Below are 72089 nucleotides of genomic sequence, written 5' to 3'. Positions count from 1 at the left end.
TAAGCATTTCCTTCATAAGACATTGGCATTTGTTTCACTCAGTCCAGCAGTGACAGAAAGTCTTTAAGAGATCTTGAAAAATCACCATCAAAGATCAATTTCTTAAAACCACAAATAGCAGGCTAAGAAATGTAGTTTAGCATTCCAGATGTTACGAAATGCTTTTCATGATTCAATATGCATTTGGAGGAACTTTGTGTCTTTCAAGCTCAAGGAACTCTGATAATACCAAAAATAGTTTTAAGAATCACAATGATATTTATAATAAACAATCCTTGCTCAAAAAGAATGAACTCTCCCCCAGTTTCTGAAGTTCTTACTTAAACTCAAAGCACAAATGAGGAAAACATCCTTCTAAGATGATGTTGAGCCTTAAAAAACAATTTCTGCTGAAGTTCAAGTAACAAAAGAGAGCAGAAAAGATGTGATGTCTAGGTCTCATGTGTCAATGGGCATGCTGGTATATTTTAGTTCTTAGTCATGATATAGCTCAACATCATAACTAAAAGAGGAATGCAGCCTTCTGCTACCAAGCTATTCGTTCCTGCTGCTTCCCTTTTGTCTGATCTAATGAGTGTGCACCCAAGGTCTGACTCAGATCAGCTGAACCAGCAGATGATTAACTCTGCAAAAGATCAGAAACTATTTTCTACAGGATCAGTCAGCTAGCTGGTTGTGCCCTATGCCTGCACAATCACTAGCTCTGATGCAAAGGAAAAAGCAGGAGTGTACAGCTATGTAGAGGTTTGACCAGCCTTTATAACAGCAGCTCACTAAAAGCAAAATCAACTGAAGTGTGCCAAAGAGCACACTTAAACATCCAGCCATGGTGGCAGTTTCAGCTACACATTCCCACTCTCATACCTTCCTCACTGTGAAATTAGCATAAATGTTATGGAGACAACGTGTACTGGACAGATGAAAAATAATCTAGAAAAAAGCCACTTCTTTCCAGGAGGATCTGTTCCCCAGAGTGGCTCACCATGGCCACAAAACAGCTATGCCAGCAAAACAGGGAGCCGTGAAAGGGAACAAGCTGTTTAAGCCCACACTGGTGCCAAAGAACCACATTATGAACTACAGACTGTTTAGAACACTGACTTCTGACTGACTTCCTTGCAATTGCTGTCCGATGAATTTTATTTTTTTTTTAAGTTCCCTTCTAGTCAGAGACAAAGCATTCCTCTCCACCCCAAAGGGGCAAGCAGATGAAGCAATGGATTCAGCCAGCAGCAAAGGCATGTGGCAACGGATGCCAACAACCAGTGGAAGCAGAGAGGCTGCAGCAAACTAGAAAAGGGAATACTGACGAACTGCAGCCAGATGCGAGCTTTGACTTGGAAATTCTTGTCAGGAAAACTATGGGGCTGAGAAAGTATGAAGGAACTCATACTGAAAGTAAATTTAGAGCAGATTGGGACGAGAAAGTCACTGGACAAGAGGAGAGTGGAAATAAGACCTCACAAGAAACAACACGCTTCCAAATGCAGAAGATTTGAACTTTGGGGACAAGAACTGGATTTACTAGGGCATAACAAAGTGGTGACTTGGGCAAGGAAACATAGCTCAGAGAACCAATGTAGACTAAAATAAAAGAAAATAAATTTTGAAAATTAAAAAATAAGACAAAGGTAAAGTAGTCATATTTCAGTCAGTTCAGTTCCCAGCACAAGCATTCATGTCAGCACAAAGCAGCAGGCAAAACAGGAGATCTGAAGAATCTTACAGGAGTTTACAGCAAGTTTTTTTTGCAACTTACTTTTATGTGTGTGAGGAAATAGTTTTACATTTTATATGATTCAGTCTGATCACCGGCTGTGACTGAGAGTATATAACCATATTGTATCACTTCACCTCAGTTTGAAATTTTCACTTCTTCATATCTAGTGGCTCTGCAGCGACAGAGCAAATCAATTCAGCTTGATGTTCTGATGGAATGCTACACCTTGAAACATACTTCCTTTCCCATTGTGCTAGCAATCTGAACCCTGCAACCACAGGTTTATTAGATCTCATCCTCCACTCCCCCCCAGAAAAAAAAACCAACACCTAACCATGACAAAACAAAAACAAAAACTAGAGGAACAAGGCCCACTGAAAAGTGACGGCTTTCAGTTATGTTAGGCACAGTGTGAAAAAAAAGTCTTAAACAAAATTAAACAAGTTTTCTGACCCCAGTCACATTCTTCAGTCACAACGGTCAGAATCTGTCTACAATAAATTAAACTAATTTGAATTGATTTTGCCTACCCTTCCCATCAATGGACACTGGACATGGAATCCAAATTTCTCTGAATTTATTGTCATCTCCTAATGCAGCTACCAAGCATGACATTCATTTAAGTGGAAAGTCCAGCAACCGAGACTGAGTCACTACATCTTCTGTTCCCTTTTTCCCCTACAAGAGCTGACTTTCCATCCTTGGATATCCACACTATTGAAGAACAGGTAAGATTTTTTTTTTTTCCCAGTGATTCAGGGAGAAGTATATATCAATATTACTGTCTTGTCTAACCAGTTTATTGAAAAGAAGTATTAAGTACTCAAGAAGTGCTCCCTAACATTTAAATCTAATGAATGTGGGCAAAGAACATGGCGAAGGAGTGGGAGAATTGACAGTGCTGTTCTTTGCCAATTCAAAGGATACTAAATTCAACCTTCACTACTTTTTATTTTAAAGCAACAGTACTAGAAGGCAGCACATGAAGGACATCTAAACCAAGACTTTTGTTCTGCTGCTAGAATAGATTAAAACATTTTCTATTCTTTACTATAAGATTCAGCCTGGGACCACAGATAACATCTGAATGTATCATCCTCTGAGTGCTGCCATATCATGGTAAGCCCAGTAACAGTTTTGCAGACATTATTATTTTACTGTATAGATATAATTGCCTGCCTTTATATACTTAAATAAATCAGTCTAGTGAGCCAAGGATCAGTAACACTGAATAAAGTTTGTAACACAGAACCACCAGCTAACTTGTGACGAGTCTGACATTGCTAGGCAGCAGTGAAAAGTGGACAAGTATGTAATTTATACTCTTACACCATAAAGTCTTTGCTGGACAGCTGTCACATCTCATGCTAGTACAAATTCAAAATATTTCACCTCTAACACACTACTACCCCTCATGTTTAATGACCACAAGCAATTTTCAATTCGGCACATAAGAAAAGGTCCAGACTAAAGACAGCAAAAAGAACACAATACATACCTTACTCACAGTTCCCACGGGCAAACCCAGCTCAATTCCATGCCAGCAGCTCTCTCCTCAGTCACTGAAAGGGAAAACAGGGGATAAATACTGAGATCTTAAAATAAAAAAGTAAGTAAATAAGATAAAACAACCACCACACCTATTTTCTCCTTTAAGAGTAAGGAGCAAAGTCCTTTATCCAGGATTCTTTTTTCATACAAATCTAATTCATTTGGCACACACAACAGAATTTGAACTGAAAAGGCTGCCACACTTGTATGCGCATACCTGTGCTACTTGCAGAGCAGAACTTTTTAGTTTAGGACTGCTGTTTTGTCAGTTCTGAAGAATGCATTGTTTGAGATTTACTAAGCCAGAATACCCACAAAATTACATACTTAGTCTTCCTGTCCTTGTACTGAAATCACTTGTCAGGACTGCAATGGAAATCCCACTTTAAAGCAATGGAAGGGGGGACATCTTGAGCACCTTAAGACAAACTCACAAACATACTGAATTAACACACCACTTTTCTCTGGCAATACAGTTTTAACACGCATGCACAGCAGAACTTGATTAGAAAATAATTACTTTGGAGACTTTAGAGGACTATTATTGCAAACAGCAATAAAAACGATGAGAAGATGATTTGTAGTTGCCATACTTTCACACCTACTTCCTTAGCCACCTTTAAAAAAAATACAAATCATCATATGAAGGTTTTAAACACAGTGTTTCCATCCTATTTCCTCCTCTAAGATTTTCAGACTTTAGGGTTTCCTAGACACCAGAAGCACAGAACTGCAGCTGAGATGCTATGGTATTTTGTCAATAAAAGAACCCAGGCACCTCCCGAAATACAAGCTTCAGACGGATGGACTCAGGACACAAGCATTAACATAGCTGGAGTGGAAAAAAAAATAGAATGAGCTGTCTAATACTTTAGCATCAGAAGGAATAAGACTAATTAGACTGATTAGTCTCTTCTGAAGAAAGAATGACCACAGTTAGACACTTGGATAATCGGGGCATTGCAAAATTTGAAAGAGGTCCCTGATCCCAAACAAATAAGAGAAGGAAGCTGTTTCAAAGCAGCTACAGGTAATGAACTGCATACCTACTTGGTCAACTCTCCTCCACTTAACAACTTGCAGGAGAAGGTATTTACCATACTGACACAAATTTTAAAAAGTAAAGGTCACAAAGACAGGTTGAGAAAGTTGGGGCTGTTCAGCCGGCAGAAGAGAAGCTGCATGGAGACCTCATAGCAGCCTTCCAGTATCTGAAGGGGGCCTACAAGGATGATGGACAGGGACTCTTTATCAGGGACGGTAGTGATAGGACAAGGAGTAATGGGTTTAAAGAGGGGAAGTTCAGGTTAGATATAAGGAAGAAGTTCTTTACTGTGAGGGTGGTGAGGCACTGGAAGAGGTTGCTGAATTAAGTGGTAAATGCTCCATCCCTGGCAGTGTTCAAGGCCAGGTTGGACAGAGCCTTGGGTGACATGGTCTAGTGGAAGGTGTCCCTGCCCATGGCAGGGGTTTGAAACTAGATGATCTTAAGGTCCTTTCCAACAAAAGCCAGTCTGTGATTCTATAATTCTATGACACTACTACTTTAGAAGCTTTCCTTATGACCTCTTTCAGAGAATGTTTCAATTTTTCTTTGAATAAAATGGGTCAGCACACATTATTCAAGGCTCTATCACAGAATCAAGAAGTCATATTGCCACCTTTTTGCACTATTTGTCATCAGGTCAATATTTGGAATTACTTACAGCCACTTAATTTCACATGAGAATCCATAACAAGTAATTATTTTTTCTTTAACAAAGTAGCCAAGCTGATAATCTGTAATTAAAACATTATAATAATGCAAGGCTACAACACCAAGTACATACTTACAACGTACTTTGCAAATCCCAGAAGAAGGAAGAACTCAAGAAGTCAAGGAAAGTCTCCCACAAAGATAGGAAGCAGTTAACCAAGAATTCAGTATTTCAACCTGAAGAATATACCAAGCTATCCCTAATCAGCTGACAGGTTGAAGCAGAAAGGGGAAGAACCTCTCTGTACACCTCAGTTCTACATTCCTTCCAAGGCACTCATTACCTGCACACCAGGCTGGACAGACATCTCACCTGGCACAATAAAGAGGACCTTGAAGTCTTACCTTTTAAGGTACGCATGAAGATTAAAAATATCTATATAGATACACGCAGACACTCAGTGATTTTTGACATCTTTCAAAAACTTACCATTATCCTTCAGAAAAGAGCATGTGTGTGTGTGTGTGTGTGTATACATGCAAACACACATTCAGAAAACAGCACAAACTATTTCACTAACTTCCTTGTCTTGGTTTATTTACCTCCCCCGAGTTTCCAGCACTTCCATTTACCTTCTCAGGTGTCCAGACATCCTTGTTCTCCCATGCATAACTTGTCCTCTAAGACTGCATGTATTTATCTGCCTCTACTAAGAACTGAAGTTTTATCTACTATGGACAATAAAAGGGAAACTTTGAAACTTTTGGTCCTATTTGCCAAGGAAGTTCCTGTTCAATCTCAGGCAGTTAAAGTCTCACATCCTGCAATTTACTGCTTAGTCATCTGAACCCCGTAGGAGATAAACTAGTCTGCAATGGGCATGGACAGTCATTGACTTTTTTTCCTAATGTAAATGCCATTAAGCTAAGAGATGCTGCAAATGTATTTCTAACATTACCTTTATGTAATTCAGTCACTCCATGGAATTTCAATTCAGCTTGAAGACGGAACAACAGAAAACACAGACACACCCCACCTTCAAAACAAGTCAGACTTTACAAAGATTTAGCCTTACAGCTGTAATGAAAGACAAGCTCTTTACTCCTCCTTCTATATTGCAGCGAGTGAGCAAAGATTAATCACGTAACTGAAACATTTTCTGGAAAAATTCCACAGTTAAATGCTTTTGTTATTCTTTGCTTACAGCACAATCAAAACATTCCTCCAACACTCTTTTTTTCTCTCACTATATAGTCAATGCAGGCAAAACTCTACTGTCCCAGATTTTCTGAACAAAAAAATAGCGTCATCTCTAAGAAATGCAGAAGTCTCATCTTGCTGATAAACTTCTCCATCCAATGGAAATGTTTATATGTCATTGTTTACATGTTCAAGCCAAATGGCTGCTATTCCAGTGATTACAATGGCTTATAGCCTTCACTGGTGACTTGGAGTTTTAGCATGTCTGAACAACACAGAAACTCATGATTCACAAGTCCGATCTGAACACACAGTGAAGAATTCACATCCCACCTTTCTAACAGCCATACTACCTCTGAGATGTAGGCTTGGCAAAGATTCAGACTCCAAGTTCCTGTAAAGCATGCCTAACAGGACCTATGAGAGCAAATTCAGAGACATGATATTAGGTCTAACACTAACTTGGCCCTACCAATCACTCACAGAAACCACGCACGCAGGTTTGGGTCCACCTTACACAGTGAAACAGAAATTAAGTTACAATGCAGACTGTAATCACATTCTGTTGGGAAGCTTCTTGTATTGCCATAAAAATGATATTTTTTAAAATAATCATTCAAATAGAGTCTTTCAATGCTTTTCCAAAAGTTTCTTCCTGAAGGAGGAAAAGTTTCCCTGTAACTGACAAAGTGAATCCTGTCTCACCTTTGCTCAAAACTGTACCTCCACACATCTAAACAGTTGCAGAAAGAATGAGTTCATCATAACATGGGTATGGCTGCGTGTAAAGGATGATCTCATCAGAGTAAGCCTAAATAGGGTGTCAACCGTATGGATCAATTGTGCAGTAAAGACATATCCTCAGTGTCTCTACCAAACCACAGAAAGGGTAGAACTCAAGGAACCACAGTATATACACACACCTTCCCTAGTGTGGCTAGAACTAGTCATAATTGCCATGTATTACATGAAGTATTAATTTGAGGTTGAAACAATCTGTGATGTCAACTCCTATCCCAAAACAAAATTAGCTTTACAAAACTAGACGTATCATTTCAGTCTCCTGCTCCCCTAATGTGAAAGTACTCTGAAGATGATGTGTAGCCAGCACATTTATTTGCCCCACCAGAAGATGGCAAAATAGGAATTTTTTCCACTGCTTTCTGCCAGAGGCTCCTGCACTGTGGTACACAAGCACTTCAATATGCACCCACGGCAAGCAGAGACTTCAGCAGCAGCCGCTCCTGACCATGTCCAGGGGAGAATTTTTATTTCAGTGCCACAGGGGCAGCCACCAATGCCCAGCTGTTAACAAATAACATGCTGGCACATGCAGCAGCAGTCAGCATGCTCCTTCTGCTGTACTGTACAAAAACCCTGCTTTTCTGGATCAGCAGGGCCAAACCAAGCTGAAATAGGGAGCACAAGTTAATTAAGAAGGATAAGTAGAAGTAGTCAACATGCTAGTTTGTGGTAGGAGAGCAAAAGTAGATGGATGGCATGAGGTTAAGGTGCAAAAGAAAATCCCCAATTAAAAGCTCAGCCTTTAGCTTACAAGATTTAAGAAGACTTGTGACTGTGTGTTAAATTTCACCTTCTTACAGAGATGTTATCAACACGGCTGTGTGCCTCAATCCAAAATATTTCTTCACACAAGAATAATGATGCTTCACACACACAAGAAAATGGGGGAGGGAAGGGGAAAGGAATGCTGCACAACCTAAATTCATGACTTCAATTTCTGGAATATAAACCAAACTAAATTAAACAATTATAGTACCTTGCTCAGTGGCAAACTCTAAAACTTCATCTGTGTGAAAAGTGTCTCATACCAGAAATAGAAAAGAATCAAAGAAAAGTGAGATACTATTACTAGCATTGATTCTTAATGTCTCAAAACATTGTACCAGACAGACGACAGATTCCTGTATGAGCTACACGCACCATATGCCCTCCACAAGGACAACCTGCATTTAAAAAATCTCACAGCATTGACTGACCACTGTGGCATACCTAAGCCTGGTAATGTAAACTGTCTTCACCCCAATGCCATTCATTTCCCTTGAAGAAGCCACTTAACAGTGTTTGCACTACATAAAGCACTCAAAGAAGGGAAGGTAAAACATACACATTAACCACACACATTATGTCCCTGATGGACTGAACAGAGCATTTGACAAAGAAACCAGTTTCTGAAATCACACCAACACATCCATTTCATCTGACACACACGCATAAAAGAAGAATCATAGAAACAGTTTTAAACCATGGTTCCAAAACTGTTCCTTTTAGCTGTAGCTCTGAGTAATCCGCTTCTGCACTCCCTCCACTCCAGCTATGCATTCCTTTGGCCCTCCCCCATCTTTTATTTTGGGGGCTGAGGGGGAGAGGAACAGAACATGTACAAATCAAAAACCAGGTCTCTAACCTGGCTCAGCATGCAGCCCCACGGATACACCATTGCTACTGAAGTGACAGCACGTGGTGTGGAGGGGGGGAAAAAAAAAAAGGCAGATGGGAATATGAGCTGCTTAAGACAGGGCTACCACTAAAAGAAATGTCTGTGTAACCACATCCTCTGTTTTCAGCCTCAGTTCAGCAATGTATACAGCAGGAAATAATTAGATTCGGCTTTCCCAGAGTAGGTGTTTGACGGTTTCAGACCACTGAACAGTTGTGCTTTTTCTGCTTCCTCTTCAACAGCTTCTCAGAAAAAGACATTGACCCTCATGACACAGTTGATTTGAAAAAAAAAGAAAAAAAAATAAAGGAAGAGCACTGTATAACTAAAATGAGATTTTCTATTTGTTACCTCTTTTCACACAGAGGAAATCAACTGTACTCTTCAAAAGGGATCTTAATCATAATACTGAGTTATCAGTAAGTAAACAGGCATTGAGACAGCCCAATTATATCATCTACAACACAGGAAGAACAGAGTGTAAAGACAGAAGACACTTGAAATTGCTATCAATTGTGTTCTTGAAGTAAAAATCATATATGGAGACATCTCATACATTCCAAATGAGTGTAGCAACTAATCCCGTGATAATGTTTTAACACATTCTAAGAATTTATATGCTTTCTGCTCTAACATCCAAACCCTTTTTCCTCTGATCCACCTCTCTACATCTAGTACAGCTCCCTTTCCCCCACCAAATACCACACAATAATGTAATCATGGCTCGATAGTGAAGGAAATCTAGTAGGGCTTTCTATTATTATTATTAAGAGCTATTTTGATTGCCTGAATGTGTATTTCACCTAGAGATCCAAGGATGAAAGGGTCTGTGAAAAATGCTGCTGCTTTACTATGCCAGCAGAAGCCAGCTATAAAAAAGTCACAGGCAAGCACTCCTTCCCAAACCCAAGCATTTCTTATTATTTCACATTCATGAGGAGGAAAATATAAAGACTGGTTTTAGAAAAAATCCATATTCTCTCAGTCCTATGGCAAAATATCTCTGTAACCTCTCTCTTTGCATTTTATTTCATGATCTGCTTGTTGCCTGAAGACTGGGGGAGGAGAAGCGTATCTTCTCCCCTATGATGTTAGAGGGGATTGCCTTAATTAAATAGAAATTAAAGCTGCTTCTACAGTTGTTGGAATCAGCAAACACAGCACTATTTACATTTTGTACAGAACAATATGATGCTCAAGAAGCTATAATTAGTAATATTTTACTCTCTTCACTTTTTTCTGTGAAATCACATTTGGTATCTAAATTATAAGCGGGGGAGAACTGAAAAGGGTTCAGTGAGTTAGTATCTGGTAATTAAGGGCAAATTCACCTCCTTGTGAAAAGCTCATGGCATTTGCTTTCAGCCCTGAGCCTCTTTCTCCTTTCAGCAGAAAGCACAAATCTAAAGAACAGAAAAGGAGTTCACAGTCAGCTCCAGATCATACTCTTATTTTAAAATCTATTATTAGATTCTATTTAATCACAACTATTAGATCACTCATTTAATCACTGCAGTAAACGGGAACAAATGGGTGTCCCTCTCTTTTCATATTCAGAAATGATTGAAGTATTTTTGGAAATACTTCTGAAGATCTAAAGGCATTACACTTCCAACAGTTCTACCATATGGATTTTAACGGTGCCTTTACAAAAGCCTACTGATGGGTGTTGTGCAAGCAGCAAGATATACTTTGAAAGTAAAAGCCACACTCAATTAGAGAGCACACCTTCAGTAAGTCAGCTGAGCCATGATAACATGTCAAATGTTACCATTTGACCATGGTAACTAGCCCTGACATTGCTATGTCAAACGAAAATTGACAATAAAGACAGAATTGCATTCTGAATTTTCTCAATGCCTTTGCTGGTGATGTTGGGATAGACACATTCAGCCCAGAATAGCTACATTTTGTTTTCCAAATATTGAGAGCTGTGTCTTGAAATCCTATTGAGAAATAAAAGGCATGATCCAGCAACAAAGCTACAGACAAACAGAAGTATTTTAAAACATTTTCAATGCCTATACATTTTAATGTTTTCAAAACGGATTTTCTATTGACAATAGACAAAGATGCAGTTTCATGACAGGGGCCGTGATACTGTCTGGACAAAAATAATACAAGAAAGGAAGTGCTATAAGCAGCAGCAAGCATGAAATCCCTTATTCAGCCCACTCAAGGATCTCTAGTTAAGAATCACACAGAACCATTTTAACATAAAGTTTGCATGATGCAGAATAAGTGTACATTGATGCATACCATAAAGATCTCAGGAGGGTATTTCCATTTGCACACAAGGCAAATAGTCAGTCTTCATCCTTGACTGGGGTTATGTGAAATTACAGTCCTCTCCAATACAAGATTTTACAGCCACAGAAAGGGACATCTAGTCCTCACTACACAGACACCTGGGTCACACAGACATTACTTTAGATATTCCTCTAGCCATAGCACGGGCAAGCATCTTTTCAGTAGGAAAAATTAACTCTGCTTAATACCACTTGGATGTGCGTGGACCTGTGGGTACGGCAGGATACTGCTGCTACACAAACCCTTGTCAACTACTGTCGCCACTACCAGGCCTGTAAAACCGGAAAGAGAGCCCTGAACAAAACCCCACCGCCGGCCTGCCATACGCGAGGCTCTCGGGACACGAGCGGGGAGCCGGGAGCGCCGAGCCCCTCTCAGGTGAAGAAGACGGGGAGAGGCCGACGGGAGAGGGGGTGGGAGAGGCAAAACCGAGGCAGGGCCGGAGGAGAAACACGCCTGGGGGCTTCGGAGGGGCCGAAGCCGGCCCACGGCTGGAGAAAGCGGTCGTGCCCCGGCGAGGGGAGGCCCCTCGGGGCAGGCCGGGGCTCCAAGGAACTGAGCTGTCCAGCCGCGCCGGGCACCCACCTGCCTCACACCGGGACCGCCGGTGCGGGGAGAACAACGAGGGGAAGGCGGGGTGTGGCGGCATGAGGGGGCACGCGCTGCCCCCGCCGCTGAGGAGAGGTCCGGGCTGCGGGGCGGGTCCGCGCCCACCCCCCACACACCCCCTCTTTCTTTGCCCCTGTGGCGACAGAGGTCGCACGGCAGCTCCGTACCCACCTGGTCACGGTTCCATCTCGCTCCCACCCCGCCCGTCGCTGGCGGAGCCGCCACCCGCCGAGACCGCGCTTAGCCCCGAGCCTGCCACCCGGCCTCGCCACCGCCGACCGGCGCCTCACAACCGCGGAAGCGCCCTCCCCGTGCCTCCCTGCTTCGGCGACACGCTCCGGCCTCCACCAATCAGAGCGGAGGAGCGCGGGTGAGCGCCACAGAGGCTGGCCAATGGGCCGCGAGCACCCGGGGAAGCTAACGGGCCCGAGGCAGGGGAAGGGCGGGCACCGAGGGGCCGGCAGCCAATCGGAACGCAGCAATGATGTCATCGGTGGAGGGGCGGGAGCGGGGCGTCCCTTGGGAAGGCGACGAGGGGAGGTAGAGGAGGGTCCTGCCCCTTAAGGGGACAGCGGTGCCCTTGTAGCCTGCGCGTGTTGTGGGGCAGGTTTGTCGTGGCGCTTAACCGCTTTATATATAACCTTTGGACTTATATCGTATAATTATATAAGGGAGTGTTTTCCAAACTGCACAGCAAAGAGCTGGCTGGTGCTGGCGGGTGAGCAGGCAGGGCTCCTAGGTGCTGAGATGGCGCCATGGGACCAGGCAAGGCCCGCCATGGCAGCCCTGAGGTGAGGGCAGCTTAGTGTTGAGCTGGCCGCCTCCTTCGTCCTGCCTCTCCCAGCCCCAGGACATGCCTGCCAGTGCCACCCAGACCCCTAATGCCTGGGATGGGCCCAGTAGGCACTCCTCAGCGAGGGAACAGAAGTTTCCCTGCAGAGGTGGTGGAGAGAGGCTGGGTGCCATGTTGCTGTCACTACCTGAGCTGTAACTTAGAGGCTTGAACCGATCTGGAGGTTTCAGCTGCCCCTTCAGCAGCTGAAAGTTCCAAATGTGTGGCCAGATGGTGTGCTTCTCTTGAAGGATTGTGTTGTTCTTTATTTAATATGATGCTGGGAAAAGAAATCGCAAATGGGTGAAATGCACATGATGAAAATGTCAGTTAACTGGGGTGGGATTGTCGAGAAAATAGGGGAATGATGCCATGCCTGAAGAGCATGACAGAGGATCATAGTTAGACTGTTATAATCATTTTAAATAGTGTGCTTTTACCTGCAGTGCTATTCTCACCCCTGCATATTGTATCTCAAAGGAACATTACAGACACGAATCGTGACTGAGGCTGTAACAATGCTCTGTGAAGGATTGTGTCACACTGTGAAGCTGAAAAAATCAGTATTGCCTGTCAGAACAAAGGAAAGGGGGCACGAGGAAGGTGTACAACAATAAATGGTATAGAGAAGGCATAATTGCCCGTTCCTTATTCTCGTGTGTAGTAAAAGAATTAGAGGACATGATATAACTGCAAAGCAATTTATGTGAAGTAGTTAGGAAAAAATGTTTGTGCCATGTACAATTAGCCTATGAAATTCATGACAAGAAGCTTAATGATACAAGAATGTTAAGAAGAACCAAATACTTAGTTACTGCCAGTCAGCCACTATCTTGCCCTAGTTTCCAATACTGACATTTACAGCTCTTTGCTTTTCATTCCCAGGGATCCAGTTCAGCTCTGGCTGTGCACATAAATCTTGATGTAACGTAATGCTTCTCCATGCTGTTTGACAGGGTTAGCCCTCCAGAAGTAGCTTAGTGAAAAAGTAAAAAACATTAAATGTTCCCATGGATGATGATAATTCTGGGAGCTTTAGGTTTAATGACAAGTCAGGAATATTTACCTTCCTTTTCTCCCATGTTTTCTAAGAATAGCCCTTCAGGGATCTGAGATAAATGTGCCAAGTGGATGAGAAAGTATGGATGTTTTTCTGTTTTACACTGGCAATTTTAGCAACAATAATTCATGGCTTGTTCTTGAAATCATTTGCTTAGGAGACTTGTTAATAGATCTGTTTACAGAGCAGGGGGAACAGATGATGTGTTCAAGGGCATGCTGGGGAGGGACTCTTCATTAGGGACTGTAGTGACAGGACAAGGGTTAATGGGTTAAAACTTAAACAGGGGAAGTTTAGATTGGATATAAGGAGGAAATTCTTTCCTGTTAGGGTGGTGAGGAACTGGAATAGGTTGCCCAGGGAAGTTGTGAATGCTCCATCCCTGGCAGTGTTCAAGACCAGGTTGGATGAGGCCTTGGGTGAGATGGTTTAGTGTGAGGTGTCCCTGCCCATGGCAGGGGGGTTGGAACTAGATGATCTTAAGGTCCTTTCCAACCCTAACTATTCTATGATTCTATGATACCACAAAAAGCTTACAGTTATGCCCATATTTCCATTTCACAAGCCAGAGTCCTACTCACCAGGTTGTATCTTCCTTCAAACAGATGAGCATTTAAGTACATTTCTGTTTCACTGGTTTGCTAATGTCCCTGCTGATTTATGAACTCTTCATATTACTGATTGCTTTTGGTGTCTACTAGCATGTTTTTCTAAAGTTCCAAACGTATTTTCAGGCCTTGATAAATATATAGCAGGGAAAACAGAAAGAAGGAGTTCTGTTTGCTCATAGAAACTTTCTGTCTTCACCAGGAATAATGAAAAGTTAAGAACACGTATTACATGCAAGCTATTCTTTCTGGTTTAGTTTTGAAGGTCTCTTTGTTATTTTCAGAAGATTTAAGTTTCCTTAAGACTTAGAATGAATGAACTAAATTCCCGTTTCATTTACTGATGAGCAAGAACAGTGTGCAGTATTGGTAAAGGCAGTAGATCAAGTTTATTAAAAGACTTATATTTGATTTAATGTTAGATGAAGGTTTACACTGAATAAAGAAGACACCAGTGTGATATAACAGAATACAGCAGAATTCAATCTAGCTGCAGTATTTTAAGTGCAGTTCTGAACTCAGTTGCATAATTAAAAAATCAAGTTACTTTTGGGTGCCTACCATGAACAACTAAGCTTGAAATCTTGCACAGATATATTTGATTTTCCTAACCTGATGTCTCAGTCATCATTGACTTAGCATTACATTCAGTTTTTCGTTCGGATTTCCTGTCTCTTAAAGAAAAGCAGGAAGAATTGGGGAGGGGAAAAAAAACACAAAACCAACTCCAAAAGAGAGCAAAGCTAAAACGTGTCCCAGAGAGTGTTTCTAAAGATAAAGTTCTTAAAATGTCTCAATGCTAAGCTTAACCTTAAAGGCTTCATGGTGTTCATCCATCTAAAGATGACTCTGCTTAAAACCATAAGCTATTAAAGAAACCTTAATGACCCAACAACTCTGAACATGCCTAACAATGTTTATTGTCTTGACATTAAGCTGATTGACAAATCATCTGATGGAGAAAGAGCCTAGTTGGCAAAGCTAACTATTCCTGCTTAATTTTTGTGAAAGTCGTGAATTCTGCTAACTTGACTTCTGAGTAGTTACACACATCTTAGCAGCGCAGCAAGATCTCAGGTTTTCCAGTGGTTACATGGGCCACAGCAGCAGATGCTCATGTGTGTGTGTGTGTGTGTGTGTGTACATAAGTGAGATGTGCCGGGGCTTTCCAGGGCCCTGGGGAAACTCCTCCCAGAGCACTTACCCAAACAGGGGTGATTGCCAGCCCTGGGCTTACACCAGCTGCCGTGGCCAGGCTCCTGCAAGATGCTGAGCTGGACAACAAGGGAAGCCACCTCTATGGCACCTCTCCCCCAACAGCTCTGGAGAGCACTTGCATGTAGATGGTTTCTGCTGGACCATAATTGCCTGCATTCAGGCTGGATGAGGTCGTCCACCAGACCAAGCACTGTCAGTTACTTGAGCAGCTCAACTTCTGTATATGGCCTCCAGCCAGAGCCTACACTTTCCTCTCAGGCTGCAGGGCAGAGGTTGATGAGGAGGGTGTGCCTGACAGGGATGGGCAGGGAAGGGAATAGGAGGGTGTAGAAGCAGGTGCTGGAGTTCAGGCATGTGTGTTACAGTACACAGGAGAAGTGGGCTGTCGACACTGAAGATTGGGCTCCTAATGGAGAGCAGAAGGGTGTGAAGACACCCAGGGTAGTACCACAGTCCTGCTATGTTAGCCTCTCTGGGAACTATAAGGGCAAAAGTTGAGTTTGGGGTTGTGTTGTGAAACTAGGAAGAGATGTTATGTTCTCAGTCTTGTTTAATCAAGTACTGACAAACAAAAAGGAACAACTGAAGGAAATGTCCAACATGATTCCCTGCCTTCAGAGAGGCTAGTTGTTTGGAGTTTTTGTAATTGAATTGTGTTCTTTGAATGGTTTTAAACTTATTTTCCATGTCCTGCACATCAGTGACTAGTTATTGTCCTATAATCCCCATGGTACAAGTACCTCTTGAGAAAGTTGTTAGGAAAGGACATAAACGTCATCCAGAGGTAGTTCAGTGTTCAAAGCATTAGAGACAACTTCTTTTCTAATCTTACTAAGGATTTTCTGTTTTGAAATGGGTCAACAGTTTCAGTTTAGTAAACACCAACGTTTTTCTATTATTGTAAGATTTTCTGGCCAAGCAATCCACCTTCCTATTTGTCCTTTTCAAGAAGAGAGGATTTTGTGTGCTCAGCTGCTCAAAGAAAGAGTAACATACAAGAAAAGGAAAGCAAATCCTTTGTCCTTTTGGCAAACACCAAACACGAGAATTTCTGATAAATTATTTGGGGAAGTGGTAGGTGCATGTAAAAAGTTCACGGACTTGTATCAGAGTTCAAGCTTAATAATTACAGTATCTTCTGTAAAAGAATACATAATTATTAACTTAAGGCTGTGGCTTCCAAGCTGTGATCCACATAAGTAGGAAGGTGTTTACCATAGTAAACACAGTTTAAAAACTTATCGGTTCAAAAGTACAGTGATAAAGATACGCTGTGGTTTAAGAGAAGAGTTGAAGGTTGGCCATCATCTTCTTGTCTGAAAAGGCTGGAATGGACGCTTCCTACGTTTCTGGGGCTATTGTAGTATTTTACTGCTTCCCATAGATGGAGCCAAACTCACATCCTCCAGCTGCATGTGACTCACCAGCCATGAACTCAGCTTCCCCCACATCACAGAGAACTATATAGCAAGAGAGTTTATCATGTGTCCCTAAGCCCCATTTCCTGACCATTCCTCTAGGCTGATTCCCTAATACTGCTTCACTGTCTCCCAGGTCTGTTCTCACAGTGCAGCGGCAACAGGCAGCCACACACAAAAGCACTAATCCAACTCTGACCTTCCCATACAGCTTGAGAGGAAATGTTTTTCAGATGTTACAAATATTACCTTTCTAACTACACATTATATCAAAGCTTTGGGTACTGGTCTCTTCTTCTGCATATTGAATGGAGAAAGTATTACACAAGGTCTTAGGAAACACAGTTTGGAGGCCAGTTCCTTCCACTGCCATGCTGAAAATGTTAGGCAAAATTACAGTCTACAAGGTCTTGGTACTCTGGCCTTCCGCTACAAAATGTTTGGGATCTAGAGATGCAATGCAATGATTTGTAATAGAAAGTAGTAGCTTCAGAGAACTGAGAGAAAGACTCTACAGGCTCTGCCACTTGCAGAGTGATAGCTAAATTACAGCAACTTGATTTAAAAAAACTGCATAAGGAAGACAGACACAACTCTCAGACAAACAAGGATGAGATCCTTGAAGGGTAAGGAATGAGGGTTTCTAGCCTTCAGGAGAAAGAAATCGTAGCTACCCCTCCCCACAACAACTCAGAGTTCTTTGCTCACTTCCAAGAGCTAAAGAAGTCATCTTCACATCTGTGTTTAGAACAGAGAAAAGCCACTCATGTTCCAGTTTAAGGGGCAGAAGTAAATATTTCCACATTAATTTTACTTACCTGGCAACAGGTTTCATTACACTGGACTTGAAACCGTTGTGGAAACATCTGAGGCAACTTAGTGTATAGACAGAGTGCCCTTTTGCTAGCCTTTTATTTTTAAGCAAGGCTACAAAGTAGATCATTTTTTCAAAAGGCCATTACATTTCAAGGGCCAGACTTGTTATCCTGCCGTTCAGTGTTCAGACTGGATCCCAAAATATTAATTGAAACATGGACATTATGTGCCACTAATATCCCAGTGATACAAATGTATGATGACCTGGAGAAGAGGTCTGCATGTGGATTTATATCCCTGTGGTTCTATGCCCACAGCTGCATTGGCAGCAGTCACCATACTTTATTCCTTTCACAGAGGCATGTTGAGTGCAGCAAGAGCTTGTGACAATCAAACAGTTGAGGAAGCTGGGAAGGGTTTTCTGGTGCCAGACCAGTGTTTTGGATGGAGCCTCCTCTTCCAGTGGCTTGCTGTGAAGAAGGAAGAGGTGCTGAGCCCACTCTCGTTAAGCACATCCTCATCAGGACTGTATTACTTACTTCTCAGCTGCAGTTCTGACTCCAAACACGTCTCTTGAAGGAGTTATGTTCTCCAAGTTTCTTTCATTGCTAGAGGAAGTGTAGACGAAGGATTTAGAAAGAGGAGATTTAATCCCCACACAACCCCAGTATCTCCCCAGAGATGTGAGTAATCAGCATGGGGCAATGAAGTGTGTGATACTCTCATCTTTACTTTGTTTAGATGTTTCCTGCGGAGCAAGTGAGTACAAGAGGATCTTTGGATTTCTCTTTGCAAAGCCTGGGTCTGATTTCAGCTGCCATGTCATCCCGAAAGAGCTGACTCATCCTGCAGGGCTGCAGCTCCAAGGAACACATGCAGAGGCTGGGAAAGTTCAGAGCTATTTTCAGAGCTCGGGGGAGTTACTCTATGGGGTCCCACTTGCTGGAAAAGGTGCTCGACTGAGACCAAGTTGTCCAAGAGGCTTAGTAAAAACTGGATACTACCTTTACCCCGCAGGCATCAAAGCAAACAGACCACAAAGAAATTAGTAGAGGAAAATAATCACTATTCACTGGGAAAGTGTTTCTTTGGCATTTTGATCTTGCCAATCATCTTCACATAGCTTAGCTACATTGAATAGTCCCTGGAGCAGGAATTTGGCAGTGCCCAGATAAAGATGATCGACAGGGAAACTGTGTGGCACAGTGGCAGAGCACACTTGATATTTGACAATCTGACTGCAAGCTCCTCGTGCCTCAGTTTACCTTTATCTCTTTGTCTCAAACCAACCACCATCAAACTCTCCCTAGTCTGGGTAGAGCTTGTTAACATAACATTCATCCTTCCAGCCTTAATAACAAGATGTACAATTGTGATAATAAATATTTTAAAATGTGATTTCAAATACATATTAAAAGCAGTGGAGGGGAAAGCTCTGGATGGAAATTAGAGTATTCTGATTTATGTCTGAGAAAACAGGGATCAAATTAAAGGAAAAAAGAACTAGTGTTTAATGCTGTCTGGAGAACACAGCAGCAGCCTCTCTCTGACAGGCCTGATGTTCCTACAGAATAACCAATCTAGGAATGACTGTCCCAGAAATAAAAGAAGCACAATAAAAGGAAGTAAGAATGAAATTCAAGTGGAGCTGCTTTCCATTTTCCCCCGCTCCTGCTGCAGCAGACAAATTTGAAACTGAGCAGACAAATTTGCTTCCAAATAAAAATATGCTTGTGTGGCAGAGTTGCCTAGCAGACACCACAGACTCTTCCAGCTGCTGGCAACATAGAAGGAGTGACAGAATCCTGGCCAGGGCTCTCCTGATGGAGCCCACGTAAATCAGAGAAGTTCCTGTGGGCGGTTTGTTAGCATTAGGGAGTGCTCAGCATCTTGGATGCCAATATTCCACAACTCCTTCTGCTTGCAGGGAGCCATTTGTCAGAGTCAAATGTCTGGTTAAAGGGTCTGATGATAAAGTGCTCTCTGCGGAGCTTATTTCTTCAGAAATGCTCGCAGTGGCAGTATGAAATGTCAGGAGGCAGCCTTGCCTGAAATACTGGGGGGACCATGTTGCAATAAAATGGGTACTGGAGAAAGGGGATGGGTTGGGAAGGACAAATATGATTATAGGAGGGAAACACTGCTGTGCTAAAGCCCCCTGTGATTATTTAGTTTACAGGGAGACATTCAGAAAAGGGAGCATAATAGAAAAGCAGAAATTACTGAAGACTATAAAGGTGCTCTGTGGTGTGCTGCTTGCTCCTATACTGAATTAGGACTCAGTGAACCTGAAAGGTAGCACGTTTTAAAATGCGTAACAGGAGTGTATTTGTTACAGAATAATGACACGGGTGTACAGGAAATGTATGTACTATAGAATGGTGTTATTTATGAGTTTCACAGGCCATCACTGAGAACAAAAGTCTTAAAGAGAGCTTAAGTCTTAAATAGGATTAGAGGGGGGGAAAGAGGATAACAGAGGTTGTTACTTTTATTCTCTCTTTCATGTTTGGGGGATAAAATCCCACTAGCTTCAGAGCATAGAACAACTCAGAAAGCCCATGACTAGAAATTACTTCTTGTGTGGGCAGATTATCCTATTCTTCTCTTGAACTTTTCTGGGAGTAATCTTCTGCTGTTTTTTCTTTTGGTATGTTTGTTACTGCTGGGGTGTGTTAGTAAAGGTACGAGCTGGAATTTCAAAGGCTGCTTCCAGGCCACTTTCATTGGCAGAAAAGCTGTGTGACAGATGTAGATAGACGTATACTGACTGAAATGTTTTTTCCATCACTCAGTTTTATCTCAAACATAAAGAAAAAAAAAAATCTGTATTTTGTGACTATGTTGTGTTTGTTTTTTTTTTTGTCCACAGCAACCCAGTCTTCAGAGCACCTCTGAAGTTAATATTGTCCAGCCTTGCATCTTAGGCATCATCCATCTCCTGGACCTTGTCTGCGTCTCTATTGATGTTTCTGCTGCAGTGAAGAAGTCTGATCTTCTCTGTTGCCACCATGTTCCAGGCACCTTCAATCTTTCCTTAGTAGTTCATCTGTTGGATCTGTTGGAATATGGGCAGTGGGATCAGTTATACTGAGAGACCGACCCCATGTTCGCTCCCTCTGCTATAGATATCAGCAGTTCCCCAGCATCCCTGTTCTCACTGCTGTGTCCATAGACTGATGTTTAGCCATTGTTCACCAATCTTCTCCCTAAGATGTTGGAAGTTCCCTCTTGCTGATTGGTCATTTGCCTCCTGTGGGCACATCCTCATCAGCATTACCCTGGTTTGGCTCCATGGCAGGTTTATCCTGGCCCTGATGGTGCCAAAGGTTGTGGCGTTCACTGTCCCTACTCTGGCTGTGTCCTCTAGTGACGTTCACTCCTCACGTGGTATCCTTGTATGACTGCCTGCATGAGGTACTCTGAAAGATAAGTCTCTTCTGCCCCAGCTGCCCAGCAAGTGTCCAGCTATCCAGCTGAGGGTGAGGTGAGCCACACAATTGCTGTATATCTGGTCTTCTGTATCTGCTTAGCATAGAATCACTTGCTGCCATAGATAGGTACATCCTCTGATCCTCATTTGCTCTTGCACCTGAAATGCATGCATCATCCTGAGCTGTGCACTGGGCTGGCTCTTCCTCACGTGTACTTAGTGGGTCACAAGAGCTGTCACTGGGTCTCTCTGTCAGTGGCTGTGCTTTTGCCAGGAGGCAAATAGCAAGCCAAAGATTAAAAGTATTTGATCTAAAGGGGATATTGGGTATTGCAGGTGCCTGAAGTTCAGAAAGACTTCAAAAGGGTGTTTAATTTTCCCTGGTGAAACCATGCTTTAAAATGTTTAAAGTAATCAGATGTATAATTTGGTTGAATGACAACTCTACATGTAGAAGAGAATGGTGATGAAAGGACTGAAGGATATAAATGTCACAGAAGGAGGAGTTGTTATGGTGGTATGGAGGGCTCAAGTGGATTTGAGAAAAGGAAAATTTTGGCTCAGTATAAGGAACAAAACTATAAACTAAATAAAGCGATCTAAAATAGGTAACTGTATAAAGCCTAAGAAACCAAACAAAACCTTTCCTCCAAGTAGTTATTTTGAAAGAGGAAAAGTACCAGATACTACATTGAGTTCTCTGTGAGCTTCACTGTTGTTATGGATTTTTACATGGGAGCCACTCAGAAAACTACAGTGATGGTGCCTGCCTAAATTGGAAAGAGCCAACAATAATCTCTGTTTGATTTGAACAATCCCCAAAAGGGGGAGGCTGAAACCCCTCTGAAGCAATAAATTAAAATGGAACAGAAACCTGGCATGTGTTGCATATAGTGAATGGCACAATCTTCTGTTGGGCAATGCACATAGAGGATGGACACATCATGATTTTCCATGTCTAAAATAAAAAGCCTATAAAAAGTACTTCTTCCAGTTATGGAGACAAATAAATTTGACAAGAGTGATTTGCCTTCTTACAGAATTGATCCTCTTCTTCTCTTTATTTGGTTTCCTTCTTTCCCTGGTGACCTTTAAGCGCAGAGAAAAAAAGGTGCCTGATCTGGGTATGAGTCTGGCACAGATGAGGGATCTGAAACTGAGAAAATGTCACTGCTTTTCATGTTGGCAGTGCTCTCTCTTCACTGGAGTGTCCCTGGGGTTTAGCAGATGTGATAAAGCATGTTCAGTCCAAGTGGGGAAGATGTTAACACTTCAGGCAAGAATAAAAATAGTCGTTAAATTTATACACTGTATGAGAAAATTGTAGCAGTAGCTAAAACAAATGTTTAAAGATGTGGAAATTTAAAGCCCAGTTAATGGTCAAAACCAGAGATCAAAGTTGACCTTCCCAGGCAGACTCCTTCCATTTTCCAATGAAGGGTTTTTAAAATGAAGGCTAGAAATATCTGTATACTCATGGTTGTGATCTGGTGGATGAGTGTGTGAAACAAGGCTGATAGCTAGATCAGCAGGACAGATGCCGTGAAGGAGAGCATCCTCTTCAGCTTTATGAAGTATTGACTCCTGGGCAAGCAGGGAGGTAAAGAGCTGCTGCACCACGTTTGTAGTACATTAACTGCTGGTATTTTCAGTACACACCAAACCCCAGATCACATAACTCCTCTGTTAGATCATGCTGAAGTGCTCTGCTGCTTATTTCTGTCTGTTGCATACAAGTTACCGGGCTGCAGAGGCACCGGTAAAAGCAGTACATGGAAGTTTTAAACTGCATAAACTTTGCGTCTTAAACCAAACAAATGTGCAATTAATGAGCACTCTTTGCTCCATGTTTATGCTTTGATAAAGAAGGCCTGAGGTTCCTGCCAGAAAGTGGGATGGCACAATGGAGCACATGCCAACATGTCCCTGCACTGGTTGGCCCCGGTGGAACCGGGCCGTGCAGAGCCATCACTCTGCTCCTTCCTGCTTCCATGCTTTCTGTGCCAAAGGCATCTGGCTCAGTGCTTGCCTCTCTGTAGGGCTTTGGCACCGAGGCCGGCTAGGTGCTGCTGGCAGGGAAGAGGCAGGCAAAAGGAACATGCTGCCATTAGGGCACTTTCTGTATTTTTGAGCTTTGGGGCATTTTATTTCAAGGGCAGTGCTCTAGGATGCTTTCATTCACATGTATTTGCAGATGTAACTGTCTGCCAAATGACACGCTTATTTATGTTATCTGGGAAAATCCTTGGCGTGTTTCACAAGACTTGGCGTCCCAGGAACTACCAGCACACACAGTGTCTGCAATCTTCCTTCGGACAAAGACCGCAGGCTCGGTGTTTGTCATCCCCTCCGAGATAGCAGTAATCGCCGCTCAGAGCTGTTCAGCTGGATGTTGTTTGCGGGAGAGGCTCCTCGGCTGGCCCCTGGCCAGAGCCCGCAGCCCCCGGCAGCGGGAGACGTGCTGTGTCGGCTGTGCTCTGCTCTTTCTCTGCTCGGCACAGCAGCCCCAGGGTGACAGTGCTGCTGGAGACGTCTCTGGACTGCTTCAGCCAATACAGGGTGGGGAGATGAACTGCAATGCCCCTTCAGCTGACAAAGCACACAGGGATGGGTTTAAATCCTCCCTCTTGTTTTGCCACCAAGTCCTGCACTGTCCTTTTCCTCCCAAGCCCCATCCTTCCCTCTTTTTAGATCCTGTTTATTGTCTTCTGCTCTCCAAATTTTTATTTTGATTGATATTTTTCCCACAGATCCTGGTTTTTTTTTTTCAGTTTAACCCCTTTATCCCCTCTACTAACACATATCCAGCTCCTACACTTGAACACAAATACTGGGAGCCCTGAATGTACCCAGGAATGCGTGATTCTGTAAGAATCACAATAATATATATACTGGGTAAAATAATGCCAGTAACGTAATAGTATCCTTCAACTGGGAGGCTCTACTCCATCCGAGGATGGCACATGCTTTGGGGACATGCCATGCCCGTGCCAAGGGAGACAGATGTAGGAACCAAGTTGTTGGTGCTCTGTGTTTTTATTTAAAGGTTTATAATCCCAACAGGAGGGTAGTAGACAGACCAGCTTTACATCTGAAGTCCCTGTTTCAGGGTGTAAGCTAACAAAGCCTGTTTCCCCAGGTCAGCTTTGGAGGAACGACTGAACTGTTTTAGCTGAAATTTTCCTGAGACAACACAGGCTGTGGACAGACCCAACACAGAGCTTTCTGCCTGTATCACTCATCAGTGTTATCAGCAACTTTAAACAAGACTGATAAGAGGAAGGGTAGGGTAAACTCATCAATTAGTATAGTAGAGGAGTGTTGCAACAAAAAGCCCTTCAGGAAGATGCAGCCCCAGGGATTCAGGTGGCCAGCCATGAGCGTGGCCAGCCCTGCCTGAGTGTGAGCATGGGGCTCACAGGTCCTGCCTGCCTTCCCCCAGCAGAGCAGAGGGGAACCACACGCCACATACTCCGTGGCCATACGGGCACTTCCAGCCATCCCAAAGCCTGCTCAGGGCTGGAAACCGCAGACAGATGCCCACAGGCCACCCACATGACTAAGGTGGGAAAAGCAAATGTGACAAAGGAAACCTGTCTCCATGGCTGCCCTGCTTTTTTCCACTGACCAGGTCTGTTCCTGTGTTCAGAGATAATCTTCACATGGAAAAAAAGAAAAGGGGTGCCTTTCTGCTCCCACTTTTTTCACTACTCAATGGTAAACAAAAGTGGTTGGGAAAGTGCCCTTCCTCACCTTCATATTGTTCCGCTGTATCAGAAATCATAGAATAGTTTGGGTTGGAAAGGACCTTCAAAGGTCATCTTGTCCAACCCCCCCGGCAATGAGCAAGGACATCTTCAACTAGATTTGTGTCTTAACAAGCTCCTTCCCTTGAAAGCTTCTGGTGATAAAGAAGGAGCAGCTGTGTGAGTCACCAGCTGCAGCAACAGGCAGAGGAAATCGGAGGGGAAATGAGTTCATGGAGACCCCTGGGAGCTCTGTGTGCCACTGAGGGGACTGGTGGGCAACAGGCAGAAAGAAGCAGCGAAAGGTAAAGTTTCCAAGTGCAACAGGGAAACAGTCCTTGCACAGGAGTTCACTGGTGAATTGGCTTTGCAAATACAAAACCACCCAGAAGTGGATGACACCCTCAGTGTTACACCCTAATAAAATCTCTCCCTCAAATCACAGCCACAGACCCCAGTTCTACTTGCAGTTCAGCTCCTCTTGCATGGCTTTTGGGCTTCCCACTGCTGCCATAGCTGCCGCTTCAGAGCCTCCTGCAGCCCAAGCTCTGCTTACTCGGTGCTCTATATGGTTCTCCTTTTGAAGTTCACCACAGCCCTGAAAGAGCTGCCCATATGTGGACGTGGGTTGAACCCCAGGGAGATACTGCTGCTAAATAGCTGGTGATAGAGCTCAGTTAAAATGCAGGGGGCATAGTAAAAGCATGAGTGTGAGCTTTCACGGTGAAAAGTAACCATAAATTAAGCCTTGAGCACAACACTTCTCTCTTCTACTTCATTTAACACTCATTCTGACTGCTCCTGGTGATGCAGACCTTTGATCTGCTGGCTGCAGCCCCTCCTGCAGTCGTGACTCAGCCGGCCCTTGCCTACATGCCTTGTTTGAGCAGGAACCTCTCCAAGAGGCCCTAATAATGTTCAGTCCCCATGGCTCCAGCTGGTTCTGACTTCTCTAGGCATGATTTCATCAAGCAAAGCCCTGGAAGAGCTGGTCCCAGTCATCTGGGAAGGAGAGAAGCACTGCTTCAGGCCTAATCTCACTCATGGCCTGGAAAACACCTCTAGGCTGTTGTTGTCTGTCCTCTTCATCCTGTGTCCCCTGTCTTGGGTTGTAACTAGATGATCTTAAGGTCCCTTCCAACCCTAACTATTTTGTGATTCTATAGCCTTGGGTGACATAGTTTAGTGTGAGGTGCCCCTGCCCATGGCAGGCGGATTGGAACTGGATGATCTTAAGGTCCTTTCCAACCCTAACTATTATATGATTCTATGTTTTATTACATTGCTATCACTCAAGGAATTGATTTACTACTCCATTTCTGTCGGATGGGAGAGAGGAAAACAAAGCTGCAAAGGCTTGATGGTGCTACCATCCATTGGTCTGGAGGTAGGAAGTTTGGCTGGTGATGAAAACATGAGCATTTCCTTCCTAAACTGGATTTCCACCCCATGTTATGGTCCCCTGACCTCTCCTTCTTGTCAGGAGAGCTCTGCCACTGAGAGAAGCCGCCCTGCTGAACACCCATGGCAAAGTTGCTGTTTGATCCCATGGAGAACCAGTCTGAGTTGGTCGAATTTAGAAAAATATAGAATAAAATCAAGCAGAGCTTTACAAAAACACACAGAAAGGGGGGGGTGGTGGTGTCAGATCTGCTCCCTGTGCTGGCTCATTAAAGCTTCCATGGGGATTACATTGGGGTGAGGGTGGCCCCACTTGCTCCTGTCCTTGCGTCACCCCTGCCCTGGCACTGCCTGAGTGTGGGATGGGTGAGACAAAGCACTTGAGCAGGGTACAGATACAGACTAAGCCCTGTGAGATCTGGGAGGCAGGATGTCATGAACTGTTTGACTACACAAATGTCGGGACAGCTCAAAGAGGACAACCCGGGAAAGGGGGTGGTGCTGGGCTCAGCTCCCCAGGGCCTGCCAAAGAAATTCCATGGGTTGTTTGGGGGATTTCTCATGTGCCGCAGGACAAACAGTGCTGCCTTCGGTCCCTGGGGTCAGAGACGTGAGAACTCTTTTACCCTTTGTCCTGAAACACTGTGAGTTAGTAGTGTAAAATATGCAGCCTCTCTCAACCCCCTTGCCTGTGTTCCTCTGCAGGCTGAAGCTGTTCATCTCAGCCTGAAGTGTTCCCAGGAGGGGAACCAAATGGGATTGCAGTGGCTTGGCCACCGTGCCCTGCCTTCTCCAACCAGGAATGTCCCCCCTACAGCTGAAAGACTCACAGCAAAGGGGAGCTCCTGGGGATGGTGCAGATCCCTCATGGCATTGCCCACACCAGCACTTGATGTGCACTGCAATGCACAAGGCCAGGCCGTGTAAGAGCTGGTGTGGCTGACCCCCCTCCAAAAGGAGCAGACTGACATTTGGTCACCTGCAAAGCCAGAAAACATCCCCCACTGGCCAAGGCTCCACCGCAGCAGTGAGCACCTTCCCCAGACCCAGCAAGGGGACAGAGGGTCCCCAAGGTGCCAGCTCTGCGCCACGCTGAGGGCTGGGCAAAGCTCATGGTCTGTTGGAGTGACAAGGAGACTTTACTGGAAAAACTGGGATGCACAAGGGCTTGGAGAGAGAAGCTGGCTGGAAGCTGTGTTGGCAGGGCTGGCCAGCTGCTGGCAGTGGCTGCAATGATGCAGATGTTTCCAGACTTCAGAGGTGAAGGAAAAACTGCTGAAAGATGGAGAGCCCAAGAGAAGGGATGGCCACTGGCTGTGCCAAGTCCTGTCTGAAGCATGTAGGAAGATGAATTTAGGATGGAGGAAACTGAGGCAATGCTCTACAGCCACTCACTCCGGCCTTCACCCAGAGCAGGCACTCAGAGGTGCTTTTAGTCCTGACTTGGCCACTTTGCTCCAAGCAGGAAAATAAGAAATGTATTTATTTCTTCTTAAGAGGAAAATAAACCAAAACCAGAGCAAAAGTGTCCACTTGGGATTACAGGAATGAAAGACGGGCAATGGGCAACAGGAAAAACTATTCCTAGTACTGGGAAATGAGCTGTTAGTCAACCAGCTGCCATCAGTAGTCCCGCATGGTGTGATAAATGGGATCGGACTTGGTAAGGAAGCTGGCTGGCCTGTGCTGGCTGAATCCTCATGGGAAGAGATGGGTTCTTGAGGACAAGTTTGTCTACACTCAAACTTGGGTGGCTTTGGAGAGCATCAGCTATCAGTGTCCTCCCTTGCTGTGGGGTGAATGCTGTGAGCAGTAGGGCCAGGATATGGCTGGGAATCACCAGCACCCCAAACCCACCCGCATGGCTTACCCTTGAGGGCAGCAAGAGATTTCATGGTGACCTTCTCCTTCCACACCTGCAAAGCCAACATCGTGCTCAGCTCAGTCTGAGATACAATCAGGGAGCAAAACCAGGAACCAAATAAGCTGAAATGGGTGAGTGTCCTGAAAGCCCTGGGTGTGAGCTTGTACCCACTGGAAGTTTCCCTTCCCCTGACACAGAGGAAGAAAAGGCACTGAGGAAGCACTTGAGCCTCTTCAACAGCATCCATGCTGGCTGTGTGCCTGCTGGAGCCACAGCCTCATTGACCTGGGTCAGTGACTGAGGGCTGGAATCCCCTGTGGACAACTTTGCTTAAAAACAAATATCATCAACACGTTGGCTGTGACACTTTGTACCAGCAGTAGTGTGGCGGCAGGGCCATGGCAGTGATCATCCCCCTGTACTGGGCACTGGTGAGGCTGCACCATGAATCCTGTGTTTAGTTCTGGGCCCCTCACTACAAGAGAGACATTGAGGTGCTGGAGCAGGTCCAGAGAAGGGCAATGGAGCTGTGGAGGGTCTGGAGCACAAGTGTGATGGGGAATGGCTGAGGGACCTGGGGAGGGGGGGGAAGAGTGGGAGACGACAGACCTTATTGCTCTCTGCAACTGCCTGAAAGGAGGATGGAGAGAGGTGGCGTTGCTCTCTTCTCCCAAGTAATGAGTGACAGGACAAGAGGAAATGGCCTCAAATTGTGCCTTAAACTGGATATTAGGAAACATTTCTTCCCCCAAAGCATTGGAACAGGCTGTCCAGGGAAGTGGTTGAGTCACCATCCCTGGAGGTATTTAGAAAACAAGTAGATGATGTGCTTAGGGACATGGATTAGTGATGGACTTGGCAGTCCTGGGATAAAGGTTGGACTTGATGATCTTGAAGATCTTTTCCAGCCTAAATGATTCTATGATTCTACAATTCTATTCTTTGTAGCCCAGAGAATATACAGCTGGGGACTCCCCTTCTATAGTGCCAGCAGCTGGGCGGGATAACATGCTGATTCCTGTATCCCAGGGAGGCTGGGGTGCTGATACCCCTCCCTTAAAGAAGCCAGAACTGTAATTTCTGTTGCAAAAGCAACCTTAAATAGTAACACCCTTGCAGCAGCCTCCCACTGTCCTTGGGGAGATCTTACCTGCTTGTTTTGAAAAAGCAGTGTTTCCAGGCAGGTGAAAAAACACCTTTCCCTTCAGTTTTAAATAGATTTCCTCAATAAAATAATGAGTTTGTTCATATTCTGGGGGCTGGTTGTGTCGTTTGATTGCTCATGCATCAGTCGTGAAAGACTCTGATGCATTGAAATCAAATGCATCAAGCGGGGAGACTTGGGAGCAGAAATAGCAGCTTAGCCCCTTTCTAATGGCTGGTGACAGAATCTAATGTGGTGGTCACGGTGTGCTTCTAAAAAGCAGAGGACAATTACTGTGTCCTTCTGCCCATATTAAATACAGAAGACTATTGTGCCTTTCTGCCCACACCTATGTTTGCGAGCCTTGCAACCCAGCCCTGCCCTGGAGGCAGGGGAATAATGGCAAAGCCCACAGCAGTTGATTTACTTGGCTTCACTGGGGTGTATTTTTATCCTCCGCTGTACAGCTCGTGCTTTGCTTTTACAGTGCTGCAAGGATCGATGCAAATCTGTTACGATTAAAAGGGACAGGAATATCACTTTCGGATGAACTAGATCTTGACTCTCCCTGCAAACTGATTTCCACAGATGAAGTTGTTTAGAGAGCTGTGGATGGGATTAGTAACAGCCAAAGGGCATTTTAAGCAAGAGTACTTCAGCAAAGAACAAAAGGGAAGTTCTGTGCAAAATAAGCCTCGGTTTTACTGTTTGGTGATTTGAACTATTCAACCTCATTGGTGATGTCACAGCTAAAATTACCCATAAATACAATAAAAAAGCCTGACAAGTTCCCTCTGCTATTGTCTGGTTGCTCCGAGGAGATTTGGCCGTCCCATGGCTGCTGCCCCAGGACAGCAGAAGAGAAGAGGAACTGCTTTTGGCCAGCAGCTTCCCTCCAGTGACCCAGGCTGTAGCTGCTGCCAGAGGAGCCACTGCCTGGCCAAGGAGACAAGGGGGGATGCTGAGGAGCAGCAGCTCGGCTCCTGGAGCACCTCAGCTGCCCCAGCCCTGCTTTAGAGCAGGCAGGATTTTATCGCTGGTTTCATGCTGGCTGCCTCTGTGGTGGTTCCACCAGCAGCTCCCAAGCTGTTTGGGTCAGCACCCCTTTTCTACAGCACTCAGGAATGGAGGTGCGGAACCTTGTACCACTCACATGGACATCCCCATGAGCCCTCTGTTTCCTCCTGGTGTCTATGGAACAGCAAATGGAGCAATGTGCACAACTCTCCTGTAAGCTGTGGACAGGAGGGAGAAAGAGTGGAACACATGGGGCACATCTTTGGCACCCACCACGGTGCCCTCAGGATACACCTGGAACAGGATCACCAGAGAGAAAACCCCAGGGTTTGGGGGAAATTCTGAACCACCCACCAAAGAATCAAGGTGATGTTAGTCCCTTTCCAACAGGGTTTCCCGAAGTGAGAATGGGCCCAAACACAGGGTCTGGCACAGCCAGTACTGTAAGGTGTGGGGCAAGGACAGCCACAGCCACAGCAAACCCCCACATCCAAGCCACAGTTCAGTCCTGACCTCCACGTCATTGCCGGTATGGGACTGGGAACACAGCCAGAGCCCGCATGTGGCTCCCTGTTCCCAATCCCCAGCAATGCTGAAGGCCTCTCCTGAGCATCTCTCATCACAGGAGCTGTGATTTTCTGTTGCTGATAAGTGAGCATTGTCAGGAAGGTAATTCTGAGAAGAGGGAGAAGTGGAACACCAACAGGATAAAATACCAGTGTGTTTCCCTGCCAGCACTTGCGAGTCCTGCTAAAACTGCAGCCTGAGCTCCCATCAAGGAGAGCTGAATCAGCACAAAATGAACTGAGGGAGGAAAAAATGAGAGCTGGAGTGGGAAAACAGAGGTGGGAAGAATGAGAAAAGCAGGGGGGCAGCAATCCTTGTCACTTGTCCCCACAGCACCTCCTCCGAGAGCTTTGTAGGCTCTCACCTAACACCCTCACATGGGTACTCGCAATGGAACGGGATATGGTACAGAAATGTGACTTAGTTTCCTTCTTTTCTGTCACAAACTCTTGTCATGGTGCCTCCACCACCACCAGCCTTTGTGCATACAGGGTGTCTGACACCTGATAAAACAGAGCCGGCTTTCTCTTGCAGAGTACCCGAGTATCCGTCTCGCTGTTTGCAGGGCTTCTGGCATGCTGAGGGGATGGAGCTGTGATTGCCTGACGGATTATGCTGTGGCACAAAGCAGAACTAGTGGGAGGGTGGGTTTGGATGGAGGCAGGAGGAAGCAAAGCTGAATGGGTGTGAAGTGCCAGAGCACCAAATGATGGCTGGGACAGGTGAAGAAGGACTCCCGTTGTTAATAATCGCTAAAAGAGAGGGGGGCACCTGTCCTCTAGCTTCAGAGCCTGGAAGAAGGGGCCCATTCTTCTGCATAACCCATATCCTGTCTGCACTTGTTGATGCCACTGTTGGATGTGCATGTCCACACTGTCAGCCTCCAGTTCTCAAAATAACCAGTGCTGTGGGTCAGGGGCAGAAAGCTGCAGAGCACAAAGGAGCAGGGGATTGGTGGTGTCTGAGCAGGAATGAGGTGGGCAGCAAGTGCACCAGGACCAAGGGTAGGAAGGGAGGGATGCACAGGAACCTTTGCATAAGGGAGAAGTGGATTTCTCACCCACCCCAGCCAGGAACACCAGGGACTGATCTGTCCAGATGTGCTTTGGCTCATGGGGATGTAGTGATGGCTTCCCCTTCTCTGCCTGTGCCAGCTCCATCCACCCCACACTGTCCTAGGCTTCAATATGCTTTAATGAATAACAAATCTATCAAATAATTAAACTTGCAAATGGTTGGAGAAATGGTCTAGGTTGTGAAGGGAGGTGGAAATTATAGGAGTAATTTTATGTTTAAAATATATCCAAACTACCTAGCATCTCTACACATACCATTTAATATAAGATGGGTGGCTGCTGCTCTCTGATTTCAACCCAGATACCCACCTGAGAGCTGAGCCAGAACAAGAGGTTCTTGCTTCGAAAAACAAACCCTGATCTCACAGCTTTTCTCAACCAGCATCACAAATTGGAGGCATCCGGTATTTTTCACCAAACAGGCCAAATTTCACAAGACCAGCTCTCTCTCCAGATGAGTCCCAAGCTCTTCTGTGTGCTCCAGAAGAAGTCACAGATTTATTTCCCTTTTGTTTTCTGACACACATATGAAGTTTTAGAAGTGGACCCTGTGCTAAGAGTTTTCAGATGTTTCTGGCTGTAGCCCACCATCGGGGTGAGGCTAGCCCAAAAGGAGGCCTAAAGGTGATGGTCCCCAACCCTTCTGGACAGGAAGCTGCTTGACTCCCATCCGCAGGCTCACCAAGACATAGAATAGAATCACAGAATAGTTTGGGTTGGAAGGGACCTTCAAAGCTCATCTGGTCCAACCCCCCTGCATGAGCAGGGACATCTTCAGCAGGATCAACTTGCGCAGAGCTCCATCCAGCCTGAGCTCGAGTGTCTCCAGGGGTGGCGCATCCACCTCCTCTCTGGGCAGCCTGTGCCAGTATTTTACCACCCTCATTGTAAAAAGTTTCTTCCCTACATCCAGCCTGTATCTTCCTCTTTTAGTTTAAAACCATCACCCCTTATCCTATTACAACAGGGCCTGCTAAATAGTCTCTCCCTGTTTTTCTCATAGGCCCCTTTTAAGAACTGAAAGGCTGCAATAAGGTCTCCCAGGAGACTCCTGCAGGCTGAACTGCCCTGCCCTGAATGGCCTGGCCTTGGCTTAGCAGCAAGCCTGGGAAGAAGGGAAAATGGACTCAATAAATCGGACATGAACCCTCGGTGTGAGGGCAGGGAGGGAGCCCATGAAAACGGCTCATGTGAGTGTGCAGGGGCCAACCTGAACTCATTCACTGGGTGCACACGGGGGGGGGTTCATTTCCTATCCTGGACCGTATGCTCTTGCCATGGGCAAAGTGGCAGGGAACACTCCACTGCTGGGCACTCGCAGCCAAAATCACCCCTTGACCTATCCCACTTGGCATACAGAAGATCCATCTGCAATGCTGTGAGTCCTGATTGCTGCAATAGTCCAGATAAGGATGAAAACAAGAAAAATGCATGAGTATTTTTAGCTCCCATCTAACTTCTTTTTGTTGGGTTTACTATGAAAAAAGGAGGAGGGGAAAGATTGCTCATTCTCTGTAAAATTACTAATTCTCTCCTGAGGAGACTCAGTTCAACCAGTTAATTTCCCCCTCAGACCAACCTTGCATCCTGAGACTGAAAAGCAGAGAGAAAAGTTATGCCCCTACTTTGCACAAATAACTCCAGCCATTGGGAAGGAAACTATTTTTAATCCTTTTCTGCCTAGTACCTGTCCTAGCAAAGTGACACATGGGAAACTAAACCAGGAACTTCATGTTTGCTTTCCACTGGAAAGTGTTTAAAGCTTAAGGTTTCCACCCATTACTGTGACAAAAAGGAATTTGCACGGTGAAGTCAGAAAGAGAAAAGGAGGCCTTTTCTTCCTTTTCTGTTTGCATCTTTTTAAATGATCAACACTGGAGAGCAGAACGATTAATAAAGGCTTGATAGAGACTGTCCTCATTCCTGCCAGGCCTTTTCTCAGTTAAAGAAGTAATAAGAAGCTCTCTGATGCCTTCAGCGTAACCAGCACACCAAACGCACGTTTCCAGGCATTCCTCTAATGAAAACAACCATCAATGAGTTCAAACTGTACTTGCATTTCTTGCATTTTTCACCTGTATTCCGTAGTAGTGATCACTGCAATGATGGATGGAAAATACAAACTCACCGTAAGACGCAGGGTGCATCACACAAGGGACAATCAGTAGGAGACCAGGAGGAAGGCAGCTTCCATGTTCCCTGCAATTTTTGGCTTCTCTTTCCAGACTCCTTGCAGGACAGGGCAGGAGTATATTGCTACCAGTTGTAGCAGTGCTGGCAGAGCATGGACTCCTGTCCACAAGTAGCTGATTGCATCAAACAGCTCAGCCTGGCTCATCACAGCAGCCCTCGGAGGGGGAATTCCTGGGCTTACAACATCTCTGGCAGAGTTGTTGAGGTGTAGGAGGTCTCCTAAAGGTCCCCCACTGGCTGAGAGGGCTCAACACACTTCCCCAGCCACTGGTTGCATCATGGCCAAGAGAAGAAAGATGTTAAGCTGCCATCCTGGGTTATTCGAAGCCTCTCCTGGGGGTAACGCTGGGCTTCTGTAAGCACTGCTGCCTGTGGTTACTAAAAACGAGAAACACATTGCATTCACATCTCTCACTGTGCTCAGTGGACAAGGGACTTTCTGCAGCTGCGTCTAGAGGAGCAGTGCATTGTAAGAGAGCATCAAGGTGTAATTGCTGCTTCATCTTATCAGTAGTACCACCAGGGTAGACGGGGTGATGAAAGCATCCTTGCTTTGTGAGCTGTCAGAGATGGACTTCATTTGCTGTAATCTGCCCTGAACTTGATTTGGCCGCATCTCTGCAAGCTGGTGGTATTGTGTCAGCACTGATTGCTCCAAAAGTCAGCACTGAACCAGCTCACTTTTCAAGCTTAAGAGCACTCACATTCACATGGCATTTGCATTGGCCCCAAAGCACTGAACAAGGAAATTATTTCTATAAAGGCCTCTCCTCTTGGGAAGTGTGGTCGGATGTTATCTCCATTTTACCGATCATGAGACAGACAAAAGGACCAGATTTTGCTGTAAAATCAAGCACATGTTCCTTTTTCTACACAGCGTGAGACACTGGAAAAGGTTTACAACACAATCTGAACTCGACCAAGATAGCTGGAAGATCACAGAGCCCGTGCTGTTGAGCTTGGTAGCTCCCAGACCTTCTTGAGAAGCTACAGAGGGTCTCTTTTCATGGACCAAGCCACACTGTACGCCTCGTCCTCCTTTTGTATCACACAGTAGAGCCAGTTGGATGCTGGGCAATGTGTGCAACACTAGCCAGATGGCCTGGTTTGTACACAGACATCAGTCATTTCATAGGACCCATCATCCTCACACCACAGGCAACAGCTTCACTTCTGCTGATACGGTGGCCCAAGGGCTCGTCAGTCCCTCAGCAAAGAGGGCTGCAGTGAGGAAACATTAGAGAGCAATTCGCCTATCCTGGGTTGGAGAGATGCCTGGGAAAGAGAAGCCTTCTCAGCTGACTGAGCAGGGTCTGGGGGAGCTCTGCCATGGCACTGTGGCTGCCACCTCCTGCCCTGCCAAGAGCGATCAGATGTCTTTCTGTGTGGCATTAGAAAGCAGAGCTTTGTGCTCAGGCATCGTATCATATATCACGTTAGCTGCTCAAGCAGCTCGGAAGGGACAGTCAAGATTCATTAATGCAATTTAACATTAATTGGTCATTATGGTGGCAGAGCAGTGCTGCAGGAAGCCTTTTGACAAGCACGTTCTTCCTTAGCTGATGTGCATGGTGGGGTGAGGCTGTGTTGTTTTTCCCTTTGTTTACCTGCCAGAACCGCACACTTCTTTCTATGAACAGAAAATGACAGAACACAAAGATCTGTCATTACAGAATAAAGGAGTTCAAGGTCATTGTGCTATCCAGTGAACAGATGAGTTTGACTTTTCCTTCCCATTTCTCCCAGTGGCAGCTAACCTAAATGCCTCTGACTTTCTGGAGAGGTGGCTGCCTGGTTGCAAGGAGTCAGTTTTCTTAACACAATGCTTTGAAGTCTTCTGTGTTCCCTCAAACAAAGGAATTCCACAAGTACAACCACCCTTCAAACTGCACAGGCTTTTACAACTGGAAAATGCATGTTTCCACAGCTATCAAACTACATCCTTTCATACACCTCAAACTTTCTAATGCACTAGAAAGCAAACTCCTCAGAGGGGAAAACAGAAAAAGAGTGCACTTAGGCAGGATGAGAGCTGTGGTGAGGTTGTAGATGGGCAGAGGAACACGGGTCAGGCTCAGTTCATCAGAAAGGACTCAACTGTATGAACCAGAAAGCAGAGACTGAAATCATGACTTGGTCATGGTCACTGTTGCACTGTGGAATTATTTGGCGATATCTCTAAGCCAAGTGCTAGAAAGAAATCGCCCAAAATGCAAACAATCACAGGCAGCAACAGCGTCTACTTTTGCCAGCCCAAGTAACACACCAGTTAGAATTATAGAATAGTTAGGATTGGAAAGGACTTTAAGACCATCCAGTTCCAACCCCCCTGCCATGGGCAGGGACACCACACACTAAACCATATCACCCAAGGCCTTGTCCAACCTGGTCTTGAACACTGTCAGGGATGGAGCATTCATAACCTCCCTGGGCAACCCGTTCCAGTGCCTCACCACCCTCACAGTAAAGAAATTCCTCCTTATATCCAATCTAAACTTCCCCTGTTTAAGTTTTAACCTGTTACCCCTTGTCCTATCACTACAGTCCCTAATGAAGAGTCCCTCTCCAGCATCCCTATAGGCCCCCTTCAGATACTGGAAGGCTGCTATGAGGTCTCCACGCAGCCTTCTCTTCTCCAGGCTGAACAGCCCCAACTTCCCCAGCCTGTCTTCATACGGGAGGTGCTCCAGTCCCCTGATCATCCTCGTGGCCCTTCTCTGGACTTGTTCCAACAGTTCCATGTCCTTTTTATGTTGAGGACACCAGAACTGCACACAATACTCCAGGTGAGGTCTCACAAGAGCAGAGTAAAGGGGCAGGATCACCTCCTCAGTTGGCTATTTCCTTTTCTTCCCACCAAACTGTGCCTCACTTCTTTCAATATATAGTTACTCAGCTAAAGCATTTCTTCCCCAGCAGCGTTCAACACAACAGGCAGCATATTCATTAATATTCTGACACAGCATCAAAACAAATTTTGCCTGTATTAAAACAAAGGCTTTAAGTTCATCTGGGGCTTTAATTCACTATAATGACACCAGGGGAAAAAATTACCCCACCAATTTATAGGAGCTGTGTATGATACAGACAGTGTAGTCCAAAAGCGAGCATCCCCCTCTGTAAGGGGTTGCGGCTTCTCTACGCAGAATGGCACTGACCCTTTCCCTACATCCAGCTCCTGGTGTTCCCTTCCTTCCAGGTTCAGAATCTTCAGCTTGGCTGCCATCTGCTGGGTGTTCGGCCTCCTTCCTCCCGGCCATACACCAAAAAACACAGAAAACACAGAAAAACCCGGAATATACTAAAAATACAAGTAACACAGGCACTGCTTCCCGGCTCCCCACATTGAGTCCCCTCTAACCCAGCAGGAATAAAACAGACTCCTCAAGGAGAAAAGGTGCATCATCAAGGTTGCTGAGTTCAAGGGTGCTGAGCTTCATGGTTGAGTGCAGTTTTAGACTCGGCTATGGAAGCAGTTTACATCTTGCAGGCAGGAGCTGCAAGGTCTCCAGAGTCAGTTTTCATTTTCAAAAGGTCAGTCAGACAAACATACTGCTCCGTTAGGGCTTCTGTGAGTGTTTTTCCTTCAGCTTTAGGTAAAGCTTATGTGTATTTGTTCCAGAGAAAAGCAATGAGGAAACAGGAGTTATTACTTCTTTCCCCATTTCTTTGTCCTCTTCTCTGCTTATGAGGAAGGGAGAACATTCTCCCACTTTATCCTCTAGCACTAAACACATTTCAGTTTTCTTGGAACATTCTGTTTTGTTCTTGATAAATACTTGAAGAGTTTCAAAAGCAGCATATGAAGACTCTGACTTGTGTTTTTCAAAACGTTATAGGAAGAGTAGAAATGAAGCAGGGAGAGAAAAGGCTGCCTTCTCTTGTGAAAAAAACATACAAACCCTCATACATTGCCTGCTGCAATCTGGGGAATCTTGAAATCACAAAACTGTGGTGTCAAAGTGTACTTTGATTCATGGCCACAAGGCAAGCCTAAGAGAAGTAATTCAGAAGAAAGGAAGACGCTTATTCTGCATGCAGCGGGTGACACTGAGGCTCAGGACTGCGTGGACACGTGCATAAGGGAAAAATCCATCAAATTAGTTTTCTCCCATCAGCATTCATGAAAGGCAGCGCTTTATAAAGCCTTCTCATCAGCGAGTCACTGCAGCTTCTCAAGGACAGTAAAAGAACAGTGAACTTCTAACAACAGGGCCAGGAGATTCTTCTGTTCTAAACAAAACTCTGTGCCTCCATGTGCACCACTCAGTTGAGATAACGGGACATTTGGGGGGGTGCCTGTCACGTCTCTAATCCACTCAGACATGCTGAAATCTTCTGTCCATCACAGATTAAGATCAGAAAGGCCAAGACAAGAATTGTAAAGCAACAACTTTCAGTAAGGAAGCCACAGTGAAGCCTGACAAAGCCTGGCTGGCTTTTGTCTCTCGTTCCAAATAAATCCTGTCAGGAAAAACCCAAACCCATGTCCCCCATCTCTGGATGTAAGCATACAGAAGAGATTAGCCGTTACTAAGAATAAGACCAATGTGCACTGTGACGACAGGAGGACAACAAATGCTATTGACTGCAATTGTCCCAGTTATGAGCTGAGCACTGGGGAAGTCAGTGTTTCCTATGGATAAACCAGGACTGATCCTGCCATGCTTAGGCAGGTGGGGTTTGATCCCAGTCGCCTTCTGCATAGATGCCCCTGTGCCCAGCACACATGTACTCAACTGAAGTTCAGCATTAGAGACAAAGCTACAAATACACACTGTGAGGAGGATTTCCCTGTTGTCAAAATCTGCTGCTCTGAGATGCTGTTCCCAATATGTAACTGTGCCTTTTCAGTTGTTTCTGACTCAGTTACAACCTAGCATATCAGCAACTTCAGCAATCAAAATCCAAGTGAAAATAACAGCAACCTGGATACACCTATGATTTTCTTCAGCTGATCTGAAGAATCACAGCAAGCAACACTGGAAATGAAAAGCACCAAGCGCTGGGATAGTCTGCAAGGAAATAAAAGCCAGGCAATTCCAGCTCCAAGAGAATATAATTTTTTCAGCCAGTGATTGTAAAAATGAAGACTCTTGCTGCTGATACACTGAAGGGATGATGTGAACTGCGTAGTTCATTACTGCTGCGATAGCACCCCCATGAGTCAGACCCCACTGCACAAGTGCTTCATGGGGATCTGTTAATGTGCTAGGGATGCGCACCTTGGAACCTCTCAGAGACAGTTTTTGCCCTTGCTATCATTTGTACATCTCCATCACTGCTAGCTACAGGAGCAGGCTCTTGTTTTGCTGAGCTTTCTGATCTGGACCACCACCAAATTACAGCTCTTCTCTCTCCTCCAGCCACAGTAACTGCCCTGGTATCTCCCTGATGAACAAAACATAGAACTCTGTACCGGGCAGCTTATTGCATGGTGCAGCACCGGCTAAAAACAAGCTCTTTTTGTTGTTTACCAAATCCTAAAGCTAACGTATTTTATCTAGTGCTATCAACAACCTGGAAGCTATAAATATTACAAAGTAAATGAGATCTCCCACGGCTCTCTGCTCTCCTGACCCATGCTCATCGGTTGAGAAACATTTTTCACATGTGAGGTTAAAAATAATTCCATCCATGGCAACGACTGCATTTTTTAACAGCCCCTGTGCAGGGATATCCCTGTCTGGAAAAACCTGTTTTTTCTGTGAATGGACTGCACTTGCCTGCCTTTGCTGCAAAAGACCAGCAAGGAACAGGGTCAGCACTCCCTTTTCCTTCCTCAGGGATGAGCAGTAAGATGCGTAATGGAAAGATTAATCTGCCCGAGCAGCTTTGCAGTGCATCACGCTCTGTTCCTCTTGGACAGACTGGAGGCAAATCTCATTTTTTCTTCCACACTGGGTATGTGCCCCAGATTTCAGGTTTCAGTAACTTTCTTCAGGGCAGCCTGCAAAGGCAAAACGTACAATGGAGTGACTCTTCTTGTGAAGTACAGCCAGCTCTGGCAACAGATACTGCTGTTAGCAGCATTTAGCAGTTCAACATTATTAAAGACAGAGAGTACACCTTATACTGTATCAGCTCTCAACCTCTAACCTGAGGCTCAGTGAAGAACATTACAGTAAGCTAAAATGTGTTAAATACTGCTCTACTGCACAGGCAAACAACCTGTAGTCATGAGAGGCATGGTCTAGAATACAAATAGCAGAATTCATTGAAACATTACAGATACCTGAGAAGCCACTAGCTTTGCAGTCTCTAAGGTGCCTAAGGGGTTTCCTACTTTCAGTTAAAGTGTGGAGCAGGCAGGAGAAAGAACAGGATAGGATTAAATTTAAATCTCCTAAACTGAGCTAGGGACAGAATTATCTGTGATAGAACTTGGCTAAGACAGAAGATCCTCTCTGCTGCTGTCTTTCGTAATCATCTCTCCCTTCTTTTGTCCCTGAAAATTATATATATATATATATTATTTTTTTTTTAAAGAGAGGGAGGAGGGCTGGTCTTCAACATGAAAATATTTTCTGTTAGGTTCTTTAGAAGTGAACTGACACCAATTTTTGGCTGGAACATGCAGTTACATACTGACCACACAGCGGAAATGCAGCGCACTGGCAAATTCCAGCATTAAGGCTTTCATTGCAGGTACTTACTTGTGTGTAGAGCTTCTTGTGCCACACCACCCTTGTACTCCACCTCTGCACCTGTTTCCAGTTTCAAATGCCAAAACCAGGTGGATTAGGAGTCACTAAGAACATTTGTATCTCTTGTACTGCTCATCATGGCAATGTGTCATTAGCTCTCTTACAATCTTTTCCAGTTGGAACTAGATGATCTTTAAGGTCCCTCACAAAACATTCTGTGAGTCTGTAACATTTTTTTTTTCCCAATGAAATGATTCAGAGTAGCTGAATTTTGTCTTCACAGCACCTCCTGAAGCTTCCCCTGCATTCCTTTCACCACTTGCATTCCTTCCCCCTTGTGAGGGTGATGTCAGGAAACAATACTTTATCTAAACATATTTTGAAATAGAGTAAAATTACTGTATTTTGGGTTCATTTCTGAACAGTATTTCTCTACTACAGGTGACATACAACTTCAATACCCAGATTAGAGATATTGTCTTTCATAGTTTGATACATTATGTTTCTTTAACATCAAAGATTCTCACATACATCTCTGAAGCCTGAGATAAGTTTAGGAATTCTAACAGAAATGTTAATCACTTGTTCAAACTACACCTGAGAAATCTTAGGTGGAGGTACCCCCTGTAACATGAATGGTGCCTGCTGATTGCACGAACAACTCAGCCATCTCTAGTAGTCTTTCATTTAGCTCAGTCTAATGTTTGAACCAACACTGCAGAATGCATTATTTAAATACCATAGGTCTATCACTAAAAGGAGACTGGAGATGCTCTCATCTTCAATAGCTTTTGTTTCCATCCCTTTATGAAGCTGTTTCATTACAACTGGTCAGCAGAGTGTATCGTGCAAAATGGCTATTCTAGATTTAATGGTCACACAGACAAAGTGAAGGGCAGAACTCCCCTCCACACAGTTCTGCATTCAGGTTATTTTGCAAGAGTGAGGTACTTCTTTATGCCTGTGAAACCACATTGGCTGGTAGGCAAGTATTTCCTTGGCTAGATAGCAAGGAAGCATTTACTTTCTTCTTACAGATACAGCAATCAGAAAAAAAACGTTCCTGTATTTGCAGGAATTGCTCCTTCCTGCCACAGAGCAGAAAAATGCAAGACACACTGAACTACAGCTTCTAGCAGCCACACAGATTGCAGCCCAAGAAGTGACATGAGAACCACTTTTCATTTGCATAAAGCCAACAGTCTCTCAGCTTCCCCACAATGATCCTGAGAGCAGGAATTTCCAAGTGAGGTAGCTTAACAAGAGCCACACTACTGATTCTGAATTTCTATTAAAACCACCAAAAAGACACCAGACTATCTTTCCCTAGGATAACTCATTTCAGTCAAAGAAGTATTTCCACTGAAATTCTCAGGATTGTGATTGTTTCTTTTCCAGTGGTAAGGTCACAGTCTCTCCTTAAATTTCATGGCATCTATCAAAGTATAATTACAGTATAATCATTATGCTTTTTTGTTCTCACTTGTCATGCGTAAATCTCATTTGGGCTGAAAAGCATTCGGCACTGAAGAGTATTTCTGTTGTGTAAAGATAACCACCATTCTCTTACAGAAGCAGTCAGTGTAAAGGTTTTTATGCTTGTTCAAAAGACAGCATTATCTGCAAGCTGCACTGCAATTTCATACTGTGAATTAACTCAATTCAGACCCCCAAAAAGGTGCCATTTAGCAATTTGGTAATCTATTCCCTGAAGCATCCAATTCTTCTCCCAGACAGTCTCAGTGTTAAACTACCATGGAATTTCTCAATACAAATATAAAACTGTTCTTCAGAATAATCCTACTGCACTCTTAATGATGGACACAGCAGGATTTACTTGGACTATACAACCTAAGACTACTGACCAAAACTATAGAAAAAGAACATAAACACATTAACTGGGACAACAGTTATGGCCTTTAAGTTTTGTGGTCAGGAAAGTGTCTGGGAAGATCAGTATAAAAATAATTACAGCATATTTCTGAAAGGACACACCACTTCTGAAGCATAGGGCAGAGCTCCTTGTCTGCTCTGAGAACATGGTGTGAATTCACATACACTCACAAGAAACAGGGTTACAGAACTTCATGTATTTCTGAGCAGGAAGTCCATTTTTGAGGCAGCCGGAGGTACTCATCTTGAAAAAGCAAGAGGTTATGTTCTTCCTATCTAGTCAGTATCCTCATTTGAAATTTTCAGGATTAAAAATGGGTGGATTCAAGAAGGCAGCATACCTATTCACTGGTAATGCACATTCTAGCAGTACAGAAATCTCACCACCAGATATTCAGGACAATATCCCATCATCCTGTGATACAAACATACTTGAAGTTAAAAGAAAACCATGTCAAAAACCTTGTTATTTATGAACTATTTTAATGAACCACCTAAGAATTGACATAAACACAGGACAAGGAATAGCATAAAACCAGCCCCAGCAGCTGCTGACAGAAGGTAAAGGTAGAAGAATAGTTAAGGATTATTTGAGGGAAAACAAGAAAGCAAAGTGAGAGAGACTAGTTCTTGTCAAGAATGTCAACCAAACCATTAAAATCTCACATCAACTGCTTAAATAAGGTCTCTGCTTTGTTCCTTAACACCATGAGTCCACAGAAGAATAAGGAATGGGCTATTCCTGAACTCCTGATAACAGGCCCTATAGAGTGTATTCCAAATTTCTCCAAATAATGGAGATGGCTAAAAAGAAATAGAGGAAGTGAGCACCCTTTGTTACCCAGTCTGGTCTTAGAAACAGTATGTGTTTTCTAGACCCCATAATCTTTGGCATAGGTCCCTTTTTCAATGCCTGCGAGAATGCTTTAATCCCATGACTGTGAAGGTTGCAGCAGTCAGTTTCTCATACACTAGAAACATAAGAGCAGCAGTGAGGACTGTCTGCAGGAGCTTTGCTTCAAGGCCTTTGTAGAGTCCCATTAATCCAAAACGCCTAAGAAAGAAAACAAGCCAACAAGAAAACGTGTGACTAGCCCCCTATAAGTAAATCAGTACACTACAAAGAACAATTAATATCACAATTAATCACAACATAAGAATCTTAAATTCATTCTTGATCTAGAGTGCCAGCTATGTTTAATAATATTTTAAAGAGAAAATTCTGCAGAAAGTTGTCTTCTGTGCAAGAAACTTGCTTCTTTTCAAGATGAGAGGTGAACTGATATCCACAGATATCCTTGATACCAGTTACTGTACAGATATTTAGAAGAATTTGTGTTTGTGTACTTATTCTGCAATATTACAAAAACCAGGTTGATTCAAATGGCAAGTTTAAGGGAGGTAACCCCCCCCAATGTAGATCCAATGACATTTTCAACATATTAGTAATACTCATGTCTGCTATATCATGTTAGAAAAAAAAAAACAACACAGAAAACTCACCTCACTCTCTGTTGAAGAAGGTAAAGAATGTTTCTAAGACTGCCTAGAGTTCGGTTCTCTGGGTTCAACCTGTGGTGTCCAAACTGGAAAACAAATAAAGGCAGAGCATTTTGTTTCACTATTTCTCCATGGTGCTGGGCAAAGAACCCAACACATGTGAAATCTGGAAAGCCTATCTTAAACCTCTTTTAACATCTTCCAGGTTGTACTAGCTATCAGTGAAGAACTGAGGCCAAAGCTGACACTACTGAACTTTACACAGAAAGCACTAAAAACTATTTGCTACAGTAATTGGTTTTCATTTTAAGATGGATTCTAAGAAATTACACATAGCCATATATGCTCTCTTTCAATTGCTCTGGAGGAAACAGTTTTCAAGATCTTAAAAGTGTAATTTGCAACCTTAGCAGGGACATGATATTCAAAACAACTTCTGGCTTGCAGAGTTTTCATTTCACAAAGATTCAAAGCCTCATACACCTACAAACCATTATTACACTGAGATTGCAGAGCTGAACCCAAAATTCATCTGCCCAGTGATGCATCTCAGAGCAAAACATTTACATGTGAACTGCTGTGGAAGAATCCAAAATTGTTTGATCCACCTACCTGGTCTAAATAATACTCTCTTACTGCATTTGCTTATGCACAAACTGTTTTTCAGCAGGCATGATAGCTGCTGCTGTAATTTTATGTCTCAGAGTTAAACTAGCAATGTCAGCAACTCCTTTTCTAGGATTCATGGACACTCTTATTTGACACAGATTGACAGAACTGTGCAAGCTGTAACCATGAATTATTAATATACAAGGCTTGCCACACTTGTATTTGTAACAACATAGCCAAACAGCTTTTGAAGCTATTTTACCTGTATTATGCTTCTGTGCTAAGAAAGGTGAACTTGAGCAACTGCCTGTGGATGAGTTTCACCCAGAACTTACTCAGACAACTGCTACTTCTTTGGTGTAAGAAATTACCACTGACAGTAGATAGAGTACGCAAACAGACTGAGGCAGTTCAGAAATTGTAAGAAAATGCCAGGATGACACAGGTCTCTTCACTATGTCTCAAAGACTTTGAAACAGCAGTGACAGAACATTGTTGGAAATCTCCCTTTATTAGGCAAATATTTGCTCACAATCCACTATCTTCTTATCAACAAGTAACTCATTTGATATTCAGAAATCAGTGCTAAGGATTACTGTCAAAGACTCAGACACACCCCCAAAAATTGCTAACTATGTTCCAAGCAACAATGCTAGTCACTGCCCAGATTACTTATAGGCTTCCAAACAACTCCAGGATTAGGTGTTTCTTTCTCCTTTTTTCTCTGCCACTGGACCATTTTTGTACTGTAAACAAAGCTTCATCAAAAGGAAAAAAAAAGTTACTTTCTCTGGAGGTCATCAATACTTCACCGATTACTGCAGAAGATTTCCCAAAAGGACTGGCATTCTCTGTACTGGAGAAAAGAGGCTTGAGTTTTAACAAGAACGCTTTCACCCAGTATGACTAAGAACATTAACACTATTGCTATTTCTCCAGTGCAAATTTAATTCATCCACTCTTTACCAACACATAAACTAAAGAACAGTTTCAATGCCTAATAAGTAAGCCTTGTCCCGTGTGTTTTTAATTACTGAAAATGACACAGACATGGCAAGGCTGGAACATGCTGACTGCTATCCATTACACAGGGTAACTGCTCATTGTATGGAAGCAAGAAGAATGTTTTGTCAAAAAGCTGAAAGCAAATGTTCAGTGACTTCTTTACAAAGAACCCTAGTAACTTTCAAATAATAGTAAGCTTCTAAAGGCTTAGGATTGAAAAAGAGACCTGTACTTCTACTTTGATGATAGAACTTAATTATGTTTAAGTTTATGAATAATATTTAATGATTCATATTTAATGATTACCATAAGTTTTTTATAAATCATGAACAGAGATTGTATTAGCTTGTGCTTAAATCTGCTAAAATTGTTTCAAATAACCCCACAACTATACAAAATGTTGCTTCACACAGAATATTTCTGAAACTACTAAACCTTTATTTATAACCTTTTTCATATATATATATATATATATATCAGTGTGAGTGACAAAAGCATCATCAAATATAACAATGCTAGCTTTAGATTAGAAAACACATTAAGATTGGACCAGACAATCCTTGAGGTCCCTTCCAACCTGGTATTCTACGATTAATTATGAAGTAGAAAAAGTTTGAACTGGACAGCACAGGTATCACAGATGCACATTTCCGCTGTTCTCGCCAGAAGTGTTCAGGGTTTCTGGCTATTACTTCTTTCATAGAGCAAACAGAAACAAGTCCTCCATAGAGACTGCAGAACTAGAGATAGGGTTCTTGTATTCCCCATCATCACAGTGAGAGAATGGTTTGGCATTGAGAAGTAGCATATAGGCCACTTTATTTCAGTGGGCCACTGTGAGAAAAAGCCTACCACCAGGCTGCTGATGGTTAGCTGTGCTCTAGCAGAAAGGCAACTGACCGTGGCAAGCCAGCAGTGAACTAACTGGCTTCAGCTGAGGTGAGCAGTAATCAGCAGCTGCTGAGTACATCAAACTCGCAGCACAATGTACCAGAGCAGCCCTGTTTTTAAAGGATAACGCTGTCAGCAAGAGAGGGAAGAATTTTGTTCAAAAAGCCAAAAGGAGATAGACAGAACATGAAATAATAGTCACAAAATTGCAACCACTTCTATAGCAACTACAGAAAGGAATGAGGGTTGAAGTTGTTATATTGACGTAGCCCAATGAAAATTGCACTGCTGTGCAATGCTAAGGCTAAAATAGATCACTCCAACCTTCTTTCCAGTTCTCCTTCACACCAGCAGAAAATGCATCAATTGGGAACAGACTGATGTTGCAACTTCTCCACACAAAGCTGTATTTGTTAAATATTTTTCTGTATCTGTCACTTCAGTAATAGAAGCCTGTGTTACTACTTTTAATTCCTGAGATGTGTCCAGGCTATTAAAACAGGGCAAGACATTGAATGAAGGCACTGATCATCAAAAGTTATGAAAACTTCAGAAAAGATGACTGCTGACAAAATTAACACGTGGCTCACACATCTACAATGCAGATGCCATCTTGCACCATTCGGGTGTTGAAGTAGAAAGCTGTGAAGAGACTTTTATCTAGTGTCTTCAGGGTAGCAATACCACACAGTAAACATATTCAAATCTTGCTAGTTAGAAATATAGCATCCAAACTAATTTTTTACAGGTTATCAAAAAGCAAAATATATGTAAGCCCACTCTAATCAGAGAGAAGAAAAACTAAAACAATTATAAAACTTAGATGAAAATCACTTTTCCAGATGAACAATTAACAAGAAAAATCCACTAGATAAGACTAGACACTAGGCATGGAAGGCTCATGTTCAACTAATTCTCCAAATTCGTGCAAGTTTTAGAACATATATAATGGCTTTAACATACAGGCAAGTTATGGCTTTTCCTTAGGAAAGTAGCATATTTCACGAGGTAACATTTCTTAATATTTAGCTGTTATAGAAACCATCAAGAAACAAAAAGAGATTAAAAATCACAGAATATACTTATGTACTAGTACACACTGAAGGTAGCAGCACTATCCAGCATACTTACAAATCACAAGTGAGAATAAATGCAATGGTTTCCATTACCATTACAATTAGCGTACAAGGCCAGACAAGTGGTTAAAGGTATTATTTATGAGGGAGCTCAGCATCCCCTGATGAATCATATTCTGGCTTCTGACAATGTCAGGCCATCATGTGAATAAAACCAAACCTATGAACAGAACTTTCCTGGATTACCCTAGGTCATCTGGAAACAAACCGGGTTTAAAGGATTTAATTTTAACTTCCCACTTGACATGTTTTCTATTTATATTCAAAGAGGAAAAGCTACATTTGTGTAGTATGGTGCACCATCCTCTGTGAGACACTATACCAATGCATTATGTTATCAACCCTACTGACTGTTTGCAACAGATATGCACCAGTAATACCAAGTTCTATCAGAATCTGTCAGTACAGAATCAAAAAAGAGAGGCATCCTTATCAGTGGCCTGCACTCTGCAAAAGGATTTCCCAAACTAAAGAGTTAATTAACATCAAGAAGAATAAGCCATATGAAAAAGGCTTGCATTATACAGAACAAGTCAGAGGCAGCTACACTGGAATGAAATTATTACTTACCCGCAGAATTGACTGTACTGTCTGCAGAGGATAAGTGAGGGTGGTGGCAACTGCTTTGGCTACTGCACCAATGACAAAAGCATCCAAAGATGTGAGCTGTTCAATAGATAAAGAACATATTACTTCCACACAGCACTGAAACGGTCATTACTCATATGCATTTGAGGGTTCTGTATTGCTACCTGCTGTGGGGCTGTCTAAGTATCTTTGGCATACAGATCTCACAAAGTATCTGCATCTCCTCATTTTAAAGAGTTAGTTATACTTCAGCCAACTTACTTTCCCACAACTAATGTTTATTTGTAGTTTCTACCTACTCACAAGCTTTTGCATTTCTCATTATAACTAGGCTACTAAAACATAGTGGAGAAAGCCATACAACTAGACCAATTTAAAGCACCAAGAGTAGACAAAAGACCAGGAGATAGCATTTAAGTATACCATCAATCAGTAAGTACTTCAGCTTTTGCATCATTTAAATCAACAAGTCACACAGCACTTGTGAAAAGGTCATAGTAGAAGACCCCTTGAACACCACTCTATAATCCTGAGATGTAATCACTACGCTATCAGGCAGAATTTTAGTCTTGATGACATAGGCTAAAAATCTCCTCCCATAAGAACACTACCTGGAAGCCTAAACTCACCTCCAAAGCCCAGAGTGTTCCACCATGTACCAAATACATAGTTACAGCCTCACTGATTACAGCCTATCTCAGTCTAACAGCTTGAATTAATCACTGAAAGTAAGTACGTGCCCATTTCAAAACATGCTCCACATTTGCAAAATATGTTGACTGCAATCAGAAATATGCACACTCATGCAGATCATAAGAAAACAGAAGTCAATCTGATATACTTAAGACAATAAAGAAAAGATCAAATAGGGAGAAAAATGTTGTCAAAAATAAAAGTAACCAGTGCCAGGGGAAAAATGTATTTTCCTTCTCCACTGATCACGGACAAAGCATACCCTAATTTAAGATGGAATTAAGTTACTTAAAAGAAACATGAGAAATAAATATAGCAATTAGCCAGCAGGCAAATAATGACGCAGAGGGAAGCTCATAATTCAAAAGATGTATTGTCCATCATGTAACCAGACAGATCCACCAGGCACAAGCAGAGTGCTACAGCTGCAGTACTGGCTAAAGATGGTAAAAACCCAAGCCTCATTTATGATGCAAGATCTCATGTAAAAATAATCTCCTGAGGAAAAAAGATGACTTTTTAACATATTGATATGAACTGGCCTCAAAACATACTCACTTGCAGCTGCTTTTTCAAAAGCTTCCGTTTAAAGCCTTCATAAAACATGAACTGTATGGCAGGATTGAAGACCAGAAGCAAGGAGGGGAAAGTACCGTTCCATAAAGCTAAGACTCCTTCATCTCGTATTATCTGATGAAAGGCATCTGAGAAGAAAGGGGGGAAGGGAGGAATCATTAAAATTTTGAGTACAAAATTCTGACTGTAGGAGGTAAGAAAAGTTAAAGCATAAAATTCCAAGTGTTTAAAAGTCCACTGCAGTCTTTTCTGTGACTGTTTAATCTTCCATTCTAATCTGAAATTTAACAGAAAAACAGTGACAAAGGAGGTTCTTGCACATATCACCGTAACATAAACAAAGCTTATCACCTGCACAGATATCTTGCTTTCTTTAGTACAAGCTCAGCATCAACATTAAGGTCTTCTAAACCTTCCTCAAAATTACAACAATATATATTTATATTTTTAAAAGGAAGACAGCCTGAACATGTGGGTGAGGAAGAGATTAAAGTGAGTGAAGTTTAATCTGCAAATTGTCTGTCCAAACTCAGACCCCCACTACCACCTCACTGATCTCACTACTACTCCAGTATTTCTATGATAAGATACCTGCCTTTACAAAAGGTGTTTTAGTTACAGGTATGCATACTATAAACTCTTAATTACCATCAGAAACAGTCACGGCCAGTTTCCTGCAAAACTCAAATACAGCAAAGCAGAAGGGAAGCATACAGATTCCAGAGTGAAATCAGTTATGTGAACAAAAGCCTTCAAACTTCACAGTCCTTGATATATTTAATTTAATGAACTTTTCTTTGGTTGAAGACAATAACAGGCGCTTACCTATTATGCCTTTGTAATTGGTTGGTACGATGTCTTCATTTCTAAATTTTGCTCCCTGCAGCTTCAGACGCGTGTTCACCACCCAAAGAGGAGTGGTCAAGAGAACATTCACTACACCTAATACAAAACACAGCACAAAAAAATCAGCAAGAACCAGAAGATAATTTCAAATGTTTTCTTATTTAGTTTTACCCTGATTCACAGGCTACTGAAATTACTGGTAGGAAGAAGGAAATGCAATTAACACAGCATATGGGAAAGGTACAGGTACTTTTTAATGAGGTACTTCAGGTATCGCCCACAGTGCCACCACCACTGCACACAGCGGGAAGACATCCCTGCTACTCTTCCCCAAAAATAACACAAAAAAAACCCAAACCAACTAACCAAACAAAACCCAACAAAAGGTCACACCAGACAACAAAATACACCAAATGTGAACATGCTGAAGGAATCTTAAGTGAACTTGTTATCTTGCTGCATACAACACCACACTGGAGCACAAGATGCTCTACTTTTTCATGTCTTACTTCACTCCATTATGACTTGCTGCCTGCTTACTTTCAGAAACACAGTGGTAATGTTAGAAGGATTATTTTATAATGAGAGATCAAAACAGATAAATGCATGTAGCTTGATTACCAGAACAGAGCTCCTACACTGCCAAAAGAATGAGAATATCTAGCTTTTAGATTCGCTAAGTACACTGAAGGTGGAAAACACAGGATTCTGCAAATATTCTAAGTAAGGCTTAGAGTGGCAAGAGATTACACACAATAACAAAACCCAGCAGTAAAGCTTGAAAGTTGAGTACCAGAAAGTAGGATGGGGTAAAAAAAATAGACAAGCATACATAAGGCTGAAAAAAAAAAAAAAAAAAAAAAAAAAAGGAGGTGCTGCAAAATACAGCTCTAAACAGACAGGGAAAAGCATTAAGTGACATCCCTTCTGCAATCACCTGACACTGATCTCTCCTGTCCAGTAATGACAGAGGCACTTACTTTGAAGTAACTAAGTAAAAACAAGTTTCTGATCTTTCTTACTAATATTTCTGCATCACAGAAATTAGCAATTGCTTCTACATTGGTTGCTTTGGTAGGAATCCAAGTGACAGATTGAGTTACACTGAGATACATCAGGAACACTGAGATACTATGAGGAACAGTAAATCTGACAAAGGTGACACTTTACCACCTACATTGTGCCTCTTTGTTCTTTTTCTTTTCCTTAAAGAGGGTTCAGAAAAGCAGAATATAAACATAAATATATTTCAGTATCCTTCATAAGGACTACAGTGAGCTCTCCAAAGATGTTCTGAACAAAATCAAGAACTAGAAAAGGCAAGCTGCATTAATCTCTCTTAACCAAAGTCAATGTGATTACATTAAGGAGGAAAAGGTTAGAGCACAATCTATTTGTAATTTTTCACCAAGACCTAGTTAAAAGAAAAAGTCATAAAACTTTATCTTCCAGACTGGAAACATTTTTGGGTTTTTTTGTTTGTTCTGGTGGTTTTTTGTGTGGTTTGGTTTTGTTTTTTTAATGTATTTTCCTAATCTATATTTGCTAGCAGTAGTAGGAATGAAAGGTAGGTAGAAAGAATTAGTAAACGCCTTAAGTGGAATTTTTCAATTTATACCAGATACTATTCCACTATAAGGATATAATCTACTGACACTGAAGAAGTCATTTAGCTAACAAGCTGTTACTCTAATTCCTGTAGCCTTTGTTCCAGAATGTATAAAGCCAACTTAAGAATTTCCTTCCTTACTTTCCCCCGACTATTCAGCCATTCATTGTGACACTGAAAGTACAAGAAACTACCAAAAAGTAAACAAAAAGCCTCCCCCTACCCACTACCTCACAAGCCTTTCATGCAGAATTTTTTGTTAAATCAGCTTCTTTCAGTATGGTTGCACGAGCAATTGTTCCTGTGGAATATTACTGGCAAACACAGGCACACGGTAGTGATTTTTCACACTGGGTTTGCTAGAAAAGCCACTTAATGTCATCATCCCTTCAAAAAAAAACACTCTAGCATCCACATGAGAAGTAGGGATGAAAAAGAACATATAGTCCCACTTGACCTGAATATATCTAGGTACTTTCTGTCACTTTCAGTTGATAACCCTAAAAAGGTCTGAAAAGAGACACCCAAATGCTTACATTAAAAACTTACTTACCATAATTGAAAATATCTTAGAACTGGCATATATGTGTTTTCCTCTGAAATAAACTATCACCTTCCCTTGCCATTTGTCTTCAAAATCTCAATAATGATGCTTAGACACCATGGTAAAGAACACACCAGACAAATAAAATACTGTGCTTTGTGCCAGAATTCACTGTAGAACAGTTTATGCACTTATGAGGCAGGGAGGACACACAAGCAAATCAGATCTGTACAGCGAAGCAGCTCTACATACAGTGGGACGTGTAAGCACTCAGTGTGATCTCCACTGGACTTCATAAACAAAAATATTAGATATACTAAAAATCAATTTTGGATTAAATTGAGGTTTTTCAGTCTTACCTGCAACAACCCCAAGAACCAAGTCTTTTCCAGTGGTTGAATGCTGACCTTTGACCCAGAGACCTTTAAGACTATTAAATGTATAAAAATAAACAAAATTGGAACAGCAAAGGCTGGAGATAACAGGGAACCATCCTCGATATGGTGCCAACCTAATGGAGAGGAAAAAGTCATCAGGATCAGCAAAATATTTCTGATTTGGTTGATGTTACATGGATGGTCTCAGAGACATAATATGGTATTCTACATGCAACACTAACTAGATATGTCTTTATCAATAATGGTAACAAACCATACTAAACTTCTGACTGCACCATAAAACCAAAACAAAACAAAAAACAAACAAAACCCCCTTAAACACTTGTATATATGAATTGTAGTAATCAGGAATAACTGCACTGAAAAGGAGCTGTAGAGGTACAATATATTTACAGTGAGAAGCTTGGGGCTCACTCACTCCAAAAGTTAGTATTACCACCATATTTGCTCTCTACCAACAACCAGCAGTGAATTACAAACATCCAGGGATGAATACATGTTTGCAGTCTGTACGTTAGCATACATACTATCAGTCCAAACCGAGTACTAAAACACACAAAGGCATGACAAGAATTCTCATCTTTGTTGAGAAACAGGGTCATCAGTCCAATACAAAAGAAAAAAAAACAGTAAAGAGATGCTCAAATCTCTAAGGAAACAAAGCAATGCTTAATAAAGCTGGACAAAAAATAAAAAGACAACTACCCATTCAATACAAAATAAATAAAAAAAATTTAAAAAACACCCCAAACACTTAAGAAGAAAAAAATGTCTGGATTCTCACATAACGTTTCAAACCAGAAGACTAATTACTGAAATGAATGTATTTCACCAAGAGGAGTTTTCCAAAGGATGCAACCTGAGACATAAGACATATGAGATCTCCAGGTGAAAGGAATTTCTAACAAATGTCTTCCATTAAAATCTAGAGCAAATCAGTCAGGTAAGCAAGAAACAGATATCACCTACTGAAATTTAACAAGATCAATCAAATAGATGAAAAACTGAATACTGCCTTATGATTCACAGCTGTGTTATTTTTGAGGTGTTGTGAGTAATCATCATTGTGTATCATCTAAATCTATCTTAATTTAAAAATGATTTCATAACACCTGACTAACAAAGCTCCCTTCTCTGGCAGGCCTGAAGAGCCTGTAAAAAAAGGACAATTCAACAGCATGTTCTACAATATATCCAGAAAGAGATAATGATACACACCGTACACTGATATTGCATGGGACAGGTAGAGAACTGGTATCATATTAAGTGCATAAGAAATCTCTTCAACAGCTAGCAGTAATCATGGAGGCACTTTAGTATTCATCAGAATATTGAGAACACACAGAATATAAGGATCCCCAAGAAGGAGACTATAAAAGGTGCAAGGATGGTAAATGCAGCATCGAATCATAGAATAGAATCACAGAGTAATTAGGGTTGGAAAGGACCTTAAGATCATCTAGTTCCAACCCCCCTCCCATGGGCAGGGACACCGCACACTAAACCATATCACCCAAGGCCTCATCCAACATGGTCTTGAACACTGCCAGGGATGGAGCATTCACAACTTCCCTGGGTAACCCATTCCAGTGCCTCACCACCCTAACAGGAAAGAATTTCCTCCTTATATCCAATCTAAACTTCCCCTGTTTAAGTTTTAACCCATTACCCCTTGTCCTATCACTACAGTACCTAATGAAGAGTCCCTCTCCAGCATCCCTATAGGCCCCCTTCAGATACTGGAAGGCTGCTATGAGGTCTCCACGCAGCCTTCTCTTCTCCAGGCTGAACAGCCCCAACTTCCTCAGCCTGCCTTCATACGAGAGGTGCTCCTGTCCCCTGATCATCCTCGTGGCCCTTCTCTGGACTTGCTCCAACAGTTCCATGTCCTTTTTATGTTGAGGACACCAGAACTGCACACAATACTCCAGGTGAGGTCTCACAAGAGCAGAGGAGAGGGGCAGGATCACCTCCTTCGACCTGCTGGCCACACTCCTTTTGATGCAGCCCAGGATACGGTTGGCTTTCTGGGCTGTAAGCACACACTGCAGTCGGCTCATGTTCATTTTCTCATCAACCAACACCCCCAAGCCCTTCTCCTCAGGGCTGCTCTGAATCTCTTCTCTGCCCAACCTGTAGCTGTGACTGGGATTGCTCCCACCCAGCTGTAGGACCTTGCACTTGGCATGGTTAAACATCATAAGGTTGGCATCAGCCCACCTCACAAGCATGTCAAGGTCCCTACGGATGGCATTCCTGCCCTTCAGCGTATCAACTGAACCACACAGCTTGGTGTCATCAGCAAACTTGCTGAGGGCACACTCAATCCCACTGTCCATGTCAGTGGCAAAAATGTTGAGCAAGACCGGTCCCAACACCGATCCCTGAGGGACACCACTCGTTACTGGTCTCCAGCCGGACACTGAGCCATTGACCACAACTCTTCGTGTGCGGCCTGCCAGCCAGCTCTTTATCCACCGAGTGGTCCATCCATCAAATGGATGTCTCTCCAATTTAGAGACAAGGATGTCGTGTGGGACAGTGTCGAACGCCTTACACAAGTCCAGGTAGATGACATCAACTGCTCTACCCCTGTCCATCAGTTCTGTAGCCCCATCATAGAAGGCCACCAAATTGGTCAGGCAGGATTTCCCCTTAGTGAAGCCATGCTGGCTGTCACCAAGCACCTTGTTGATTTTCACGTGCCTTAGCATGCCTTCCAGGAGAATCTGCTCCAAGATTTTACCAGGCACAGAGGTGAGACTGACTGGTCTGTAATTCCCTGGGTCATCCATTTTCCCCTTCTTGAAAATGGGGGTTATATTTCCCTTTTTCCAATCGTCAGGAACTTCACCTGACTGCCATGATTTTTCAAATATGGTGGCCAGTGGCTTAGCAACTTCATTTGCCAGCTCCTTCAGAACCCACGGATGGATCTCATCAGGACCCATGGACTTGTGCATGTTCAGATTTTTAAGATGGTCTTGAACCAGTTCCTCTCCTACAGTGGGCTCAAGGTTCATTCTCACAGTGCCTGCGTCTGCCTTCCAAGACTTGGCTGGTTTGGTCAGAGCCTTTGCCAGTGAAGACCAAGGCAAAGAAGTCATTCAGAACCTCAGCCTTCTCCAAATCCAGGGTAGCCAGTTCTCCTGAGAGCTTCCTGAGGGAGCCTACATTCTCCCTAGTCTGTTTTTTATTTGCTATGTACTTGTAGAATCCCTTCCTGTTATCTTTAATACCTCTAGCTAAGTTTAATTCTAACTGAGCCTTAGCTTTCCTAACCTGGTCCCTAGCTTCCCAGACAACATCCCTGTACTCTTCCCATGCCACCTGTCCTTGCTTCCCCCTTTTATAAGCCTCTTTTTTCATTTGAATTTTCCTCAGGAGCTCCTTATCCATCCAAGGAGGTCTCCTGGCCCTCCTGCTGCACTTCCTTCTAGTTGGGATGCAACACTCCTGAGCTTGTAGCAGGTGATCCTTGAATATCAACCAAGAGTCTTGGGCCCCCCTGCCCTCTAGGGCTGTATCCCATGGAACCTTACTAAGCAGGTTCCTGAAGAGGCCAAAGTCTGCTCTTTTGAAGTCCAGGGCAGTGAGCTTGCTGCACGCTCTTCTCACTGTCCTGAGGATCTCAAATTCGAGCATCTCGTGATTGCTGCATCCAAGGCTGCCCTGGAGTGTCACATTTCCAACAAGTCCTTCCCTGTTGGTGAGCACGAGGTCAAGCATGGCACCTCTCCTTGTCGGCTCCTCTATTACTTGTAGAAGGAAGCTGTCTTCTACACAATCAAGGAACCTCCTGGATTGCTTGTGCCGGGCTGTACTGTCCTTCCAACAGACGTCAGGGTGGTTGAAGTCATCCATGAGAACAAGGGCTTGTGAGCATGAGGCTTTTCCTATCTGTCTATGGAGTGCTTCATCCGCAGGTTCTCCTTGATCAGGCGGTCTGTAACAGATCCCCACAGTAATGTCTCCCATAGCTATATTCCCTTTAACCCTGACCCACAAACTCTCTGTGGACTGCTCACCTGTCCCCAGACAGAGTTCCATACTCTCCAGCCTATCCCTAACATAAAGGGCAACTCCTCCTCTTTGCCTGCCAGGCCTGTCTTTTCTAAAGAGCCTGTAACCTTCCATTCCAACACTCCAGTCATAGGAGCCACCCCACCACGTTTCTGCAATGCCTATTATATCATACCCCCGCAGACGTGCACACATCTCTAATTCCTCTTGTCTGCTCCCCATGCCACGGGTGTTTGTATAGAGGCATCTGAGCCGAGCTCCAAATGAAGCCGGCTCATTGGCTGGAGCGGCTGGGATATCTCTACATTGCTCTGACCATTTATTACAGGTGCTGGCAACTGACTGGGTGTGTTGGGATGGAATGATGCCCCCCTCCCCCAACACATCTAGTTTAAAGCCTCCTTGACCAGTCTGGCAAGCCTCCTACAAAACTGCTCTTTCCCTTCTTTATCAGACCAGCTCCACCGGCCCCCACTAGACCTGGCCTACAAACTTGGGTCCCGTGTTCAAGGAACCCAAACCCCTGACTATGACACCACCCTTTTAACCATTTTAACCTGACTAATCCTCCTAGCTTTTTTTAGGTCCTCCCCTGTATCCTGGAGAATTGATGAAAGGACTATCTGAGCTCCAGAGCCCCTAACCACCTCCCCCAGGGCTCTGTAGTCCTTCTTTATGTTCCCCAGGCTGCTACTGTCTATATCCCTAGCACCCACATGTATCACCAGGAGTGGGTAATAGTCCGTGGGACTTACTAGAGCAGGCAGCCTCTCTGCCACATTCCTGATCCGTGCCCCCGGTAGGCAACACAACTCCCTTGAGACGGGGTCTGGCCAGCAGACAAGTGCTTCTGTCCCTTTCAGTGTAGAGTCCCCTACTACTATGACCTGCCACCTTTTCCTAGCAGCACCAGTAGAGATCTTCTTTACCAGGGCATCAGCAGGCTGTTTCTGGCTCAAGTGCGTTCCCTCATTAGCCCCCTGCAGGACAGCAAAGCAGTTCTGCGTGGGGACAGGGGATTTAGGGGGAAGCCCCTTGCTTTTGGTTGTCCTTTTCCTGCTTTTTTGGGTTTTTTTTTTTTTGTTTTTTTTTTGTCACTAATTCCCAGCTTCCCAGGTTAAAGGCCTCCTTCTTTCCTTCATGAGCTAGAGGTGAAGCTCAAGGCCCCTGCACAGTTTGGGCCAGGAACAAGCATTCCTGCTTACTCTCAGCTTCCCTGACATCTCACAGCCTATTAACAGCATCCCGCAGCTCAGCCACCTGCTGCAGGAGGACCTCCACCAGGGAGCACCGAGTGCAGCCCTGCCCATTGTGCACCCTCCCCTCACCAGACCAGTGCAGGCACTCTCTACACCCCGAGCTCTGCACTGCAGCCTCCCCTCTCATCTGCTCTGTCTGGGTGCCTACGCTGGCCACCGCCGGGGCAGCCAGAGCAGAGCTGCCGGACCAGGCCCTGGTCATACAGCCAGTGCTCACCATCCCGCTCGCCTGCCTGCGCGAACTGCCTCGACCCACTTTGTTTGGCACGCTCCTGATCGCTTGCATTCCCTGGGGCAGGTTTTTAACCAGTCAGGGCTGGTGCCACTGCTTCAGACTCCGCCCCATGTGAGTCAGCTGCTCGTGTCAGCTGAGCTGCTGGCTCCTGGGCAGGTCCTGTGGAGGACTTGAGGCTCCCTCGGTGGCTCTTGTCACTCTGAGTTGAGGCTCTTGGATGCTGATCTCCCCCCCGCTTCGGTGTTGAAGGTGTCCTCTCTCGAGCTACTCACCTCAGCATCTGACTGTTCTTATAATGCCAGGTTTTCATCTTGGATGCATCAAGTGCTCCTCCCTTCCATGTAGGTGGGAATACAGCACAGTATTAAGAGTGTCTCTGAAGCTTCAGGCTTAGCTAACCCAACAGTTACAAGTTAACTGACTATACAGTTAGCCATGGGTAGAATTAAAACAATTTTTGCATCACCTATCTTTTCTGTGCTGAAAAAGAAAGGGAGAAACACCCTTTAAGGGCCATGGCCTCTGAGAGGTTTAGTTTGGTTTTGCCTGATTTAGTAAGAAAAACTTCTAATGATTTTCAAATTAAACATCTTGCAGTACAAAACACAAAACCAAGACAAGAAACTATAGTTTATTTTAATGACTTGAGTTGTCAGTGCTATCACCTGTAATTCACACAGATCCTTCTGCACACAAATAAAACTTAACTTAAAACCTAACCTGTAACCTTGAGGAAAACTCAGTGTATACCAGTGAACATCTTTCATCTGACCTAGAAAAGGATGAAAGCAAAGCTGTTTAATAAAACTTCTACAGAATGTCCATTAGCTAAACCCATTTGCTTTATCTAGGTAAGAAAAGCAGTCTCACTAAAGTGTGATGTGTCTACAAACTCACACAAACAATACAGAATCACAGAATGGTTCAGCTTGGAAAGGACCTTAAGGTCATCTAGTTCCAACCCCTGCCACGGGCACAGATGCTTCACACTACACCGTGTCGCCCAAGGCTCTGTCCAACCTGACCTAGAACACTGCCAGGGATGGAGCATTTACCACTTTTTTTGGCAACCTGTTCCAGTGCCTCACTACCCTCACAGTAAAGAACTTCTTCCTTAGATCTAACCTGAACTTCCCCTGTTTAAGCTTATGATCTTGCATCACATTTCAGATTTATTGTTGGTTTGGGTTTTTCGTTGTCTCAGATACATCCCTAAAACTATAGTATCATTCATTGCTTAGCCAGGCCTTCCCAAAACCTTTGGAAGTAACAATGTTCCCCTCTTGCTAGAATTACTGTTTTTTTTCTGTTTCATAGGAAAAGTAGGACGACCACTTTTGCAGTCTCTCCACTTCAATTTACTTTTCTTTTTTTCTCTTCTTTCTTTCCTTTCTTTTTTTTAAAGGAAAGTTTACTTGCCACCCTCTTGTGACAAAGTAAATGAGGGAACGTGAACAAGAGAGATCACCAACTGACTGAGAAGTACTTGTGTGTGCAACTACCAACCGCTCAAGTTCAAAGCTGGCAAAACATTACTGGCCAAGCCAAACTTTCGGCAACTTCAATGTCCTGGAAGCTCTGATCTACTGAAGAGTTCCACGGATCCACTTAGGAAAATTAGTTGTAACAAAGACACGCATACAGCTGTTTTCCCAGCCAGCTCAGCTCAGATTGTGTGGCAAATGCTAAAGCACAGCATCGCTGAAAGTGAACCACTTTTAGATAGATCTTGACTCTCACCAGGATAAAGAATTACTTCTTGTTTACTTGCACATACTTTGGAGGACAGAAAACTTCCAACTGGGAAGCATACCTCAATTCTCCTGTTGAAAGTGGCTCAGCTGCCCAAGAGTTTCATCTTAGTTATGAGAAATGGACACACCCAAGATTCCAGGCAGACGAAGCTGGTTTATCAGGTACATGAAAGTACGTCTGCGTACAAACCTGCATTTCTAAGGAGGCACAGCTACCTCGCTAATGAAGGCACAGTTACACCACTGAGCAGATCAATTGCATACAGTGCTCAAGAAAATTAATCCAAATCAGCTAAAGATGAACACATAAGATGATGCAAATCATATCACACTTACATGAAGACAATTCAGAGTAAAAATGTGCCCACGCAGATATGGGCTAACTATTCCACTTTAAAACCAAATCCAAACTAGTTTTAGAGCTTTCTACATGAAAACAAGCAGAAAATTGGATTCTACTCACAGGCCTTCTTCTTTGATTATTTCCAGTAAGACTGCTGGTGTTGTCTTAGACTTCCGCTTCTCATCAACTGGAAAACAGAAGAATTGACCTTTTACACTATTCCAATTTTTAGCACTCATTTTCAAGTCCTTATCCTTCCTACTCTGAACATACCCCAGAAAAGCACATTTCCTCATAAAGAACAGATGTTACCTATTTCTGTAGCAAAACCAGAAAGTGCCTCCTTCATTTCATCTGCTACGTAAAGCTCCTTCCTTATTTTTTTTTCTTTTTATTCTTTGCCAGACTGGCATATTCTGTTGTGCACTGGAGTATCTGTCATTATATGTTCCTAACTGGATGGTTGCAACATGAAGGTAGGTTCCCATTAGGTAAGAGGCCAGAATTGGGCCTGCCTAACTGCTCTCAAAATGATGCCTTGGACTCCAGACTAGCACCTCCAGCAAAGCGAAGAGCTAAACCTTAGCAAAACACTGTCTCTTCCTTCACTGAAAGCTGCTCAACAGCAACATGGTGCTCGTTTCTCAACCACAGATTTCTGATGACCTGGCTGATGATCTCCTTCTAGTTCTTAATAGCACTTTAGGCACAGCTCTAAAACACTTGGTGATTCTGTGACTTTTGATTAGTTGGTAGAGCATTAGAACAACAAATTTTATACCCAGATGCATTTGTGTAGATACTGGATGTTCCCACTCTCAGTTCTAACCCCGATTTTTCCCTTTAAACCATCCTCAGGAATAATTCTAGATTAGTTTTCCATGATACTGCCCCGTGTTTTGAAGTGTTCTCAGCAGCCAAAAGCAACAACACACAAATGTAATCCTGTGTAATCTCACATCTTTATTTTTCTTTTTTTGCTCTTAGATAACCATTTAAAAGCCATGTCTGGCCATAGATCACACAGCTTTTCAGCTAGTTAAAAAGTTGCCCCATCTCCCAAAAGGCAGAATTACCTTCAGCTGAAAAACAGTGTTAGTGATTAAATGGTGTTAGTGTTGCACAGGTCAGATTCCTGTTCATGCAAGACAGGCCCCCTACAACCACCCTCACAAGTGCCCCAGCCAAGATGAACAGAAACACCATAATTCAAAGAAACTAGAGATTGACACTTACCCTGAAGTCTAAGCCTAGCTGTATCCAAAGGAAAAAACACAGTCATTGCAGTCATACTGCCCTGAAAAACAAAATAAACTGGCTATATAGTGTATCAGTTGAACTTTTGTTCATTAAAACCTGACAGTACATGTTTCTCAGGACTTAATCTAGCATGGTACTAAATTCTAATTTAGGCAATGAAGATCTGTCTACCAAGATGCCCCCTATGGCATGAAATACACATGATGAATTGAATCAGAAAATGGTTCAGGTTGGAAGGGACTTTAAAGCTCATCCAGTGCCAATCCCCTGCCATGGGCAACAACACTTTCCACTAGACCAGGTTGCACCAAGCCCCATCCAACTTGGCCTTGAACACTGCCAGGGATGGGGGAGCCACAGCTTCTCTAGGCAACCTGTGCCAGCGCCTCAACACCCTCACAGTAAATAATTCCTTCCTTATATCTAACCTAAATCTCCCTTCTGTCAGGTTAAAGCCATTCTGCTTTGTCCTGTCACTACTGGCCCCTGTAAAAAGTCCCTCTCCAGATTTCTTGTAGGGGGACCCTCTACGCACTGGAAGCTGCTCTAAGGTCTCCCTGGAGCTTTCTCTTCTCCAGGCCGAACAAGCCCAGCTCTCTCAACCTGTTTCCATTGGAGAGGTGCTCCAGCCCTTTGAGCATCTTCATCACCCTCCTCTGGACTTGCACCAACACATCCACATCCTTCTTGTGCTGGGGGCCCTAGAACTGAATGCAATACGCCAGGTGGGGTCTCACTAGAGCCAAGTAGAGGGGGAGAATCAACTCCCACGATCTGCTGGCCACACCCTTTTTGATGCAGCCTAGGACATGGTTGGCTTTCCAGGCTGCAAACATACATTGCAAGGTCGTGTTGAGCTTCTTGTCAACAAACATCCCCAGGTCTTTCTCCTCAAGGCTGCTTTCAGTCCAGTCTCTGTCCAGCCTGTTTTGTGCCTGCACCATCCCAAGAGAAGGACCTTGCACTTGGCCTGGTTGAACTTCATGAGGTTGGCACTGGCCCACCTCTCAAGTCTGTCAAGGTCCCTTCCCTCCAGCGTGTTGACTGCACCACACAGCTTGGTGTCATTGGCAAACCTGCTGAGTGCACACTCAATCTCACTGTCCACATTACTGACAAAGATGTTGAACAGCACTGGACCCAATACCAACCTGAGGGACACCACTTGTCACTGGTCTCCACTTGGACATCAAGTGCAACCATTCAGACACCTCCTTATCCACCGAGTGATCTATCCATCCATCAAACCCATGTCTCTCCAGTTTAATGACAAGGATGTCATGCAGGACAGTGTCAAATACTCTGCACAAGTCCAGGTAGATTACTTCACTCTCTCTTCCCTTATCTGCCAATGCTGTAACCAAATTTTTCAGACACAACTGGCCTTTGGTGAAGTCATGTTGACTGTCACCAGACACCTCATTTTCTGTGGCACAGTCTCCAAGAGGATCTGCTTCACAAACTTGCCAGGCACTAAGGTGAGACTGACCAGCCTGTAGTTCCCTGGGTCTTCCTTTTTAAAAAAATGGGGTTATGTTTCCCCTTTTCCAGTCAGTGGATCTTCACCAAACTGACACAGCTTCTCAAACATAATGGATAATGGCTTGGCAACTACAGCCACCACTTCCCTCAGGACCCATGGATGCATCTCATCAGCTTCCATGGTCTTGTGCACGTTCAGTTTCTTTAGATGCTCTCAAACCTGACCACCTCCTACAGAGGGCAGTTCTTCATCCTTCCAGTCCCTGCCTTTTCCTGACGTGATTTGGACAGTGTGGCTGAAGCATTTACTGGTGAAGACCGAGGCAAAAAAGTAAGTGAATACCTCAGCCTCCTCTATGTCTTGGGTAACCAGGTCTCCCATATCCTTCCAGAGAGGGCCCACATTTTCCCTGGTCTTCCTTTTATCACCAACATAACCTACAGAAGCTTTTTCTGTTGCCCTTGATGTCCCTGGCCGGATTTAATTCTGTCAGTCTTTATCTTTCCTAATCTGTTCCCTAGCTGCTTTAACAATTTCTCTGTATTCCTCCCAGGCTACCGGTCCCTGCTTCCACCTTCTGCAAGCTTCCTTTTTGTGTTTGGGCTCTTCCTTGTTCATCCACACCTCCTAGCATTCTTGCCTGACTTCCTCTTTGTTGGGATGCACCAGCTTGAAGGATGTGATCCTTGAATATTAACCAGCTTTCTTGGGCCACTCTTTTCCCCAGAGCTTTATCATGTCATACCCTATCAAAAAATCCCTGAAAAGTCCAAAGTATGCTCCCATGAAGACCAGGGTCACGAGCTTGCTATGCACCCTCCTTGCAGCCCTAAGGATACTAAACTCCAGCATTTCATGATCATTACAGCCAAAGCTGCTCTTGATCTTCACATTCCCCACCAGCCCTTGCTTTTCAGTGCAAACAAGGTCCAGCATAACCCCTCTCCTCATTGGCTCCTCTATCACTTGAAGAAGGAAGTTCTCATCAACACATTCTGGGAACCTCTTGGATTATTTATGTCCTGCTGTGTTGCCCCTCCAACAGATAGTGGGGTGGTTGAAATCTCCTATGAGGACCACAGCTTGTGAACATGAGGCTGTTCCTGTCTACACAGGGCCTCATCCGTGCAATCTTCCTGCTAAAGGTCAGGCAGCCTGTAGCAGATCCCCAGTGTAATGTCCCCTATCTCTGCCCTCCCTTTAATCCTGACTCATAAGCTCTCAGTCAGCTCTTCATCAACCCCCAGGCAGATGTCCATGCACCTCAGCTGGCCACTGACAGACAGGGTGACTCCCCCTCCTCATCTACCCTGGCTGTCCTTTCTGAAAAGCTTGTATCCTTCCATTCCAGCACTCCAGTCATAGGAGTCATACCACCACATCTCTGTGATGCCAATAAGATCATAGCCCTGGAGGTGTGTACACATCTCTAACTCCTCTTGTTTATTCCCCATGCTACGTATGTTTGCATAGAGGCATTTACATGGCCTAGGTGTACCAGATTCGCTTCTTGTGAATTCAACACCCTCTTCATTTCCTATGTGATCCAAACTTTAAAGCCTCTAAATGGAAAAGCAGGCAGTCTCCCTCCTTTACAAGAGGGTTAAGTATCTGCATATGCCCTTTTCAAGGTCCCTCTGGATCCCACCCCTTCCCTCCAGCATGCCAACTGCACCACACAGCCGTGGAGCTGTTGCCCCTCTCTCCCTGCCATCAGTTAGCTTCCTTCTTCTTTAGTACTCTAGCACTAATATTATATAGCTTTTGGAAAGGATATCTAACTCAAAAAGACCCAAGCTTGGTGGAAAGCCTGTTAACACTCTACAGTAGTGTTAAATGCATTAAGTGGCTGCTAAAGCTGTGGCACTCTTCTATTAGTAGCCATGCAAAGCATTTAAACAGTGGCAAGGTACAGGATACAGCTCGTAACACAACGACTGTGTTTAAAGCAAACTGCACAATGTAGACTGCACAATGTGACTTCAACTTTCCTAGAGCTAGAAATGCCATACATTTAAGTAAGTTTTGGCTCTGGAAACACTCTAGCTCCGGAGAAGGCTGCTTGGACCAATCTCTACAATCAGCAATAGAGGATTATTTTTCAGGTGGTGTTTCCTCACTAAGACAAATCTTGGCTGAAGTTTTAACAAGACTTAAGTTTTTCCAGCTTTCATAATAGCAGGTAGCAGATAGAATCATAGAATAGTTAGTGCTGGAAAGGACCTTAAGATCATCTAGTTCCAATCCCCCTCCCATGGGCAGGGACACCTTACGCTAAATCATATCACCCAAGGCCTCGTCCAACCTGCTCTTGAACACTGCCAGAGATGGAGCATTCACAACTTCCCTGGGCAACCCATTCCAGTGCCTCACCACCCTCACAGAAAAGAACTCCATCCTTATATCCAATCTAAACTTCCCCTAAGTTTTAACCCATTACCCCTTGTCCTATCACTACAGTCCCTAATGAAGAGTCCCTCTCCAGCATACTTGCAGGCCCCCTTCAGATACTGGAAGGCCGCTATCAGGTCTCCACACAGCCTTCTCTTCTCTGGGCTGAACAGCCCCAACTTCCTCAGCCTGTCTTCATACGAGAGGTGCTCCAGTCCCCTGATCATCCTCATGGACCTCCTCTGGACTTGTTCCAACAGTTCCATGTCCTTTTTATGTTGAGGACACCAGAACTGCACACAATACTCCAGGTGAGGTCTCACAAGAGCAGAGGAGAGGGGCAGGATCACCTCCTTCGACCTGCTGGTCACGCTCCTTTTGATGCAGCCCAGGCAGAAAGCCAGTTGGCTTTCTGGGCTGTGAGCGCATATTGCAGCCGGCACATGTTCATTTTCTGATCGACCAATACCCCCAAGTCCTTCTCTGCAGGGCTGCTCTGAATCTCTTCTCTGCCCAACCTGTAGCTGTGACTGGGATTGCTCCGACCCAGGTGTAGGACCTTGCACTTGGCATGGTTAAACTTCATAAGGTTGGCATTAGCCCACCTCACAAGCGTGTCGAGGTCCCTCTGGATGGCATTCCTTCCCTTCAGCGTATCAACTGAACCACACAGCTTGGTGTCATCAGCAAACTTGCTGAGGGCACACTCAATCCCACTGTCCATGCCAGTGGCAAAGATGTTGAACAAGACCAGTCCCAATACAGATCCCTGAGGGACACCACTCGTTACCGGTCTCCAGCTGGACACTGAGCCATTGACCACAACTCTTTGTGTGCGGCCATCCAGCCAGTTCTTTATCCACCGAGTGGTCCATCCATCAAATTGATGTCTCTCCAATTTAGAGACAAGGATGTCGTGTGGGACAGTGTCGAACGCCTTACACAAGTCCAGGTAGATGACGTCAACTGCTCTACCCCTGTCCATCAGTTCTGTAGCCCCATCATAGAAGGCCACCAAGTTGGTCAGGCAGGATTTCCCCTTAGTGAAGCCATGCTGGCTGTCACCAAGCACCTTGTTGATTTCCATGTGCCTTAGCCTGCCTTCCAGGAGAATGTGCTCCAAGATTTTGCCAGGCACAGAGGTGAGACTGACTGATCTCTAATTCCCTGGGTCATCCATTTTCCCCTTCTTGAAAATGGGGGTTATATTTCCCTTTTTCCAATTGTCAGCAACTTCACCTGACTGCCACGATTTTTCAAATATGGTGGCCAGTGGCTTAGCAACTTCATTTGCCAGCTCCTTCAGGACCCACAGATAGATTTCATCAGGTCCCATGGACTTCTGTACATTCAGGCTCTTAAGATGGTCTCAAACCATATCCTCTCCTACAGTGGGCTCAAGGTCTTCATTCTCACAGTCCCTGCGTCTGCCTTCCAAGAAAGACTTGGGTGGCGTGGTCAGAGCATTTGCCAGTGAAGACTGAGACAAAGAAGTCATTCAGAACCTCAGCCTTCTCCAAATCCAGGGTAGCCAGTTCTCCTGAGAGCTTCCGGACAGGGCTCACGCTGTCCCTAGTCTGTCTTTTATTTGCAATGTATCTACAGAATCCCTTCCTGTTATCTTTAACATCCCTAGCCAAGTTTAATTCTAACTGGGCCTTAGCTCTCCTAAGCTGGTCCCTAGCTTCCCAGACAACATTGCTGTATTCTTCCCCAGGCCACCTGTCCTTGCTTTCACCTTTTATAAACCTCTTTTTGCCTTTGAAGTTTCCTTAGAAGCTCCTTATCCATCCAAGGAGGTCTCCTGGCCAAAACACTTGAAACACATGAAAGGAAACACTTGGCCATAATTACCCGGTTATTTTAACCCATTTAGTCTCAGCTCTAGTCAAAAGGTTTGGTTCTACCCTCCCACATACTTGCTCCATGCCAGCTCATTCTCAGCACCTACAGTGTTCACAGCTGCATAGAAAGTAGGATTAATAAACCCATCTGACTAAAAACTTACAAGAAATAAATTTTGGTTAGAAGACAGCACAAAAACAAGTGCAAAAAGGAGCCAAAATATACTTCTTAATGACAGCTGCATTACAGCAGCTCTGAAACCAACCTCAAAACTCAATTGCACACACTTATGCACAGAACAGCCACAATACTACACAGTCACTGCAAGTTCCAACCTTTCCCTGTTCAATTTATCCTGCTTTCACCCTCTTGAATTGAGATTTATCCTGAACTGTACTCTCAAGGCAATTCATCCTACAGCAACACACACACTTGCCTTCAAAATCAGAAAATGTTAATGGGGAAATAGCTAGGGTGGTAGCATACAGGACAAATAGGTGGACACAAGGTACAGAACAGAGTATTTCAGTTGGATCTACAATGATGACCTAGTCCAACTGCCTGACCCCTTCAGGGCTTACCAAAAGTTAAAGCATGTTATTAAAGGCATTTTTCAAATGGCTCTTGAACACCAACAGGGATGGGGCATCAACCACCTCTCTAAGAAGCTTGTTCCAGTGTTTGACCACCCTCTCAGTAAAGAAATGCTTCCTAATGTGAAGTCTGAGCCACCCTTGATGAAGCTTTGAATCATTCCCATGCAATAAGCCTTAGAGGCTCAAACTGGTTTAAAACATATATAAAGCTACAGCCCAACAGAATGTCAAGAGATAAGTCAGCTGATCTAACAGATTACTGCCAATAAAAGGTAATTTGTATTCTCTCCCCTCCTTTTGCTAAATTGAGGAAAAGAAACTCAGAAAAGCAGTTACTTTTCTCCTAGTTTTATAAATGGAACAGCTGAACTATAAGGCAAGGAGACTGCCAGAAACATCATGTGGAGGAGACATGATTTCATGGCTGAAAGTAAGGGAAAAGAAAGGGATGAGCAAGACCAGCCCTTTCCCCAGCAACAAAACACCTTGAGATGAGCTGAGATTCCTTACTGATCACGCTTGAGGCGAGCAAGAAAAGTAAGTAACTCCTATTACTGACTTCATGAATGTATACTGAAATGCATGACCCTGTACTGTTGAAAGGGTGAGGCCTCACTGTCTGCCTTCCCACCACCTCCCTGTCGGCACTGAATCTTGGTGCCTTGCCACGTCAAGTCATGCTATTGCTGGATAATCGCTAGGACAGGTACAAACTGGTTTAAGCAATCCCAGCTCTTGGTCAACTGTGTTTGCGTCTCTGCCTCCTCTGTTCTGGCGGCATAACTTTTTGGGCACCTACACAATGATGCAAGAAGGAAACCAGTGTAACTGAATAAATAACTTTTTTCCACTGGGCTACTTCTTTAGCCTGATCAGTTCCCTGATGAGCCACAGCACCGTACAGAACAGTGCAGTAGCCAAGAAGTGGCAGTAAGCAGCCAGAACCAATGGACTGAGGCGACTGCTGCCAAGAAGAGGTATGCAGCCTAAAGTTTGGTTTCCTAAAAAATAACAATAATTTAAATACATATATAAAAGCAGCTTGACTACTCTCATAATATGCCTATAAAATTCTCATTCCTACAGCTTTTGTAACAGGAAGGTTTACTTTATAGCTATATGCAGAGCTAAGGAATACTTCTGTAATTCAATTAAAGCTCACAGGAAATCAAGCCCTGAGTTTTCTGCTGCTCAGAATTATTCAGTTGTCTCAGGTTTGACCAGGCAGCCTACAAGATATATGAACTTTGACCATAGCTGAACAGAAACAGAAACTATCATGTTGTGATCTGGCATGTTCTTCTGACTCATTACCTCAGGACAGTTCTGTGGGTTGCTTTTTCTCTTTTTTTCTTTAAAGTCTTGCACCACATCTGCACATCAATGTGCTTTATAATAATTTAAGCAAATGGTGAGACAATATCAGAACAGTTAGTACCCAAGTCAAAGATCTTACCAAAATGTATATATTACAGTAGTAAACAAATGTCTAAATTGATAAGCACACCTTTATTATGAGAAAAAAGTATCAAGGTATCCAGCATAAGGCAGTTAAGAAAGGACTTCTGTACAAGGGTACTGAAGTCCAAGAGCTCCAAAAAGCTCTGTCTTCCTTCATAGCAACATCACTGCTGACATATAAGCATCTTCAAGTACAATTGTGAATTTCTATTAACCTTATTAACACCACCAAGGGACTTGAGATACCATTTCATTACGTGTTTTAAATTTATGGCTGGATTTATAGGTTCGGTTTATAACACAAAATTTCTTCAGAAGTACAGCCTGGTTATAACGATCTGGAGACGAGATTGAAAACTTAACAGTGAAGGCTAGAAGTTGTTATCAGCTTCTGTACAGACCAGCAAAAAGAAAGCAAGCACTACTTCAATAACAAGATCACTCAAGAGTTCCATTTCATGAAAGTGGAAACAAAATCCCCACTGCCTTTGATACTTAAATAAGCAGACATCAAACACTTTGAAGAGCAGACAATAGCTCCATGTTTATTTATTATAAAGGCAAAAAAACCCTTTAAAGTATTTTTTCCCTTTAGAATCAGCCCTTATCATTCAATAACATTTAGTAACTTTCATCCTACAGAAGACATTGAGAGTTCTTCTAAAGACTCAAATTAGAACAGGAAGTTTGGCCAGAACAGTACATTGGCAACTGCCAAAACACAAGTTTAGGTGTTCTTGCCAGTCTGGAATAACCCAAGAGTACAGCTGCATCAGCTCGCTTGAAACCCATCAGAATGTCCGGTCCAAAATGCTACATTGAGCTAAAATTCTCAACCTATTGGAAGTACAAGGCTGATTTGCTATTTACAGAGCTAGCTGTCATTTGAGCATACAAGAAAATCTACAGAAATTAAACACTACTTTTTAATTTACAAGTGTCATATGAAAAATTGAATTCAATTATCCATACAATCCTCCTCTAGCTGCACCGTGCTTGCTTTATGCTTTGGTTAACACCTATGTATTACTTCATCCTTCACAACTTCTAAGTATTAGAGGGCCATGAAGATGCTCAGAGGGCTGAAGCACCTCTCCAATGGAGACAGGCTAAAAGAGTTGGGCTTGTTCAGCCTGGAGAAGAGAAAGCTCCAGGGAGACCTTAGAGCAGCTTCCAGTGCCTAGAGGGCCCCCCTACAAGAAATCTGGAGAGGGACGTTTTACAGGGGCCAGTAGTGACAGGACAAGGCAGAATGGCTTTAACCTGACAGAGGGGAGATTTAGATTAGACATTAGGAAAACAGTCTTCCCTGTGATGGTGGTGTGGCACTGGCACAGGGTGCCCAGAGAAGCTGTGGCTGCCCCGTCCCTGGCAGTGTTCAAGGCCAGGCTGGACAGGGCTTGGAGCCTCCTGGTCTAGTGGAAGGTGTCCCTGCCCGTGGCAAGGGGTTGGAACTGGGTGAGCTTTACGGTCCCTTCCAACACAAACCAGTCTGATTCTGATTTATGAGACAATTGCAGAAGGCAGATGTTTAGTACAACTCTTACACTGCACAGCTGAAGATGTCCCTCTACCCGAACTTCTGAAAGGCTTAAATTTTCATTGCTAATTAGATGCCCAACTTCAGACGCTTGGAGGCTCACTGTCTAAGGGAGCACACCTACAGCTCCTGTGGTGCTCATTAAACCCCACATCCAAAACTACAGACAAACACACCGGGGGGGGCTTGCAAGCGCGCTCTTACGGGATGGGTGGCAGAGCTGGGTCTCGGTGTCAAGGCGACCTCACGCCAACCCCTCTCCTTGTGACCATGCAGGGCCTGGTCCCACTTCAGCCCCTCAGCCGGGCTACCCCGCCTCCACACCCCCGAAGCCGCCCCTCAAGCGCGGGGTTCCCCTCCCGTGGCCCCTCAGTCAAAGGCTTAAGGCTGCCGGTTATCCCCCCTGGACCCCACCCTGCCGTCCGGCTGCTCCGCCCGCCTTTCCTCACCGCCGCCCGGGGCACACCCCACCGACCAGACCCCTCGGCCTCGGCCGCGTCACCACGAACGGGGGTGGAGACGCCCCCTTCCCCGACCCGGCGCCGCCAGCAGCGGCCCCTCAAGCCCCGACCCGCTCGCTCACCACGGCCCCGGACACGGCATGCACCAGGCTCTCGTAGGAGGCGATGGAAGACATGGCCACGGCTCCCGCGGGCTCGGCCGCTGCCCGCCCCGATGCATCCGCAGCACCGCCGACACCCTCCCGCTCCATGATCCCGCCCGCGCGGCGCGTCACGCCTGGCCCCGCGCATGCGCATCACCCGCTGAGCGGGAGCGGTGGAGGAGCCGGCCTTTCCGAGCGGGAAAGCGCGGTGGTCCCGCAGGGCGGCTGCCAACGCCCGCGGAAGGGGTGCGGGAACAGCTCGGGAAGGCTCTAGGCAGGGAACGTGAGCACCTAGCTGTGTCACTGGAAACACTGGGCGCTAAAAAGCAGTTGGATTGGAAGAACGGATACCTTCATGCGTTCCCTGTGTTAACAATCCTTCCCCTCTTCTTACCGTAGTCACCTAAGGAAAAATGGTA

The 72089-nt window shown here is 44.0% G+C and overlaps 1 protein-coding gene and 1 long non-coding RNA gene across 2 annotated transcripts in view; both read right to left on the bottom strand.

Annotated features, from left to right (window-relative positions):
• LOC134164562 (uncharacterized) overlaps window positions 1–11975 on the bottom strand; it is an 18286-nt gene extending 6311 nt beyond the window's left edge. Inside the window, exons 1-2 of the long non-coding RNA XR_009965184.1 lie at window positions 11720–11975; window positions 3219–3282 (exon numbers count right to left, since the gene is read on the bottom strand). This is a non-coding gene — a long non-coding RNA (uncharacterized LOC134164562). The remainder of the gene's footprint in view (window positions 1–3218; window positions 3283–11719) is intronic.
• Window positions 11976–42943: 30968 nt separating this feature from the next.
• On the bottom strand, window positions 42944–71803 carry SLC25A17 (solute carrier family 25 member 17). Its single transcript, XM_062620455.1, has 9 exons — window positions 71650–71803; window positions 61727–61787; window positions 60611–60677; window positions 52838–52989; window positions 50305–50421; window positions 49462–49607; window positions 48193–48288; window positions 43985–44067; window positions 42944–43535 (listed from the first exon to the last, which is right to left on the bottom strand). Exons 1-9 carry the CDS (start codon window positions 71776–71778, stop codon window positions 43388–43390), a joined length of 999 nt encoding a protein of 332 aa, XP_062476439.1. The 5' UTR covers window positions 71779–71803; the 3' UTR covers window positions 42944–43387.
• Between the last annotated feature and the right edge of the window lie 286 nt (window positions 71804–72089).

Source organism: Pezoporus occidentalis, unplaced genomic scaffold, assembly GCF_034315485.1.
Source record: "Pezoporus occidentalis ecotype Australia unplaced genomic scaffold, CSIRO_AGI_Poc_V1 ctg221, whole genome shotgun sequence".
In the NCBI taxonomy this organism is placed as follows: domain Eukaryota; kingdom Metazoa; phylum Chordata; class Aves; order Psittaciformes; family Psittacidae; genus Pezoporus; species Pezoporus occidentalis.
This window is presented reverse-complemented; position numbering and strand designations above follow the sequence as displayed.

What these genes read in the sequence shown, in the direction of transcription:
- SLC25A17 (XM_062620455.1), bottom strand. Translation starts at nt 71,778, where the DNA reads ATGGAGCGGGAGGGTGTCGGCGGTGCTGCGGATGCATCGGGGCGGGCA. An exon ending in ATAATCAAAGAAGAAGGCCT is followed by an intron (nt 52,990 to 60,610) that starts GTGAGTAGAATC and finishes CCTCTCCATTAG; the next exon opens with GTTGGCACCATATCGAGGAT. An exon ending in TTTTGAAAAAGCAGCTGCAA is followed by an intron (nt 48,289 to 49,461) that starts GTGAGTATGTTT and finishes TCTATTGAACAG; the next exon opens with CTCACATCTTTGGATGCTTT.